Below are 72,089 nucleotides of genomic sequence, written 5' to 3'. Positions count from 1 at the left end.
ACCCAATCAGATTGATCGCCACCCCACCCGTTCCTTCGCTTACCGCCACCTCCATTCCGTCAATGACATCTGGTGGTGGTTTTTAAAATCTGTGGTGGCTGCATACTGTTGGTAGTGTGCAGTAAACACATAAAAACACATACATTTCCTGCTTTTTATTTTAAAAACTTATACTACAATTTAAAACACGCGGTAGTATCAATAATCTTCAAGGAAGAGACTTCCGACGCTTACAGACGTTTTGTATCACAACAGAGTGAAAGTCTTCTCTTTCGCTCACCGAAAAAAGTCATAGCGGTCAAGTTTAGCTCAACAATTTGGTCATCGATGACCAATTGTTGAGCATTGTTGAATTTCGAAACACGCCAAAAGGGTGTTTGATAAACATCACCTTTACGCTTATTCGAAAGCGCGATGTAATGAAAATTTGCTCGGCTTAAGGCTATAGCTGGTGATGTAACCCAGGAAATTTAGCTTCCATGGTGCATCACTTGGTGAAATTTGCCAGGGTTGACTCTGGCTGAAAACTATGGGCGCTGCAAGTGACTTTGTATGCGAGATTTAGAGATTGCAGCTTCTCACTCGACGCTGCATCGCTCCCGAAATTACCTTATTATAATTCACTGGACAACGTTAAAAAACACGACCGGTTTCCATCCAAAGACGAGAAAAGAAAATTGGTTCTGCTCATAGCGTTGCATGACCCATAGGCAGAGCCGTAGCGTGATTTTCTGGCGCTCTTGGTGGAGGCTCAGTTTTGCGCCCCATGTGACATTTGTCTGCGTTAGCAGCATTGTCAGCGAATATGCCGCAATGAATATGAATTTAAGTGTATGTAAGACAATCTAACCAAAAAGTATTCTATATTTTATGATTGAAAGCTTTAAAAATACCGAAAAATCAGATTTCTAAAAGATTCAACCAAAGCTCGTTTGTGTGTGACTGTCACGCATTTTATGTGAGCATCTATTCAGGAGACTATATACTAGAGTGCCAATGGCACGTTTGGAAAAAAAAGTAATCATAGAATTGTATGACCAGATACCTTAAAAAAGTCTCTATGTAAAACTTTAGCTCAATCAAACATGATAAAGTTTTCCCTCGTGAAAAAAACAATGGGTTGTGTACAGGACACAATCACGGTGACATTGAAAATGCAACTTTTTCAAGAGCGTACGTGTCTTCAGTTACGACACATGCCAGCTTACTCTCCGATTACATATTAGAGTGGGGCATGGCTATTTGAAAAAAAAAAAAAAAATCGCTCCGAGTAACTTTTTAGGTCCCATTTTGCTCCCAGAACAACTCTGCAAATTTTTAGTTCGATCGGTGAAACTATATTTTTGCGCCCACGGTTTAAAGTTTACATGGGATTTCGTATGGGCAAAACGTCTTTTGCAAATTAATTCTTCCAAGAGTCGCCCGTTATCTTCTAAACATAAAAAGATGTCTGAAATTTGTCAAGGAAACAAAGTCTAGAAGACCACGAAACGATCTGATGCTTGTGGAAAAAGTTATTAAGCAAAAACCGATTAATGCCCTGAAGATTAATCAAAATTTTACATTTCATAGCATCACTGCTGCTGACGGTTGAATTATATACAAAATCTTTAAATTTCTCTTATTATATACGAAAGAAGACTCAAATTATCCCTTAAAACTCTTGCAATGTGGTCAAACAGTATAGATAGTTGATTTAGACACATTAAGAGAAGATCAAAACAAAATTGCATATAATTTGACAACCAACAACAGTAGTGCTAGAAAAAAAATGAATATTTTATCAATCGTCAGAGCATCAATTGGTTTCAACTTAATAACTTTTTTCTCAAGCGTCAGATCGTTTCCTAGTTTTCGAGACTTTGTTTCTTTGTTAAATTTCCTACAAAAGCCACACAACGGTTTACTTTTAGGAAGCAATGGGCTACTACTGGAGGAATTATTTTGTGAAAGTTAATTTCAGTTGTTCTAGACCCAAATGATACCCAAAAAGTTGATCGGAGCTGGAATCTATTTTTTGTCCCACCCTATTACATATCGTCGCTGTTGTGCTATCTTATGACAAACGCCATTTTGGGGTAAACTGAGTTAGATATGCCACATTACTTGTTTGAAAAATCTATACAAAGTGGCGTTTTCGGAATTTTGAAATTCTACTGGGTTACTTAGATATAGCGAGAAACATGATGAGAAATTGTGAGTTTTTTGCTTCAAATCACTGTATCTAGGGATTTGCTCAATTTATATTGAAGTTTTAGACGTTTTTATGTGTGAAAATGTCTGAGGAACACAATGGCATAAACATTTTCAAAAGAAAATTACACGAGTTGTGAGAAAAACACAGTTTTAGTTTTAAACTGGAAATAAAGCATATTTGGCAACACTGTAATCAAAAATAATAATTTTTTCTAGATTCCCTGACTCATTTCCTTCAAAATGCATTTCACCGATTGTTTATAGTCCATATGAACGCAAAGATATAAATAAAAGTTAAAAATTTATGATTTTTTTTCTATGGAAAATTTTTCATGCACGATTATGACACGTCATACAAATTTTGTCATCAATACACGCCTGTGACACGTGTGAGTGCGACTTTTGTTTACATTCATAGTAAAAACTCGCAACTCGCAACCGATCTTCGTAACATTTGAGAGACTAATGCAGAATAGATAGAAGCATCAATTGTCTTCTTTGGATTGTTTATACCATTTATAAGTTTCAAGATATTCAATCTCAAACTTTAAAAATCGTTTTTCTCGAAATGTGCTAAATGGCGCTTGTCATAAGATAGCACAACAGCAACGATATGTTACAATTTGTTATACACCCTTTCCGTAAACATAATTTATTATTTGCCCTCCAACAAAAGCACAATTATAAATTCTAGCACAACACCATGCTCTCTTCTATGCTTTCAATCTAATCGATTATTTCAATTAATCAATTATCTTTTAGCAATAATTGATTGCAATTAGCAACTTTGTGAAATATAATCGATACACTCAGCGCTCTACTGAGAGTAAGCCTACACTCTCTAAATGAAATATTTGGTTTCGCAACGAAATATGAAATATTATTCTCCAATTAAATTTTCCATGATTCTCATTTTTCATAAAATGTTTATTTGAAACGGCACTTGCAAAAACTTTTTTACGCCGGGGTTTCCTTTTTACGTAATATGTTACAAAACTGTCACATTGTAGTAAAAATTAACTTCCTAATACTAAAGTACTAGTGTTGAAGTTTTCAGTTTTACATTATAGAACTGTCACAATTGGCCTGTGTTAAGCCAAAGAGGACCAAGCGCCATTTTGAGGTACTTTATCTAAAATCGCTTTAACATCCAATGTAACACCAAGAACTCTAATATCTATTATGTTTTGGGAGCTCAAATAGCAAACGAAAGCAAGCAAGTGTTTTTTGACTTTCTACGTAAATGGTAAGTTATCGAAAAATGAATTTTGGTACGAAAAATACATGAAAAAAATTATGGCGCTTAGCTCGGTTTGGCTTAACGCAGGCCAATTATGAATCAAGAATTCAACCACAGAAGTTCTAAACGTGTTTCGAATGAAGCAACAAAGAAATTGGCAGCGTATACCAGTTTTTATATTTAAATTAATAAAACAAAACGCAGGGTGATTGTTTCCGTTCCAGTTTTGCTTTGAACCTCTTATATAAAACCTGTTTTAATCCACCTAGTGGTGCAATTGTGCCTTTCTCATTTGTCCTAACTACGATTCCATGGCTGGTTATGTTCAATACAACGGTGGAAATGAATATTACATATTCAGTACGATTTGCACATACATAATGGATCGACAGCCACGATCTTGAGATGCTATCTGTCGACACTGAAACATCGCTTGAAACCAGCGGCGGATCAAGGAAGAGGATCCGGGGGGTCCGGACTCTGCCGAAAATTTTCAACTTGTTAATAAATTTTAAACTAGTTTCAATTTTAAAGTAGCAACCCCTCATTGCATACTCCTACCTACGCCTAAATAAGTAAAAAAAATCGCGGCCGGGATTAGGTTGACGATTTTTAGAGTGATTGCATAACCTTTCTATATGAGAAAGGCAAAAGGGTGCCAAAGTCCACAAAAGTCAATTTTAGTCAAAATATTTCAAAAATGCAAATCGATTTTGGAATTTTCCCTTACTCCCCCCTTTGAGAATTTTTCATTTTAGTTTATATGGGAATTCGCTGTGTGGACGCATTCTTCAACCCGTAACGCTGGAACCGGAAGTCCAATCAATAAAAAATTCAATAGCAGCCGATGAGAAGGTTGTATCGGTCTAATCATCTCTGAGAAACAGAGGTGACATTTTTTTCCACATACACACATACGCACACACACAGACATTTTCCGATCTCGACGAACTGAGTCGAATGGCATATGACAATCGGCCCTCCGGGCCGGGATTAGGTTACCGATTTTTAGAGTGATTGCATAACCTTTCTATATGAGAAAGGCAAAAAGGTGCCAAAATCCACAAAAGTCAATTTTAGTCAAAAAAATTTTTTTTCGGGGTTTCATCAAATCTCAACGTCTCATGCAATTTTCATTCAATTTAAAGTCATTTGGCATCAAAAATGCAACATGCTGTGTGGACGCACTCTTCAACCCATAACTCTGGAACCGGAAGTCCAATCAATAAAAAAAATCAATAGCAGCCGATGGGAAGGTTGTACCTTTCATTTGAGACTAAGTTTGTGCAAATCGGTCCAGCCATCTCTGAGAAACAGAGGTGACATTTTTTTCCACATACACACATACGCACACACACATACATACACACAGACATTTTCCGATCTCGACGAACTGAGTCGAATGGCATATGACAATTGGCCCTCCCGGCCGGGATTAGGTTGACGATTTTTAGAGTGATTGCATAACCTTTCTATATGAGAAAGGCAAAAGGGTGCCAAAGTCCACAAAAGTAAATTTTAGTCAAAAAATTTTTTTTTTGGAATTTCATCAAATCTCAACGTTTTATGCATTTTAAAGTCATTTTACATCAAAAATGCAAATTCGATTTTGAATTTTTCCCTTACTCCCCCCTTTGAGAATTTTTAATTTTATTTTGTATGGGAATTTGCTGCGTGGACGCACTCTTCAACCCGTAACGCTGGAACCGGAAGTCCAATCAATAAAAAAAATTTAATAGCAGCCGATGGGAAGGTTGTACCTTTCATTTGAGATTAAGTTTGTGCAAATCGATCCAGACATCTCTGAGAAACAGAGGTGACATTTTTTCCACATACACACATACGCACACACACATACATATATACCAACACACAGACATTTTCCGATCTCGACGAACTGAGTCGAATGGCATATGACAATCGGCCCTCCGGGCCGGGATTAGGTTGACGATTTTTAGAGTGATTGCATAACCTTTCTATATGAGAAAGGCAAAAAGGTGCCAAAGCCCACAAAAGCAAATTTTAGTCGAATTTTTTTTTCGAGATTTCATCAAATCTCAACGTTTCATGCATTTTAAAGTCATTTGGCATCAAAAATGCAAATTCGATTTTGAAATTTTCCCTTACTCCCCCCTATGCGAATTTTTCATTTTAGTTTATATGGGAATTTGCTGTGTGGACGCACTCTTCAACCCGTAACTCTGGAATCGGAAGTCCAATCAATAAAAAATTCAATAGCAGCCGATGTGAAGGATGTACCTTTCATTTGAAACTAAGTTTGTGCAAATCGGTCCAGCCATCTCTGAGAAACAGAGGTGACATTTTTTCCCATACACACATAAGCACACACACAGACATTTTCCCATCTCGACGAAATGAGTCGAATGGTATATGACAATTGGCCCTCAGGGCCGGGATTAGATTGACGATTTTTAGAGTGATTGCATAACCTTTCTATATGAGAAAGGCAAAAACTAACTGCTTAATATGCCCTACGAATTTGAACAACATAAAATACGAATGCTTGCAAACCTGGGATAAAAACTGATCGATGTTTTCTCTTCGTCAGATGGCTTTACTTTTGGTTTGACTACCAAAGATTGCTTTAGTTTAACTTTTTGACATTGAAAATGTCTTACTGCACTATCTGGGGCACGGTGTCATTCTAAAATCAAAATTCAAACGATGTCACGATTTTGCGTCACTATTTTGAACACCAATAACTTTGTTATTTATGAACGGATTTCCGTCTGCTTATTACCAAACAATTCGGAATTACCTGAAATTATGTTTTATTGCTACAATATTGTTTTTGTATTTCCGGACAAAGCCGTCAACAGGCAGCACCTAAGCAACTCAATCAGATACTTACCTTACCGTTCAGGCTAGAGCCTTGTTATCTCTTGCTGTATGCAGAAGCCGTCTCCACTCCACTCGGTCCATTGCTGCTTGTCGCCAGCCTCGCAGGCTTCGAAGGGTCCGCAGGTCATCCTCTATCTGGCCGATCCACCGTGCTCGCTGTGCGCCGCCTCGTCTTCTTGAAAACTCAATCAGATACGGGAGGCTATTTACAGAGGTACCGCGTGTTCGTTTTCGTCAGTCTTTGCTCGATTTTCGCACGAGCAAGACCTGAACAATAATGTCCGGACGATACGAGTCGTGTATATACGATGGTTTGCAAAGTGGGCGGGTAAGGTGGCCTTTGGTTTGAACACTGCAGAGTGTGACATGTTTGTATGCCGCTTGTGAGTTTGCGTTGGGACTCGGACAAAGCGGACAAATTTATTTTCATGATTGTGTGCGCCTTCGCTTAATGAGACATCAAATGTTTTGGTGGTTGGTATGTACGTATGGCAGTGAGCCTAACGTATGCGGAATAAAATTTGGACAAAATTCAAAAGGCATTTTTTTTTGTAGAAAACCATTTATTAAATGTTCTCTCTGTATGAAAACATTTGTCAGCTTATTAACTTAATGTAGAAAAAAATGAGCCCATTCGAGAAGCTTTATGATAGTTTACAGGAACTTGGAGTCAAAAAAATTGATGTTGGCATATTCTTAATTTCTTTCTTAATTTTGATTATCACGTTAGTTTGTTTTAGGTCGAAAATTATTGGCATATACTCTCTGCTTCAAATTATTCCAGAAATCCTCATTTGGGCGAAGTTGTGATACATTTGGAGGTTTATCAGACTTTGGTACAAAAGGTATGCCGTAATCCTCCAATGCGCCAAAACTTTTTTTTGGCATAATAGCTAGGTGCCACATTGGGCGTTCGCTGCCATTTCGTTCACATGGTAACTCTCCTAGCGGGTCGAAATTAATACTGGATGTTTAAAATAAGTGTGCCTAGAGTATGACGTTTAGTATGATGCCTTGCAACCGATTGCATTTTTGTTTTAATGCTGGAAGCGTTGTTCAAATTTCATTCCGCATACGTTATTGGCACACACGTTTTATATTTCGGATAAGCGTGATGTGTTTTTGGCACCAAGGCATCTGGTATGTTTTTGTATGTTTAAAGCACGGCGAAACCTAATTGAGTTTGCGTCTACTGAAATGCGGGGGTATGATGAAAATGTTGGTGGGTGAGCGATGTGTTATGTTAGAGCAGTTTCGGAAACGATTTTTGTTTAAAAAAGTTAAAGGGTTGTGTACAGGACACAATCACGGTGGCATTGAAAATGCAACTTTCTCAAACGTGTGTGCCAATGGCCTCACTAGCATACGTACATACCAACCACCAAAACATTTGGTTTCTCATTAAGCGAACGCGCCCACAATCATGAAAATAAATTTGTCCCCTTTGTCCCAGTCCCAACGCAAATTCACAAGCGGAAACAAATATGTCGCACTCTGCAGTGTTCAAACCAAAGGTAACCCTACCCACCCACTTTGCAAATCATCGCACAGAGGAGTATTTGACCCAAAAAGCTGGCCAAAAGCGAAAACTTCAAACTTGTGCAATAGCTTCTAATCATACATGACTTGTTTTCTGGATAGCTACTACACAATTTGGAAGCCTTGTTTGATTTATTTATTTCATTTGCATCCAGCAGTAGCCGTCAGCGTTAAAATAAAATAAAAGCGTTAATTGTCGTCAAAAAAGCCGATATTTACTTTCATTTATCCAAGAACCAGTATTATCTATCGGCTAGTCCTAAAGTATCTGCTAAATCCATTGGTATGTACATTCGAAAATCGAAATTAACCGCATATATCAATGAATATGACAGTTATAATTGAGCTGAATATATTGTACAATATTTCCCAAATACGTCGGTATTATAAAGTTATCTTTATTTATGTTCTCACCTCAAATTTCAATACCATTAAATAAATCAGTGTCCCAGTAAGTGAATCAAGAGCAAAATTGCTGCCACTTTCTGCCATTTTGTATTTAATAGGCATTTTACAAAACGATATATTATTCAGTTTCATACCACATATTTATGCAATTTTAGAATTGACTGCTTTTTCTATATTTTTAAACAATTAGGGTGATGAGCCCATTTGCGCCATGTTTCTATTATCACCGTACCCATTTGAAGCCGTTGGTCAGAGCAGTGTCTGCCATCTTTGTTCAACGCATTGAGTCAAATGGTAGCGCAGCAATAGGGGAACTCGATTCGAGTTTTCGTTGCGCTCAAACGCGAGAATTTTACTGTTTTCAGCGCGTTTGTGTTATTATATTGGTTCTTAACAGCGAAGCAAAGCTGTTGATGTCAATTGTTACGCATTTCATTGATTTTGAGGCCAGAAATTAACGAATTAGTGAGGCACCTTGCTCAATTTACCGTAGTCTACTTTCAGAGAATATCTGTGCAAAAGTGGTTTATTCCAAATATTATAAAAGATACAGCGTTTTGAACTAAATAGACGCAACACAAGTCACGCGCAGCATAACGGTCTCCTTTGCACTGAACAACGCTTTCGAATCATTGTTACAGAAAGTTGGAACCGCACTTTAAGATGCATACAAACATAATTACAATATAATTTCATATGAAACCTTCTTAGTCCATCTTATTACACTGATTTCCATTCATTACCGGATCGTTTACGTAGAACAAATTATATTAATCCTTTTGGCCAGCTTTTTGATACGAATACTCTTCTGTGCATCGTGTATACACGACTCGTATCGTCCGGACATTATTGTTCAGGTCCTGCTCGTGCGGAAATCGAGCAAATACTGATGCAAACAAGCACGTGGTACCTCTATAAATAGCCTGCCGTATCTGATTTAGTTGCTTAGGTGCTCCCTATTGACGGCTCTATCCAGGATGGATTGACTGATGTATGGGGGTTTTCACGTTTTCCGAGATCTATTCATTTTTGCTTGTTTTTCAATAGTGTGCTATGGGAGTCTATCTTCTGACTTCGCGCAAAGCAGACGCAAAACATTACTACTGTATAGCAGGCTATAGGCACCAGTAAATGTTTTGTTCTATATCAGTGCATAAACAATATTGTAACGTTGCCCCCTGCTGCGGAGTGAAATGAGTTTGCCAAATGAAACAAAAGTACCCGTGCTACGGGATAACACGATTTCGATCGACTTTAATAAAACTCGTGTTAGACCTACAGTTCAGGCAGTGGAACAGTTAGTTAAAGTGAAAATGGAGCTTAGTCTCACTGAAGTTACGTACATTCAGCTACATCACGTAAAAAAAACTGTGTTTTGATCACGTTTAGAAGCTTAGCACAGGCCGAAAATTTCATTGCAAAGAACAACATGCAACACGAGGTTGAGTATAATAACACCAGATTAAAGATCCCCGTGCATATGGAAAACGACATGGTGGACGTGCGTATCCATGCTTTGGCACCGCGCACTAAGGAAGATTACATCAAACGAATAATGTCGCAATATGGAGATGGAGAGTCTATTACGAATGCCACCTAGAGAAATTTTTTCACCGTCATTTCTAAAGACGTTTGTATTGTGAGGACGCTAATGGCTAAACAAATACCTTCTTACATGATTATCGAATGCAAATCACCGAGGGAAGGCGTAACCTATAAGCAAACAACGTTAATCACATATCCCGGGTATACCCCAACATGCCAATACAGCCCACTACGGAACATGCGCCGAAGCAACTACTGAAAACTCATCTACTACAGCCAACTCTAGCAAGCAGCCACCGACGCTTACAGATAAACCAAAAACAACGATCCAATTAACCAATAATGCAGGTACAACGACCACGACAACCGCTCCTAAACCAACAACTAGCATCGCCAACAAAGAAGCAAATACCGATGAAGAGGGATTTACAACAGCGACCCGTAAGAACAAGAAACAAATAAGAACATTTGATCATGAACAGCAAGAAAGCAGTACCGATGATGACATGGACGGGAACGATAACGCGAGAGAAGGCAGACTGAATGACCCCCAAGCGGCTTCACCGCCAAAGGAAAAGGATCTCAACACGCAGCAGCAAACTGCGCCAACAAGATCTGGCAGATAGACATTCTTAATTTTGTTTTATTTTTACTGTTATCGTAAAAACTTTAGAGATCCACGGCTCAGTTGTGCTAACGCATTGAGCCGTGTCAAATAAACAAATAAAAAATACTGTGCTATTGAACTACAAAAACAATTAAACATAATTTCTGTTAATTCCGAATTGTTTGGTAATAAACAGACGGAAATCCGTTCATAAATAATAAAGCTATTAGCGTTCAAAATAGTGACGCAAAAACGTGACATCGTTTGAATTTACATTTTAGAATGACACCGTGCCCCAGATAGTGCAGTAAAACATTTTCAATGTCAAAAATTCATAGTTTTATTGTTTTTATTGTTTTGTTGTTTTATTTGGGAGCAGGGAAAAGCCCGCTGGAGCTGAAATCCTTTCAATCTCGCTCTTCAGCAGGCATAAAACCTCCTCATCTTTTGTACCAACAAATTACAAACATCCAAATGATACATATAAACGATTCACTATAACTAATACTACGAGTACAATATTTACGATTAAAAACTAACACTGAGATTATTATTGATATGACAGGGTATTATGGAACAATCGCTTTACAACATCTCGGGACAAGTGAAAATCAAAGACATTAGAACAACGATTGAATAGACGATACATACTAGCAAATGGCTCATTATACCCGTAATTGGTCCTGGCATAAGGTATTCTTAAAAAGGGATGAAATCGAAGACTACGAGGTTGAATATTGAAATCCACATATTGTAGGAGATTAGAGCAATCAATTCGTGATTGTAGCAGATCAGCAATGAAAACAGCTTTAGAGACATCTCGTCGAACGGACAGCAGGTCGAGATTAATAAGTTGACAGCGGTCCTGGTAACTCGGGAGGTTTGGTGGATCTCTCCATGGAAGTCGACGAAGAGCGAAACGAATAAATTTGCGTTGAATAGCTTCGATGCGCTGGATATCGATTTGGAAATATGGTGCCCAAATAACAGCACAATATTCAAGCGTTGAACGAACCAGAGCACAGTAAAGTGCCTTTAAGCAGTACATATCGTCGAAGTTCTTCGAAACACGAAAAATAAACCCCAGTAACTTAGAGGCCTTGGAAATTGTATATTCTATGTGATCCTTAAAATTTATTTTAGAGTCTAGTAGAATCCCCAAGTCTTTTACGGATGACTCTCGCTTGAGAATGGTTTGCGAAATCTTGTAGTCATATTTAATTATCGTGCGTTTGCGGGAGAAAGAGACAACGGAATATTTTGAAGGATTCAATACCATCCTATTTACGCTGCATCAATTTGAAAAAATATCCAACTGTGTCTGCAGAAAATCGGTATCTTCAGAATCTTTGATTAGATGAAATAGTTTGAAGTCGTTGGCGAATGACAACTTAAAGCATTCCAATGAAAAGTTTAAATCATTTAGATAGAGTAAAAATATGAAGGGTCCAAGATGACTTCCCTGTGGGACCCCAGAGGTCACTTCGAATGGCATGGTTGTGCAGTCTCCAATTTTCACAGTCATGTCACGGCCAGTCAGATATGACTGGATCCAAGCCAGAAAGGAACCATTGAACCCAAGCCTATCGAACTTGGCCATGGCTATCTGGTGATTTATCTTATCGAAAGCAGCAGAGAAATCTGTATACATGCTGCCAACCTGAAGTCGTGCTTGTAAGGACTTGATAATGAAAGATGTATAGCAAGGTTTGTTGAAGTTGACCGTTTGGGCATAAAACCATGCTGGGTATCAAATATGTATCTAGAGCAGTTGTGAGTGATGAATTGGAGTACAATAATTTCAAATAGCTTAGATACTGCACATAAGGCAGCTATCCTGCGATAGTTTGATATAAGGCATTTGTTCCCTTTTTTAAACACGGGAAAAATGTAAGAATGTTTCCATGAATCAGGGAAAATTCCCGAACGCAAAGAGGTATTAAATAGTATTGATAATGGTACGAGGAGACTGCTTATGCAATTTCTTCAGCACTATAGATGGAATTCCATCGGGTCCGGCGCTCGACGATGACTTCAATTCAGAACATGCTATGTTGACAATGGCAGTTGTGATGAGGGGGTGGGGCCCAATGGGAGAATGGGGAGGAATATTTCTGGTTGCAGCCAAAATTTGATGGCTAGTTAAAGTTTCTTTGGTAAACACACTACTGAAATGTTCACGGAATAAGCTGCATATTTCAGACAAGGTTGATGCATATGAACCGTAAAGTGACATCTGAGCGGGTAATCCGGATTCTTTCCTCTGCTCGTTAACGTGGTTCCAAAACAATTTTGGATTTATTTTAAGACTATTCGGAATGCGACATTGGTAAGCATAGTGAAGTGTCTTGTTCAGTCGCTTGTAACGATTGTTGAGCTGTATATAATATGATCTCAGATGGAGGGTGGGATGCTTCGACAGTTTTCTGAGTGCTGTCCGTTTGGTGCATTTATATCGTTTTAAAGTTGGGTTGGACCAAGGTGGATGCATGGGTTCACGGCGTGTCTTTTTAGGAATAAATTGATCAATTGCATAAGATACAATATGCGTCCATAGCGTGGCAGCAGAATTACAATTGCCATTGGATAGAAGAGTGTGCCAGTCCAACCCTAACAGAAACCTGTTCATTGCTTCGAAATTTCCATTTTCATAATCGTAGTGAGTAGATTCACAGACTTCATTGAAGATAACAGGCGAGCAATTCTGAATAGTGATATGGAGAGGGGGGTGATGGCGACAAGTTTTAACAAGCGGTGAAGGTGCAGCGGTGATTGCACAAGTACTGGCGAATTCCTGACTGACAAAGCAGAGATCAAGCAGGCGTTTGTTGCTGTTGTAACAATTATTCGATTGAATCACACCTGCGGTATTGTAGTCGTCCAAACGCTTCCGAGAAGAAACAGTTTGTGAAGAGCAGTTTGCATCAGAGTACAAGTAACTGGACGAATTACTGGTCCATTTTATTCCTGGAAAGTTAAAATCGCCAACAATAATTATCCTGTCATTCAAAGCCATTTGTTTCGTAATCAGGGAAAGAGAGTTCAGATGCTGATCAATTATATCTAAATCATTCACTCGATCGGGCGGAATATAAATAACACAGACATAGAGCGTGTAATGTTGGAGCGAAAGAGCGACCCAGAGCTGTTCGACGTTACAGGTGACATTAGAGAGAGGCACCAGACGAGATTTGAATTTTGAGCGGCATGCTATCAAAACACCTCCTCCTCTCACCTTGGAACTATTCTGATCGTTGCGATCCTGCCTGTACACCGTGTAAGAGCTACCAAAAATTTGCTTCGATAGTGTGCTACTGTTCAACCAAGTTTCGGTGAACAAATACAGATCGTAAGTACTGTCAGAGCAAGCAAGACAGTACGCACTTACACAGCTATTTAGGCCGCCTGTGTTCTGGTAGTATATGTCTAAACTAGGGTTGTCTGGAATTGGTATGCTTGGTGTGAAACTGAAATCGGCTGATGGTACATTGGGGAGCGGGGGTATGATTGACGAATTAGCCGTGTTATAATTGCTGGAGATTGTGGTGATTGCACAAGAGTGTTTCTGTTGCGAATGGCTTTCAGACGAGGGGGTGGGGGAAGGGACGGATTCAGTCTGCGTTGCGCTGGTTGCTTGGAGTTGTGCTCTAAAAAAGGAGCAATTGTCACACCGCTTGGCCAGAAATCTTGAGATGTGATTACTTCTTCGAAATCAGCAGGAACACTTAATTTGCACGATATAAAAGAGAGCGGCCAAGATTCTGGCGCACGAGCTTATGGCACAAGATTGAATTTTTGTCACAGTTAATTCTAGCGTGTACATAGTTACAAATGTTATCTTCTGATTCATTAGGTAAAAATCTGGTGATGTAGAACCACTTCTCAGCTTTAGGTAATTGCTGTGCGGAGGGAGCTACCAAGAGAGAGGAATTCTGATTACTATTTTGGGCTATTGCAAGATTTTTAATAATGGTTCTTTGGGGAGAGCAGTTTCGTTATATGTTACTTGTTGGGGACGCGCAGGTTGGATCATGAACTATTTGGGGCCGGTATATGGTACATTTGAAATTACTGATATAGCTTGTCTGCCATTAGTTTGCGTTGATGTTGCAAGCGAAACAGGAGCTGCATAGTTGTTGTTACATGTTGATGTTGATGTAGAGGGAACAGTGAATCCGGCTGATAACGAATATGCTGCAAGTGACATGTTGTGCATTCAATTTGACTCGGGCTGATGGTCATAGCAGTGGCAATTAGCGGCAGCGAAATATGTGTGTTGGCGGGGTGGTTGGCGATGATAATTGGGGCTGGTAGCGGGTGCAATGGAGTGATGTCGGTATTGCCATCGTTGGAGGCAGTTGGAGCGAACTGGATTGCATGATGTACGACAGTAGTGGCGGGGGCGGTATGGTATCGGTATCGGTTGGAATCGGATCGGCGATAATTGAAGTGGCTTCGGCTGTAGCGAACGGGATTGCGGATATATCCATGCCATTGTGAGCAGACGTAGTAGCAGTGTTGTGTTGGGCAAACTCCGGAACGGCAGAAGCAAGCAATGAACTTTCTTTCGCGCTCGTCTCTGAAACGTGAGGAATTGTGCAGTTTGAAGTAGAAGCAGCGGATACTGAAACGTCGACTCTTGGAAGTTTGTCAGGTTGAGGCAAGGATGGTCTGCTGGTGCTACTTGTACGGGGTCGTTTATTATTGTCTTGCGATATCGAATCAAAAATGTTGCTTAGGTTGAGCTGTAAGTCGTCGAGACGTTCGAGAAATGGGAAATCATCGTTGATAGAGCGATCGGCTTGATTACGGGGTGCAGAATGGCGATGGCAGCTGGATCTAGCACATGAATCAGCGTACATACGACAAAAACCTTGCATCGAATCAATCAAACTGCCTAACAGTTTCAGAACGGAGTTTGTACGTAGCAAAATTAAATCCATTGTTTCCTATAACGACTCGTTTCGGTTTGTTGACACTCGGCATTGAGGGCAAAGCCAGCAAACTCCGGGACTATCACGAATACTTTTGACGATTAAATTGCTTATATTGGCGCACTTAACGTGAAGATACTTGGAGCAAAACACGCAAACTATTTTGCCACCTCGCGAACCAGAAGAGCCAAAACAAACTTCTGCATCGCATTTGCCTCTTGTCATTTTATTAGAGGTAGCGATTTGTTGACAATTGTGAGTGCTTGTGAGTGCTTTTGGGAAGCGTAGCGCGAACAATGGCTCAAACAAAACTCGTTGGTGAAAATATTTTTCCCGAATATCAGTTCAAAACCGTGAAGTACAACACTACTAGATGCTTTACTATGTAAAATGCAAAATCGATAACTATGCGCGATATAAATCGGAAAGCCGGTGATTGTTTTACGATATAAATTACTGCAATTTGGCGGAGCGAAAATAAGCACTTGGATCAACTCGATATACACTGAACCAAAAAGTTTTGATGCAAAATGGTTAGAAAACGTTAAGATTTAGTGTCATCTCGATTTTTTTTGTGGATAACCTTTACGGGACTAAAAATATTGGAGTTTGGAAAAGTAGCTTTTAATTTCTTTTTGACGCAAAAAAACATTAGAAATTTATGAAACGTCGGATCTTGTATCATCTCGTGATTTTTGTAAAGGTCTTCTCCTCTCAAACTTTTGGATTTTCGAAAAAAAAAAAATATCAATTTTTTTTCCAATTGTTACTAAATTTCGACGTTTCATGTGTCTAAGACATACAAAAAATTAAAATCTGCATTTTCAAATACAGGTCGTATCTCAATTAAAAATTTTTAATACTGCGAAAAGGATTTTTTTCGAGATTACTCCAGATCTCGATATTTAATGACATTATAAGACATTTTTCCGAGTGATAGGGACTTTTTTCGATGTGATATATATTATATTGAGGAGACTATTTTTAGGAACTGTGACCTTGTTTGTGAATTGCTCATTACGGTGCATATCATTACATTCGAATCATCAGTCCAAGTGCCATCACGACATTCCGGTTATGTCCCAGACATTATCCACCCATCTTTTTGCGCATGCAAGTAAAACAAAGCCACAGCTTATTCAGCGGTAACAGATACATTGCTCAGATAAACTCAGAATTGTGATATTCTGTCTATTATGAGGGACTATCACGTCTACATAACAGCTCACAAAATTGACAGTGTAGTCACTGATTCGAGTTAGTCATGCGTGGATCTACTGAAGTACGGGGTTCTTGTATCATCTCGTGATTTTTGTAAAGGTCTTCTTCTCTGAAACTTTTGGATTTTCGAAAAAAAAAAATATCAATTTTTTTTTCGAATTGTTACTAGATTTCGACGTTTCATGTATCTAAGACATACAAAATATTAAAATCTGCATTTCCAAACACAGGTCGTAACTCAATTAAAAATTTTTAATACCGCAAAAAGGATTTTTTCGAGATTACTCCAGATGACATTATAAGACATTTTTTCCGAGTGATAGGGACTTTTTCGATGTGCTATATATTATATTGAGGAGACCATTTTTAGGAACTGTGACCTTGTTTGTGAATTGCTCATTACGGTGCATATCATTACATTCGAATCATCAGTTCAAGTGCCATCACGACATTTCGGTTATGTCCCAGACATTATCCACCCATCTTTTTGCGCATGCAAGTAAAACAAAGCCACAGCTTATTCAGCGGTAACAGATACATTGCCCAGATAAACTCAGAATTGTGATATTCTGTCTATTATGAGGGACTATCACGTCTACATAGCAGCTCACAAAATTGACAGTGTAGTCACTGATTCGAGTTTGTCATGCGTGGATCTACTGAAGTACGGGGTTGTTTCAAACACCCCTTATTCCGGTGAGTAAAGATTTTGAATGGCAATTGCCAGGGCCGCAGAGAGAAAATACGGGCCCGGGGGGTCCAACGTATGGGCCCCCACCACTGTGTATTGCCTGAGTACAAAAAAGTCAATGTTCGAAATCCATTGGAGTTCACTGATATTATGTATAGTATACTGAAATTTTATATTTATGTACCATTTGGTTGCTCTAGTTGTTTGTAGTGCTAATGAAGGAAAAAAACGTAGAGTTTTTTATACTTTGGGAGTTTTTATTACCTCTTCGACAGTTTTGGTGACTTTGAAAAGCGCCATTTTTGTAATAGTATTTATAAAAGTAGGGAAATGACAAGATTAAAAAAAGATAAAAAACAATAGGAAAACTAAATATTAAAAGAATGTACAAAAAAGCTAAAAACAACAAAATCAACCACATAAACAAATGTCAATTGTCAAAAAATGTTTAATCGAGAAAAACCAAAACAAAACCTATAAAAAATTTGTAAAGGAAAACAGTAAACTAGAAAAACATATTGCGAAGATTAAAAAAGTCGAACATTATTGAATAGATGGTGAACATAATGAAAAATCGATAGGAAATTAGGAAAAAAAAGAGAATCAATGAAAATGAAAAAAAAACTACTAAAAAGAATACAAACATTAATATAAAAATGCATAAAACTGGAAAGCTCGATAAATCAAGAATAATAAAATTTATTTCACATTAAAAACAAGAAATATTTCAAGCAATAGAAAAAATAAATAAAACGTTAAGAATGCATAAAACTAGAGGAGTATATAAAGAAGACAAGAATAAAATAACCATAGAAATTAAAAAAAATGGACGAATCACAAAATTTTGAAAAACTAGAACAGTTTAAATGATGAAAAGACGAAAAAGTAAAGAAAATTGGAAATATTGAACAAAAACGGAGCAAACAGATAAAATAGAAAAAATAGTAGAAAAAAGCCATACTATACAAACACAAAAATGAAGATATTAACACGAAAAAAAAATAAAATGGATATTATTTAAAGAATAGAGAAAGCACTAGAAATGAAATTTGAAATAAATTCAAACAACGAACTAAATGTAAAATTAAGCAAAAATGCGCATAGTGTCAAGAAAAGATAAATCAAATGTTTTTTAGGAAAATAAAAAAAATATTGTTAACGTATGGGAAAAGTATTTTCGAAACAGGTTAAATGGAAAACATGAAGAAATAACAATAACAAACTAAATCTTAAGAAAAGGTATAAAACTACGATAAACGGAAAACTAAAAACTAGAAAATGTGGAGGAAAATAGGAGAAAGGTAAAAAATTAAACAATAAGACAAATTGGAATGAATTTGAATAAAAAAAACGCTTTTAGAAATGCAAAAAAATGTGAAAAAAAAGGAAAAGGCTATGACAAGTATAAATGTAGTAAATAAACAAATTCTAAAAATTGGATGGAATGACAAAAGGAAAAAATAAAAAAGCAGGGTATTAAAATATGAAACAATAAGAAAAAAATAAAGAAAACAGGATTTTCTCGAAAAATTGCGAATAAAATTAAATAACAGAGAAAAAACTATAAATTAAAGTAAGTGATAGTGATAGCAATAGAAAAAAGCAAAAGTAAGGAACGTAAAAAGATGGATAAAATAAAATTATGCAAAAAGATAAAAAGGCAGAATCTTACAATTGTAGAATCCACAACTTGTATGTAATCCACAACTTGAAAAAATAGATCAATGAAATTTTAACAAAATAAAAAAAAATCCGCGTAGGATTAAAAAAATGGAAAAAATATGAGAAACATGGATCAAATTTAAAATAAGGGTTTCGGATGGATTTTACGCTATGCTGGTTTCGAAAACATTCATAATCCTATAAAAACTTGAACTATTCTTTTATTTGTGTTGGTGTGTTAGCACACCTTAAAATATTTTACAAGAATGTTTTAACTGATTTCTAGAAAATAGTTCAAAAATAAAATAAAATCGTTACGTTCAGGAAGCGACGTTCAAAATCTCACGCTCACTCCTCCAAAACGAAAAGATTTTGTATGCGTAACTTGCTACATTAGTTAACTAATCTTGTTAACTAGTTGGTTTAGTTTGGAAGCAGAGTTAAATTTTCTCTTCGAACTCAATCAAACACAATTTAGCAATTTAGTTGCTTCTTAGAATCATTGGCAGCAGCAGGATTGTGAACTGAGAGATCTTCTCTTCATTCTCCATGACATATAAAATTTAAAACAAAACTATTAACACTATACTTGTCACGAAAGGGGCTTGTTGTGTACGCAATTTGCTGTTATAATAAAAATGTTGACAACAGGCCGTATTTGAAAGAATTGTAAAACGTATTTATTTGATTTTCCGAAAAAGCTGCGTCATTTGAGTATGACCCCTTTACAAAAATGTTTCGGTATCATCTCGTATCTGAATATGATTTTTTATAGATTTTGTATCAATGAACGGCAAACCAAATATATTAAATTTCAAATTAAAAGTTTTGGATTAATTCCGAATTCTTTTGGTATATCAAGAGTTTTTGATGACTCATTTGACCAATTGAGCTCTCAAATAGAGGTAGGGTTACCACCTCTAGTGGTACTATGACCAGCAGAATTTTATTGAGCAGAGAATAGACTTCAAGAGACACATGGGTATGCGTTGAAATCAATTCGAATTTCGAATTAAAGTGATCACTTGACAGAATTTTGGAGCGCTTCCATTGCTTTTTATTGTATAAAACGCTTAAAAACAAATAAATATGCACTGTTTTATTTCTTATGTAGCTCGCAACACTACGAGGAAAAATATCTTATTTTCTTCCCATTCACCGTAGAGTGTAATATTTTGGTAAAGCACTCCACCTTTCTGTGACGTTCACATTACGTTGTATGTTTTGCATTTGTTAACAGTTTTATTGATTTAGTTGGATGTAGTGATTCGCTTTCTCGGATATTCACAAAGAATCCAAAAGCACCAACTACTCTCGCTGTGAAGGATAACCCGAGCGAGCTTTGCTCTGCTCCTCAGTAAACAAACACGGGGTGTGAAATCACACTTCAGTTTCTTTCGAGAATCTTTGTGAGGAACATAGGGCCTGTAACCCGAGGATGATGTTTATGAGGGCTGGGTGCTGGGCGATTCCTGGTAAAGAAAAGGGCAACGCAAAATTGCAAAATAATCCAATGGATTCTTCCGGGCGAATTCAGATTTATCTGAAAGAAAAGACACGGAATTCGCCTCAAAAACCGGTGTGGCAACCCTAAGCAGGGTTTTTTTTCTTTCAATAATTACTTTCGATACTAATCCAGTGCTTTCGAAGATTGGAAATTCAATAAATCAAAAAAATCGATTTCAAATTGGCGAAATTTGAAGACAACCTCATGACTTCTAATCAAACCATTTAATTGTTTAACCCTTACAAGTCTAATCATATTTTTGTTTCGATTATAGACATTTCAACCTTAAGGTCATTCGCTTCTTCATTCAGGTTAGGAATTTTCCTATAACAAATCTCTATTCTTGTGTGCGGGGTTGGGATTCGAACCCAGGTGAGCTGCGTACATGGCATTCAATGTACAAATTCCGCTATGCCCGCTCGAGTCTGATCTTGTTTCGATGCGAGATTTACGTTAATATAAACGTAGTTGATATCAAATATGCAGTAGTTTAGAATTTTCGCCATTCTAGTTACCTCATACACAAGATATTGAATTTTTCATTGTATTCTCAAATAAATTTTTGTCGAAAAAGTATTTGTCAAAATTTTAGTTTCTGTTAAAAATCCGGGCCCCCTTCAAAACTCCGGGCCCGGGGGGAAACACCCCGGTCCCCCCCCCTCTCGGCAGCCCTGGCAATTGCACTTGACTGGACAAAATTGTGTGTTCTCTCAAAATTCGTGTCAGGTAATCTTTGGCAGGAGAGTCCACATAACCATCCCCGCGTTCAAAAAGCGTCCGACCAATGCGAAGCATTCTCTTAAAAATGCTCTTAGTATTCTTTTACAGAAATACTAAAAAGCGCTACGCCACTCACGACCACAAATCATTATGCTCACTTGAAGAGCCCCTTAAAACTTAGATTACACTTGTAGCATGCTATAAAATTTTAAATGCTACTTGGTAAGAGTGTGACTCTGATTATCTCCATATGTGGGTATTTTTTACTGCTGCGAAAACTATAAGCAGGTGAGATTACTTATAAAGATTTAAATTTAATGCTTTTTTTACGCTGACTGTGATCGTGTACTGATCGTGCTTGTGAACCGCTCAGGAATTTCAGTGAAATTTGTCTTGTTAACGTTGTTTGAAGTGGAGTTGCGAATCGCATTACTATTTATTAAACCGACACGTCGAGAGAATATTTGCGGATATTAGTCAATAAATCGAAGTTTTACTGTCCTGCCGTCGAAAATCTCACAATTTCTAAACAGATCGCCACAACTCACATATGCTGTAACAAAGATCTGCAAGAAGTGTGCCTCTGTGATAGTGCCAGGAGAGAATATAATCATTTGTGAAGGCTTTTGTTCCGATCAATATCACGCTGTGTGTCTCTGACCATTCATGAGGTCATCAGCTGTAACCAACATCGAAATATTTGGTGAATGTGCACACCTTGTATTGTAATAATGAACGACGTTCGACATTTGGGAACTTTCCGTGATAAACGGCAAGCGCTGTCCGACGCTGACGGTTTTGTACCAATTTGCCCTGCTTCTGTAGCTGTTCATGCAAAATCGCAAACGGATGAAAATAGCGTAAATTATCTGGAGAAGTTGACCAAAATAAACAACAAATAAACGATATTCAGGACTCTATTACTGAGATTTCCCGTTTACGTTTCGATGATACAAGCGTGCAAAATAATTCTCCCTCCGCTCAGTCATCTCCGATGTCTTCCACGAAACTACAGCAGGGCACCGGTAGTGTTTCGACAGTTTCGCACTACTCGACAATTTCTGTTTCATCGCTCTGCTGGCTGTGTTAGGAATTGATTCTATCATTGTAAAAAAGTTGGTACCCGAGTGGAAGGTTGCAGCTTCAATGCCGTTCATATCGTTCAAGGTTGGGATCGATGTGAAGTTAAAACGCATTGCGTTATCTCCAAGTACATGACCGCGCGGAATTTGTTTTCGGGAATTCCACGAACAGTTCGATGTCTGGGAGCCCTAGTATCATTAATGTTTAGTGTAAATTTCACAATGTTCTAAATGTGTATTGCTTTGTATGTTCTAAGTGATTTGTTTCGAAATGTATAGCAAAGTAGTTTAAATTATTTTAGGTTAAGCAGCAGTATGTATGATGTTTCACACCAAAGACGATATAAATAAATAAATAAATAAATTTTCTCTTGAAGGGCCGTCAAATATACTAGCTGGAGGAAGCTCTGACGCAAAGTCTTGGAGATAAAACAAGGAATTTCTAACGCTTCTAGGAACATTAAAAGGCTCTTCATTTCAATCAGAGATTCAACTTAGTGCCAAACTCGTTGATCACTGGTAACTTTGTGATATTGTAGAACTATTCCTGGCATCGGGAAGACTTGAGCGTAGTGTAATCTTTTAACACCTTTGGTAGGGTCTCAGTTGTGCACTACTTTGGTGGTGTCGGAAATTTTGTTTGTTGGTTCATCGGTCGCAAGGAAGTGGCAAATTTTCGATATCGGCCGCTTCAGGATACCTTTGGCAGTTTTCAATGTAACAACACTTACGAGACGATCCGGTACAGAATGGACAGAAATAATTCGTGCAAGTGGCCATTTTACGGGGTGTTGGAACTCATCGACGAGGATTACGAGTTGTCCAGGATGTAATCCATTATTTCCCTTGGTTAATTTGTTGCATTTTTGCATCTCCTGTAAATATTCACCGCGGCAGTAGTGCCAGAATTGTTGGAACAAACGCTGCATCGACTGGTAGTGGTCTAATCTATTTTTGGGAACATTTGTTACGTTGGCTTCTGGCATCGAATGCATCGTAGTTCCTATCAAAAAATGAGCTGGAGTAAGGCAAGACAGATCATTTGGATCTTCATAAAGAGGAACCAATGGACGTGAGTTCATGGCAGCTTCGATTTCTGTTAATACTGTGCTCATACGATAAACGTGAATTCTGCAGCTGGCGATATAGGTGTTGTTTGACAACCTTCCCTGCTGCTTCCCACAATCCACCGAAATTGGAGGCATTCTTCAGCGAATTGAGACTGGATGGATTCTTGATTTTTCTAAGCCACAGGAAAATTTGTTCCAACTCGTTTTGGCTCCCTCAAAGTTCTTACCGTTTTCTGAATAAATGTCTGTTGGACGACCTCGTCGGGAAATGAAACGTCGTAGGGTCGCTAGGAAGGCTGCTGTGGAAAGGTCACTAACCAGCTCGATGTGGACGGCCTTTGTGCTGAAGCACACGAATATACAAATATAGGCCTTCAATGATGCCGCTTTCCTATGGATGGGTTTAAGTAAATGGGGCCATATGAAGAGATGGCTTTTGGTCACGGTTTTCATACGACAATATCTATATTTCGTCTAATACCAACGTTTCGAAGGTCTACGCCTTCATCTTCAGGGCAAAATTACAATATTTGACAATCATTACAAAAAACATCCAATATTCACATTTTACACAAATTACTTACAACGGTAACAGTATTATCTTAGTCAAGTTATTTTGGACATTTAAACAGGAAACACAGAACGCAAATCTACACTGCAAGATCAGAAATTTGATTTGATTTGAATTTCAATTTTAAACGGTAATTTTCTACGATTTGTTGAAAACTTACACAGAAGAACCCCGCGCACATCCCAAGCAGACTGAGTAATGAAATGTTTCAAAAGGCCAAAAAGTGTGTGTTGTATACATTATCTCAATACGGAACAGATGGAAGTAGAAACGAATAAGGTTTGACAGATGCGAAACCACCAACAGTGAGAGAGTGAGTGATGGCTATATTTGATGTGAGAGCGAGTGTAGTACACCAGCTGCATTCAAGTTATTTGCGTCGGTTCTGAAATTAATTGTTGAGCCGTCGCAAACAATGTGGCACATTTCCAGAATCTGAAGTGCTTGGATTCTGTTATCATGCTCGAGTATTTTGGTTTTTGATAGATCGAAACTATGATCATTTTCTATCAAGTGAACCATTAGCGCTGTCTTTTTAAACTCATCAACGGAACTCGCCTCTGGCTCGCTGCTTGCCGATTTGAAATCGTTTTACCGTTTTATGAGCGATCGATGTTCAGACAACCGTTGTTTAAGTTGTTGTATTGTTAAGCCTATATATGAACTATCGCACATAGCACAGGGGATGCGATAAATCACATTACGTTTTTGAAGCGGTGGAGTCGGATCTTGCAAATTGGAAAACAGGGATGCATTAGTTTTCGTACATTTGAAACTCAAACTTACATTCTTGTAATTCTTTCGAATGATTCTGGCAAGACCGGGTGTGAGAGCATCTACATGGTGCAGGGATCGGTATGTCTTTTTCTCGCATTCAGGAGAGGCATCATTTTCGTCGCTTCGATGCCTAGTTGACGACACGGTTTATCAATCGGTTTATCAAAGTACTAGGATAATTGTTATTCAGTAAATATTCTCGGACAGTTCGCTTCTTCTCGTTTTTCGTTTTGTATGTTGACAGTCGAAACACTCTCTTGATGAATCCCATAGCGGTATTTAGATTTTGCGTCAGTGGATGGAGAGAGAGAAATTTTTAAAATTCGTCCCGAGGCCACCGGTTTTTTGTACCAGTCGGTCAGAATTTTCTGCTCGTCTTCAATCTCTTCATATTAAAAAAAAATGGGTGGGTAATGTCAGAGACATAACCGGAATGAAGTAGAATACACTTTAGACCGGTAAATTCTGTTCTGGAATAAGCAATTTCTATGCGATTTTGTCGTCTTTTGCACATTCATAGTTTATTTGGAGTATTTTTGGAATTATCAAGTTGACAATTTGCAACATTCTTTGAAAATATTGTTGAACTTTTATGAATGAAGGCACGAAAACGAGCGTTTGACCGTCATCCTACTACCAACAGCAGAGAAGTAGCAGATCTGCATTGTCGCTAAATGGCCTGTACCAAACAAACCGCTCGTAAGTCCACCGGAGGAAAGGCTCCCCGCAAGCAGTTCGCAACGAAGGCCGTGTAAAAGTGCCGCAGTCACGGTTGGCGTTAAAAAGCCTCATCGCTACCGAACAGAAACTGTCGCCCTGCGAAAAATTCACAGCTATCAGAAATCGAGCGGGCCTAAATTGTGACCCAAAATAAACCACAAACCAACAAGTTCTTTTCAGGACCAGCCAATTATAAAGTAAGATATAAATGAAATTTTCCATTGCCTTACAACCTCCCTCCCCCTTTCCACTCGGCTTGAATTACTATCAATCTTGATGATGGCGTGCGGCGGGGGCACTAGTTTTTATTATAGTGGAAAATTTAGGTTTGCGCGTTTTCCCCAAAAGTTTTTTAGGTATGCTGATTTCAAGGAAGTTGTAGTTGAATTCAAAATAAAATAGTTTATTTCAATTGTCAGAGATGGACCTTCCAACGAAAACTAGTCTGGCTCGCTTGGAATCGAATTGTACGGACCAACCACTGCTTTCACTAAATCTGTTATTTTCAGTAATTGTACATTCTACACAACTAGTCACAACTATTTCCAATCAGCGCAAAAGTCGAATGTTTTCATTCAGTACAACAGCAGATATTCACTTTTAGAAAAACAGGCAACATTCTGGCCGAAAATTTTGAAACGGAGCACCTATATCGAAACGTTAGAAAACGTTCGATTTTTGTAAATTGAATCATTACACTAACCTGTCTACAAATCACACAAATAACTATATTATTTTGTGCCATTCTACTTAAAAGCGACGAACAATTCACAAGTGGCTCACTTACCATCCAACGCTCTTGACAAGCCACTTTCTGATGCTTGTAATAACAAAACTTCAGTTCGATTCTTTGTCGATAAATTGATGGCTCTGAAAAGGGCCTTTTGTTTGGGCAGTGTTCGGAATTTACTTGGAGCTGGTGTATATGGTATGGTAACAGTTTTGGTGCCATCTGAGACGGCGTGCTTGGCCAACTCTTCTGACAGCAGCAAACGGACGGCGGTTTGAATTTCGCGGGAGATGCTGCAAACGAACTGCTGCATGCTGATGCTGCAAACGAACTGATCGTGAACAACAGCATGTTGAGTTTTGAAGTAGAATACTTCTACCGTTTCAATATGGGGTCCCGTTTCAAAAATTTAAGTTGAGAAATTTTCCCAGGTCTGAAATGCGAATATCTTCCGTTCTACTAATCGCAATCGCAATATTTTTGCACTATCTGATCGGAAATTCGTGCACGTATTTCGTATTAAATTTCGGAATTAGTGCGACTACTATAAATAAACCAAAACAAGGATTTTTAAAAAATCCTTCCAGAGCCGTAGCAATCCTGTTTTGCGTGAGGGGGCAATTTTTTTTGATTAAACTTAACGTATATTTAAAGCAAGGGACTGGAAGAAAAAAATATTTTTAATAGTTAGAGCCACAGTACTCAAGACGATTCTGACTCCTGCGGTAGAACACAAAGGGTTACATCGTCAGCAAACTCTAAGCTTGCTCATATGACCTTTTCCACGCTGTTCTAAACTTTCTTCCTTCATCGTCTCGCTCGTTACTAGATAAAAACAAGGAAGACCCACCCCTTAGTCGGCAGCTACTACGTGATTTGGTCTTTAATGTGGATGAAGCGGTTGCGCTATGTCGCGAAACGGATCCAATGTCGCACCTAGGATCCGAAGCTGCAGTATTCTTTTAAGTTGACCTGTGAACTTCAGGTCATGAATAGTAACGTGCTCCCAATTAACCTGGAAATTGTGCAGAACCTGGAAGTATTCAGTGCAGCAGTAAGATGTTTACGATACCGACTTACACCTAGAGGCGACCCGTCTCAACATCACCGGGAAAAGCAAATAGCTCCAAGGTAGCGGAGATTGGAGAGTCGGATCTCGAACAACTCTGCCGCTATCATTGCACCTACTGAGCTTCGCATGCTGGGAGCTCGCCAGCTGATGAAAAAACACGACACACTAATACAGTAAGGGAGTGTCTTATCAAAATGGCTATGGCGTTATACTTCTATGACCAAATCAGCCACATGAAGCTCAATTTCAGCGAAGGTCTACCGGATATCACCGATGTTATGGCTTTTGAACAATATAGCGAGGGGCAACAGTGGCTTAGGCGCGAGGAGAAATGAGCAGGCGAAGAAATCGACGATGTCAGCTGTCTCCGTCGAAGCCAATGATGTACGCGAGGGTACGCAGTATCTTAGAAATTGGGCGTTACGCGAACCCCGTTTATTGCCGGATTTCATCACCCGTGGTACCACAATTCTCATCCCCAAGGACATACCAATTACCTGTCTAACAAGTCTGCACAAGATCATGAGCACCTTCATCACTACATACGTAAGGGCCCACTATGAGAAGAATAGCATCCTGACAGAGGAGCAGAGGGATGTACACTGATAGAATATATTCGTAAATCGCCAGGAATTTGTTTCGTACAGACAATTTTCATAAAATATACGAATTTTTTCGTACATATGATGAATCGTTCGAAGCTCTATTGAAACATTTTTATTTTTTATTACGAATTTTTCGTGAATACCACGAAACGACTTTCGTTGGCTTATTACGAAACAGCTTCATTCGGCAAACGAATTGTTCGCTGCTATATACGAACATCTTTGTAATATTTACGAGTACTATTCGTCAAACAAACGTCAAAAAAGCTTCAATAGAGGTAGAATACGTCAACAATTCATCACGACGGTCTCAGTCTGACTATTTAGTGGCCGTATCCGTGCCCGCCGGATTCAGGAAGATTTCCTGAACCTCTTTCGTTTACAGTTGATCCAGAATCCGGAGCAGTACGGATTCAGCTGAGCCATCGCGAACTGCTCGTTGGTTTTGTATGAATAAGATTGAGTTTTTCTCTGTCGGTGCAATATCAAAATAACATGCCATTTTTTCCTGCTCATTATTTTATTGAACAATTTATAACAAGAACAAGTTAACGCGCATCACTATATTTAATGTTTCTGTATTTTGGCTTCAAGTACATTAATGTCTGCACCCTGCATCCTGTCAATCTTTGTTCTGACTCGGTAGAAAATAAACATTGTCATGGTCGACATGCCCTGGGACGGCGCCGTTTCGGTACATCTGTCGACGTCCGCCTTGAGAAACACTGCCTTTGGATATATCGCCGGAAGCTGATCGAACAAATGCGATATGCTTCGGCACGGTCCACACCAAGCCACGGTAAAATCCACAACGACCAATTTTCCTCCTGCTGCGGCTAGTTCGGTTTGGAAGTGAGCTTCATCGGTGATTGCTTTAACGGCCATGCTGAATGCGCTGCTATCAGTTAGATGAAGATTCTAGTTACAGGGCCACTATTGTACCCGGAGAAATTAACTTTTAACGTTATGCACTTTACTCCTCACAAAATTTAACTAATCGAGAATGACGAGAGATGAACGATGGAAGATGATTACGAAAACTTCTCTTAGATCAACGAAATGAATTCGTTCGACTAACGAGATCGTTCGTAATATACACAAATGTTTATTAAAATAAGCAAAACATTTCGTTTCATTCACGAAAAATAATGTCGTTTTCAACGACAACATTCGTGCAATGTACACTGAATAAGTAAAATTTACGAAAACTTTCGTTCATCAAGCGGCCATTTCTTCACACCACAGTAAAATCGATTTGGCCATATCGATTTTTTTAAATTAAAAAAAATCGAAGTTGTCAAACATCGATCTCAGAAGATCGACTGAAAACAATAAGAGGCTAACAAATACGAAAACTTTTCTGAAATAAACGAAATGAATTCGTGCGACCAATGAAGTCGTTCGTAATATACGCAAACATTTATTGAAACCAACGAATCATTTCGTTTCATTTGTGCCATGTACACTAGATAAGTAAAATTTACCTAAACTTGTGTTCATCAAGCGTTTATTTCATCACACCACAATCTTTCTAGTCCTCAATACAGGTGAGCAGGTTGAAATAAAATCGATTTTGCCAGATCGATTCTTTTAGTTAGTTTAGTTAGTCGTCAAACATCGATCCTAAAATATCGATTGCAAAAATAATGAATACGAAAACTTTCCTAAGATGAACGAAATAAATTCGTGTGAGTAGTTAAATCGTTCGTATTATACACAAACGTTTATTAAAATAAACGAAATATTTCGTTTCATTCACGAAAAATAGTGTCGTTATCAACGATTACATTCGTGCAGTGTACATTAAACGTGTAAAATTTACGAAAGCCTTCGTTCACCAAGCGGTCATTCTTTTTCATGAAATGAACGAAACCTACTAGTTACAATGCACGAAAAAACTTCGTTGCAGAAAACAACGAATGAATTCGTGCATTGCATGATCGATTTCATTATATTTACGAAGTTATATTATCAGTGTAAGAAAAAACACAAGACTGAAAAAGCCATCCTCGATGCAGTCATTGTTGGAGAAGTAGTGTGTAACCAACGGAACCTTAGTATGGCCTATATCGATTACAAGAACACAAACAACTCCATACTGCACTCGCTCCTCATCAAGGTATTAAAGATGTATAAAGTTGATCCTGTAGTCTAAGGTTCCTACGGCAGGTGATGGAGAGAGTAACGACAAAACTGCTCAGCTCAGAAGTGGAAAAGACGCGTTACGGTCTAGAATGCTTCGCATCTTGAGGGGGACCTTCCAAGACGATCCTTTTAACCCGCTCAGTAGGACAGCTCAATGACTATCACCGCATGACTATCAGATTAGGTATAGAGAAAGCTCACCGGAAGAGACGTTCCATACTTTCTACGTGGACGATATCAAGATCTATGCTGACTCGACAGAACGACTGGGTGTAGTCATAAAACTAACCGAAAGAATTAGTGGCGACATCTGCAGGGCGTTTGGCCTAGAGAAATGCCAATCTGTTCAGCTACTATTAGGGCGATTGATCGAGACTAGAGACGGCGAGATCGACGAAGGTGAGATGATTCGGGACACGATTCGCGGCGGATAATAGCAGTATATCGGATTCCAGGAGCTCTTCGGGACCAAGCTTAAGCTACGAAATAACGTTCTTGAACCAAGTGAACTGTATCTTGAAGTCTTTCCTGAACGCGGGAAATAAAGTCAGAGCAATCAATACGTTTGCTGTCTCCGTGTTAACCTACAGTTTCGGCGTCATCAAATAGAGCTGGTCAGTTCAGTTCTGGAAAATCTCGAGAGAAAATTGAGGACGGCGTTTAGCACCAGCGGGAATCCTCAGTCGACGCTGGAAAGATTCACATTGCCACGCTGGAAAGATTCACATTGCCACGGAATGAAGGAGGACAAGAAATAGTCGACATATGTGTAGGGCAGGTGCTACGGCTGCGAGAATACTTTGTGGAAAATACCAGCCGACATGGAGTATATCAAACAGTTTGTGCTAAAGACCGCAACTATAGTGCAAGCGAACTACAATCTTAAATGCAATTTGCAGACTACGGAGGAGAAGATTGCAGAGTGGAAGTAGATAGCTGTGCACGGTGCCCATTCACACCAGTTGGAATAGCCGTACATCGACAAGACTGCATCTATTTTTTGAACAACTTGTGTTCTCATTCGGCCCTTCGTTATGCAATTTGCGATATTATGACAGATAATCTAGGCGCGGTGTTTCATGAAGCGCGGCCATTTGCGGCGATGAAATTTCGAGTCGATACTAATTAAAACAGTATAAACTATACAAATAGATCTCTTGCTTTTTATTTGAAAAATCTTTTATTTCTTTCGGCGCAAAACGCGTGAGGGGGCAAAGCCCCCTCTGGCCCCTTAGGTTGCTACGGCTCTGAATCCTTCGAAAACAGCGATCAAAATGCGCAATTTGCAAGCACATCTCACGCAGAGCCGTCAAAAAGGAGCATGCAGGTCACGCGAGCTTGTTTTGTATCAATGGGTGCTCGCTTACCACACTAGTAACATGCTCATCCGGACGGTACAATGAGCGGTATCATGTTTGCGTTCCCTACCAAGCGTCATCGTAAGGTTCTTCGTGATAAAATCCAGGGAATCACCAAATTCGGCGTCTGGCTCGTCGTGGTGGTGTAATGTAATGCATTTCCGATTTAATCTACGAATGCAGATGGTTTGCAAGAAAATGTCGTCCGAGATGCCGTGACCTACACTGAACACGCCAAGCGCAAAACCTCATTGAATGTTGTCTATACTCTGAAGCGGCAGGGACGCACTTTGTATGGATTTGGAAGTTGAAAATGTAAAACTCACTTGTATCATAAAAAAGGCCCTTTTCAGGGCCACCAAAATCATTCCAAAGAATAAGTTTGCATTTTCTGTTTCATGGACTGTTTCTCCCTGGAGAGCAATTTGGGTTAAACCCTAAATTATTATTTATTTCAGTACGCAAATTGCAAATATGGTCAGAAACAAACTGGAGTGAAGTGGAAAACATTTTTACTAGGCGCATTCAAAAAAGGTTTCAATTCTCAAACATTTTACAAAGGTGCCATATTACATTACTCTCTTTATCCTGAGTGTTCGATAATCTCCGTATTGGAAACACAATTTCAATTTTGTTCTTGGGAAGCAGTACGGCTTGGATATTTGGCAACACACCGTTGTAGTGAATACGACGACTATGAATAATAAAAAGTAACAGGAACTTTGACAGTTATGCATATTATCTTTTCACGAAGTCTTCTTTTTTTTTTAAATATATATTTTAATATATCGTACCTAGATTATTTCACAATATTTTATTTTCAACTCGATGTGATCAAACTCTGATAACAGTGTACCGTTTCAATGCGTTTGCTCCATGGGTGTCTGAGCGTTGTAAAGATAATACATCTTATGTCGACTCACATCTCCATAATGACGTTCAAAAGCATAACTGTCAAAGTTCCTGTTACTTTTTATTATTCATAGTCGTCGTATTCACTACAACCGTTTGTTCAACTTTTCGTTGTTACGAAGCACCAGCTGCTGAAGACGTGGGATAATTCGTCTTTTTGTTGTGATGGGCAGCATTTCCTTCCAATTTAAACACTTTAGCAGCAAGGTATTCCATTACAGCTACTAAGTAAACTCACTCCGATGTGTTCAACACAATTTGCTTGTGTATCGATCAACGAAGGGGAGGAGCTGCGAAGAATACATATTGAGGACAACACAAAAAAGGACGAGCTTACGTTGTGCTGTAATCAAATATAAAAAATCAGCATGCTGTTGCTCACGCTTAGTTCGTTTGTAGCATCAGCATGCAGCAGTTCGTTTGCAGCATTGTAACTGAAACTGTACATCTACATCTACAAGGTGCTGAAAGAGGTCCATCCAGATACCAGAATCTCGTCGTGCATCATAAACAGATTTATTAGACATTTTAGAACGCATTGCAAACGAGGTCTCCCGCCCGACTCATTACAACAAGCGCTTGACAATAACCTCCCGCGAAACTCAAGCCGCCGTCCGTTTGCTGCTGTCAGAAGAGTTGGCCAAGCCGTCTCAGATGGCACCAAAGATGTTATCAAATACACCAGCTCCAAGTAAATTCCGAACACTGCCCAAACAAAAGGCCCTTTTCAGGGCCATCAATTTATCAACAAAGAATCGAATTGAAATTTTGTTATTACAAGCATCCGAAAGTGGCTTGCCAATAGCGTTCGATGGCAAGTGAGCTACTTGTGAACAATATCGTCGATTTCATGTAGAATGACACAAAATAAAAAGTTATCATTTGTGTGTTTGTTTACAGTTTCATGTTTACTAGGCGCATTCAAAAAGATTTCAATTCTCAAACATTTTACCAAGATGCCGTATTACATCACTCTTTTTATCCTGAGTGTTCGATAACCTCCGTATTGGAAACACAATTTCAATTTTGTTCTTTATCAAAAATATGTGGTCGACCAACAAAGAGGTGGAGCTACGAAGAACACATATTGAGGACAACACAAAAAAGGACGAACTTACATCGTGCTGTAGTCAGGTATAAATACTCAGCATGCTGTTGTTCACGATCAGTTCGTTTGCAGCATCAGCATGCAGCAGTTCGTTTGCAGCATCTCCCGCGAAATTCAAACCGCCGTCTGTTTGCTGCTGTCAGAAGAGTTGGCCAAGCACGCCGTCTCAGATGGCACCAAAACTGTTACCATATACACCAGCTCCAAGTAAATTCCGAACACTGCCCAAACAAAAGGCCCTTTTCAGGGCCATCAATTTATCGACAAAGAATCGAATTGAAATTTTGTTATTACAAGCTTCAGAAAGTGGGTTGTCAAGAGCGTTGGATGGGAAGTGAGCCACTTGTGAACAATATCGTCGCTTTCAAGTAGAATGGCACAAAATAAAAATAGTTATTTGTGTTATTTGTAGACAGTGATTTGTGATTCAATTTACAAAAATCGAACGTTTTCTAGCGTTTCGATATAGGTGCTCCGTTTCAAAATTTTCGGCCAGAATGTTGCCTGTTTTTTCTAAAAGTGAAAATCTGCTGTTGTACTGAATGAAAACCTTCGAATTTTGCGCTGATTGGAAATAGTTGTACAATTACTGAAAATAACAGATTTTGTGAAAGCAGTGGTTGGTCCGTACAATTCGATTCCAAGCGAGCCAAAATAGTTTTCGTTGGAAGGTCCATCTCTGACAATAGAAATAAACTATTTTATTTTGTAGGGGAACTGGGGGGAAGCCCGACACCCTGGGTAAGCCCGACACCCCACGACTTTTCCCTGACATCAAATTTTAAATCATACAATAATGACAGGATATTATTAGTACGATTATTTTTGGCATTTCGATGCATATCGATGCCATATGTGTTCATAAACGTCAACAAAATAAACAAAACAAGCGAAAGCAAAGTTGATGCGCTTTTGGATGTTATTTTTAGTTGATACATTTTAAGGTTTTAATAACACAAAAGCTTTGAAAATGACCAGTTTTTTTGTCACACATTCTATTCTACTCTCCATACCGTTATTTGTATGTATTGAAGATAAGTTTGAGTATTTCAATACTGTTAATTGAGCATTTAACAAAAATGGGCGCTGTTGGGGTAAGACCGACAATTTTTGGGTGGGGTAAGACCGACACGGTGTTTAGATAATTGGTTAGATGGTTCGTTTTTGATTCGATACAAACGACTGGGTATATTTGTTGTGTTCAATTAATACTATAATTACGTCATGTTAATAATTGAAATACACGGAAACTATGTTTTTTGCATTTATTTATCAGTATTGTCTCAAGCCGACCAAAAAAATAAAAAATAATTGAATGTGATTCATAATAATATTACAAAAAGAAACGAAAAGTATAATCTAATATGAGATTTTGAAATGATATTGATGAAAAAATTTCATTGACCGTCGGATTGTTGATCAACAGTGTTCCGAAAAATCACAACACGAACCGGATAGCTTACTACGAAGCGTGCGTCACTTCTAAGTGAATGAGTCCTAGTAACAGCGTATATAATCTGCTTGCAGAACAGCTCTTCCTCGTTAGAATGGCTATAAAAGTGGCAATAAAGCTCGAAAGAATTACTTGAGAAAACCCGTACCATAATATAAACCATGCGTTAAACATTATTTATTCATAACACCACACATTCGAATGCTCTTCCTTTTGCTACGCGATGAAACTACAGAAAGTATGCGTTTGCATCACACATACTCATATACACATAATTGCACTTTATCACACATACACAATACATTTTTAATGGAAAAATTTGGACAAAAAGAAAGTTCAAAAGGGGGTCGCTCTTGCCCCTTTGGGGTGTCGGTCTTACCCGCAGCGTTTTTAAAATGACATTTTTCTCCATTTTTTGGCAACCAATAACTTTTAATGAATTCAATTTTTTGAAACGCTGAAAAAATTATATTTTGTTAAGAACCACCTAAACAAGGATTATGCACAGAATATACAATTTTAGGAACTTTGTGGAATTTTAGAAAAATTATTGCGCTTAAGGTGTCGGACTTGCCCCGCGTTCCCCTATTCAACTACAACTTCCTTGAAAACAGCACAGCACAGCTTTTGGGGAAACCTCGCAAACCTAAATTTTCCACTATAATAAAAATTAGTGCCCCCGCCGCACAGCATCATCAAGATTGATAGTAATTCAAGCCGAGTGGAAAGGGGGAGGGAGGTTGTAAGACAATGGAAAATTTCATTTATATCTTACTTTATAATTGGCTGGTCCTGAAAAGAACTGGTTGGTTTGTGGTTTATTTTTGGTCACAATTTAGGCCCGTTCGATTTCTGATAGCTGTGAATTTTTCGCAGGGCGACAGTTTCTGTTCGGTAAGGATGAGGCTTCTTAACGCCAACCGTGACTGGGGCACTTTTACACGGCCTTCGTTGCGAACTGCTTGCGGGGATCCTTTCCTCCGGTGGACTTACGAGCGGTTTGTTTGGTGCAGGCCATTTAGCGAAAAATGCAGATCTGCTACTTCTCTGCTGCTGGTAGTAGGACGACGGTCAGACACTCGTTTTCGTGCCTTCATTCATAAAAGTTTAACAATATTTTCAAAGAATGTTGCAAATTGTCAACTTGATAATTCCAAAAATACTCCAAATAAACTATGAATGTGCAAAAGACGACAAAATCGCATAGAAATTGCTTATTCCAGGGCAGAATTTACAGGTCTAAAGTGTATTCTACTTCACTCCGGTTATGTCTCTGACATTACCCACCCATCTTTTTATACCTGACAACAGCACGATGCAAGCTCGTCCTTTTTTGTGTTGTCAATATGTGTTCTTCGTAGCTCCACCCCTTTGTTGGTCGACCACATATTTTGGATAAAGAACAAAATTGAAATTGTGTTTACAATACGGAGGTTATCGAACACTCAGGATAAAAAGAGTAATGTAATACGGCACCTTGGTAAAATGTTTGAGAATTGAAATCTTTTTTGAATGCGCCTAGTAAACACGAAACTGTAAACAAACACACAAATGATAACTTTTTATTTTGTGTCATTCTACATGAAATCGACGATATTGTTCACAAGTAGCTCACTTGCCATCGAACGCTATTGGCAAGCCACTTTTGGATGTGTTGGTTAGGTGTTCGGATGAGTGGCTAAAACACAATTTTTGTAGCAGCTCGGTTTAATTCAGCTCAACTGCAAATTCAAATATCGTATTAGTTGGTTTGAGTAAAGATTTCAGTAATCATAGTTACAAATTATAGTTTTTTGGTCCACCCGCACTACCGATCCTCAACGTAGCAAACTGTGCTGATGGTACTGTCTAGCTCTAAATTAATGCAATTAATACCAATCGGTAACTGTTTTTAAACGTTAATCGCATACTTACAGATTTGTTGTTCTACAAAAGGAAATAAAGTTTCCGAAATCTAGATTTAAGTTAATTTAATATTTCACGTGCTAATAGCGTCCTTTTCCTTCTATTCATTTTCTACTTCTACTTCTTCAAACTACCTGTCTTCTCTCTAATCTTTCACACTAGCAAGGTTTCTTCTCACGCTGGGTTCGCCAGCACCGTCGTCGGAGTCCAGTGTTTCCAACAGTTCCCCCTCCCGTAAACCTTGTCCAGAACCAGCTTTCTGGTCAGATTTACCCGAAGACTCCATCTCAATGAGCGCCAATTTCGCCACTGGTCGCCGATACTCTCCGTGTGCTGTGCGTACCGTAGCTTGCCTTATTCGCCCATCCTTGCCAGGGAAAACCTTTACCACTACACCACGTACCCATCCGTTTCGGCCATTATCATCAACTATGAAGACTAGCCTTCCAGGTTCCAAAGGCTTGCTCTCTTCCAACCATTTGGTTCGTAGGTTCAGCGAAGGTAGGTACTCTTTTATCCATCGCTTCCATAGGTCATCCGACACGTACTGCGAACGCTTGTAAGTGCTACGAAGGGCATCTGCTAGGTCAGTTGGTACGATGGCTAGATTTTGTAAACCGGATGATCTGCCTCGGATGAAATGGTTTGGCGTGAGGGCTTCAGAATGGGGCGATTCTTCTGGCATATACACCAGCGGTCTGGAGTTGATGATCTCTTCGGTTTCTGCGATCACGGTAAGCAAAATCTCATCATTCATCCGATGATCCGCGTTCAGCGCTTGCATAGTTGATTTTGCGGAGCGTACCATGCGTTCCCATATGCCCCCCATATGCGGGGCGGAGGGTGGATTGAAACTCCAGCGGGTGCGGGCGTTCGTGAACACGTTTGCACATGTAGTGTCAATACGGCTGATCTGCTCTTTTAGTTCCTTATTTGCTGCCTTGAAATTAGTGCCATTATCCGAGAAGATAGTGATCGGTGGTCCTCTTCGCAGTACAAACCGTCGAATAGCCATGATGCATGAATCACTATTTAGACGGTGTGCCACCTCCAGGTGGATTGCACGCGTGATAAGGCACGTGAAAAGCGCCACCCAGCGTTTCTCCACTCGTCTTCCAACCGTGACGTCTATCGGTCCGAATTAATCTAAGCCAACGTAGCTGAAAGGTTTACAATACGGTGTAAGTCGCTCGACCGGTAGCGGGGCCATTTTGGGTGTTATGGGTTTGCACTTTCGGATCTTGCACTCCTGACATCGCTTCATTACTCCAGACACGGATGCTCGAATTGTTGAAATGTGGAACCGTTGGCGAAGTTCATTTACGACCGTCTCCCTGTAGCAGTGGCCATAGCGCTGATGATAATGTTCAATTACACGTTCCGTAATCGGATGTTTTCTCGGCAAAATGATTGGGAACCGCGTATCATATGGCACATACTCTGCTGCTTCTATTCGCCCACTGACGCGCAATACGTTAAATTCGTCCAGAAATGGCTCGAGGTGATACAAAGCGCTTGACTTCTCTATGGGCAACCATTTTTCTTTGGGAAGCTCTCTATTTCGCTGCAAGGTAGCTATTTCGTCCGCATAGTACTCACTTTGCGCCTGTTTCCATAATATGTGTTCAGCTTTCTCGTATTCGGTCTGTTTCAATGGGACGTGTACTGAATCATGATGCTTCACAACAGATCGCAGCATATTCGCCGGTACGTCTATCACCTCAATTGGCATCCGCTGCACCTTACGTCGGCAGTTTGATATAAATCGAATAACACAGCAGGCTGTGCGCAACAGCACATTCCATCGAGAGATACGTGAAACGTCGATCAATGGTTCAGAAATAACAGCGGTATGATACAAATGCGACGTCCTGAGTTCTTCCGTCGTATCCGGCGGTGTTAGAGGTTGAGCAGGCCACAAATCCTCAGGACCGCAAATAAGGTAAGGTCCGCAAAACCAGGGTCCCATCGATTCTAGACAAGGCCCATTTCCCCACTTAGTGAGTAGGTCAGCAATGTTCAGCTTCGTTGGAATCCAGCGCCACTCGTCAAGCTTCGTTTCTTGCAGGATCTCTCCTATGCGAAATGCCACGAAGGGTTTGTACTTGCGTTGCTCGGAGCGGATCCACGATAAAACTGTCCTGGAATCCGACCAAATTACACGCTTTGTGACTTTCAGCTCGTGATTCGCACAGACCCTGTTCAGCATACGTGCCCCCAACACCGCCGCGTTGAGCTCCATGCGGGGTATCGATATCTGCTTCAGAGATGCCACTTTCGTTTTGGCCATTACCAGCGCACACTTCACCCCGCCTTCCGTCACCAGCCGAAAGTATGCGACGCAACCATACGCCTGCTCGCTAGCATCCACGAATACGTGTAGTTGCAGTGAACCGTAAGCTTCAGGTGGTGCACCCTGTAGATAGCAACGAGGAATGGATACTTGCTCAATTTGGGGCAATAACAATCTCCACTGCGTCCATTTTTTGTAGCTTCCGTCGTCGATTTTGTCGTCCCAGTCGTAACCAAGTCGCCAAAGGTCCTGGATGATGATTTTCCCATGGATTGTAAATAGCGCCAGTAATCCCAATGGGTCGAACAAGCTCATAATGCAGCTGAGAGCGATTCGTTTTGTCGGACGCTCATGAGTAGTGAGATAGGGCATTAAATCGTCACGAATTGTTATCGAGAACCTAAAAACGTCCTCTTTTGGATACCACACTATACCCAATACTCGCTCGGCTCCAGCACTGGTGCTTTGGTGTAGCGCAATTTTCTCGCCGTGCTCAGTTTCTCCCATTTCCCGCATGAATTTCTCGGAATTGGAAACCCAATTGCGAATTACGAAGCCTGCCTTGGAGTGCACTTGCCGCACCTGCTTTGCTCGCTCAATAGCTTCTTCCTCGGTCGAAACACTATCTAAATAGTCGTCCACGTAGTGATTACAGACTATCGCTTTGGCGGCTGCAGGAAATAGGTCAGCATGTTGACTCGCATTGAGATTTTTTACATACTGCGCCGATGCTGGCGAGCATGCAGACCCGAACGTAGCCACGTCCATCAGGAACACGTCTGGGGGCGCCGCTGGGTCGGTCCGATACAAAAAGCGTTGTGAGTGCTTATCTTCCTTTCTAATCCGCAACTGATGGTACATCTCGCAGATGTCGCCGACGAACGCCACTGGTAACTGACGGAACAGCTGAACTACTGCTGGTAATGACGTTAGCAGATCCGGACCCGCGAGTAACTGTGAGTTGAGCGACACTCCATTTACTTGGGCGGCTGCATCCCACACAAGGCGTACCTTATTTTGCTTTTTGGGATTTAAAACCACATTCAGTGGCAAGTACCAGATTCTAGTGGGATCAGCCTCTCTTAGCTCGGCTTGGGTAGCTACATGTGCGTACTGCTTCTCCTGATAACTTTCGATCTGTTGTTTTACTGCTTCCTCCAAGACTGGATTCTTTTTCAGGCGACGCTCGAGACTGCATAGGCGCTTGAATGCCATCTGATAGTTATCGGGAAGGTGACAGTCATCGCTCCTCCACAGAAGGCCTGTTTCGAAACGGTATCCGATGCGGACAGTCGTGTTCTGCAGGATCAGTTTCGCTCGTCGATCTGCTTCTGACTCGAGCATCGGTTCGGCAACAGCTCCACAGTCCTCAGTCGCAAAATATTCCCGCATTTGGTCGTGCAGTTGTTGATTTGTTAAGCCACCGTGGGCGGCGAGAAAACCTCGTGCAGGAGTGACTCGTTTTGGTCCATATATCGTCCAGCCTAAGTATGAGCGCACCGCAATCGGTTCATCCACTCCCCCTATCCGCGATTCTAAAGGTGCAAACAAGTAAATATTGTTGAGCCCAATCAGCAGGCGTGGTTCTTCCCCGACTTGTTCTTCTGCGCAAAGTCCACGAAGATGCTGATACTGGTCTATCACCTCCTTGAAGTTAACCGTCTGTTGTGGTAAATAAAGTTTTTTTACTGTGTGTGCATCAGCTAGATGGAGCAAACGCCCTTCAGTGCCTCCTTGAATCTTCAATGACAAGCACTGCGAAGCTGGTTCTTGACGAACGATGTTGCCCGTCCATTTTAGGGTTAATGGTTGTGGTTTACCGACTGCACCGAGCTCACGCACCAAGCTGTCTTCGATCAATGTCATGTCTGAACCCTCGTCCAGATATGCACAGGTAGTTACTGATTTCGACCCGATGTGTATCGTTACCGGAACTATTCTGAAGATGACTGTAAGTTTAGAGGCGAGATGCGCATGGTGCTGGCCCGCGCTGCTGTTAGCTGGCATCGCAGAGCTCGGTAGGTTGGTACTGCTATATACTTCACGATGAGCCAACGGATGGTGATGATGACGGCAACTACCTACGTTGCAAGTAATTTTAAACTTACACCAGCCTTCGTGCTCGTTTAGGCATCGTTCACACAGCCTCCAATTTTGTATAGCCGCGAGCCGTTGTTGCGGTTTCATACGACGAAACTCATCGCAATTTCGAATGCGGTGGCCATCTTTCTCACATATGCGACATATGGGGAAGGGCTTCGATGCACTAGGCGATGTTTCTTTCTGATCTAGAAAATGGGTATGAACAAATGCTCGTTCTCTTGCCCGTGGCTTTTCCGTTCGGCTGTAGCTTGGTAACCTGGACTCAACGACAAGGGTAACCTCACTTGCTTCTTTGACAATGATTGAAATGAACTCGGCGAATGTACGGAGTGTCACTTTCTCAGAGAATCGTTTATACTGTACCCATTCTCGTTTCGTAGGCGCCGGGAGTTTGTCTACCATTTCCTGGATCAAGGAAGGATTGACTAGATGATCCTTAGAATCTGCAGCCTCCAAATGATCGCACAATTCCTGTACGGCCATTCCGAACGGAATAAACGTGTCGAGCTTGTCGGCTCTTGGCGGATCTGTTCGTCTGACCTTCTGCTGCAGCGAATAAATGAGTTGCTCCGGACGACCATAAAGCATTCGAAGTGTAGCTATTACCTGAGGCACCCCAGCTGGCAGCAGCAATCTACTGCGAACTGATTCTAAAGCTGGTCCTTTCAGGCATTCCTGCAGCCTGATAAGGTTCTCTACCTCGGTGAAACCACAAGCTTCTGTTGAATTGACGAAGCTGCTGTAGAATAGTGGCCACTCCTCTGATTTGCCACTAAATACTGGGAGTTTTTTGGACAGCACTTGGCGTGCCGATCGTTGAGCTCTTGTTGGCCCCAGTTCGAATCGAGACCCTGTCTCCGTTCGCTTCTCTCGTAGCGAAGCGTCGTCGTGTGAAGAGACAGTGCTCTCTACTTCTCCCTCAGAATTGGACTCAGGTGGGTCAGTATTTAGAGTCAGTGGTTTTATCTGCGGGGGGCGCTTAGGGGTTTCTCCATCAGTCATAAATGACGGCCGAACTTTTGGTACTGCTCCGAGCTTCGATTCTATTTCCATGTCAGGAAGTGTTTTCTCTAGCCTATAATCGCTAGCTGCATGGTATTCATGAGCATCTAACGATAGAGAAGAACTGCGACGCTCGAATTCTTTCCGTAGCTCGTTCTGTCGCCTTCGATACTCCTCCTGTTCTGTCAGCCGCTTCTCAAGCATCGCACGTTCCTGAACCAACTTCAATTCGTTCAGTTCCTTCTCCTGTTGCAGTTGCCTCTCCGCCAAAATCCGCTCACATTCGATCTGCCTTTTGCGGATTGCCTTGGCGATTGCCAACTCTTCCTCTTCCTGGGCCATTTTTTGCTCCAACCGAAGTAATGCGAGTTGCATGCGGGACTCAACCGTCGCGGACTCATTTGCGGACAGTTTTCCGTCATCTACGACAGCCATTTTGCTTGTTGGGAAACTTCCTCTCTTTCCCTGCGGTATGGTGGACATATGGCCCTCGACGGAGGTCGATTGATCGGTGGCATCCGGCGGTTGGAAGGAAGCGTTCTTGAGAGGCATATTAGGATCGGGTTTCCCTGCCTTCTTCGCCATTTGGTCCTTCTTAGCCGCACATTTTTCACATTGGAAAGGCCTTTCCTCTACTCCGGGAGACTCACCCACACATTCAAAGTGGAACCAAGCCTGGCAGTCATCGCAACTGACCATTTCCTCGGTGTCCGAACCATCGCACTTGTTGCATTCACCTTCCGGCATCCTGGTTGAGGTTATAATTTTTGAGTTTGTTGGTTAGGTGTTCGGATGAGTGGCTAAAACACAATTTTTGTAGCAGCTCGGTTTAATTCAGCTCAACTGCAAATTCAAATATCGTATTAGTTGGTTTGAGTAAAGATTTCAGTAATCATAGTTACAAATTATAGTTTTTTGGTCCACCCGCACTACCGATCCTCAACGTAGCAAACTGTGCTGATGGTACTGTCTAGCTCTAAATTAATGCAATTAATACCAATCGGTAACTGTTTTTAAACGTTAATCGCATACTTACAGATTTGTTGTTCTACAAAAGGAAATAAAGTTTCCGAAATCTAGATTTAAGTTAATTTAATATTTCACGTGCTAATAGCGTCCTTTTCCTTCTATTCATTTTCTACTTCTACTTCTTCAAACTACCTGTCTTCTCTCTAATCTTTCACACTAGCAAGGTTTCTTCTCACGCTGGGTTCGCCAGCACCGTCGTCGGAGTCCAGTGTTTCCAACAGGATGCTTGTAATAACAAAATTTCAATTCGATTCTTTGTTGATAAATTGATGGCCCTGAAAGGGCCTTTTGTTTAGGCAGTGTTCGGAATTTACTTGGAGCTGGTGTATTTGATAACATCTTTGGTGCCATCTGAGACGGCTTGGCCAACTCTTCTGACAGCAGCAAACGGACGGCGGCTTGAGTTTCGCGGGAGGTTATTGTCAAGCGCTTGTTGTAATGAGTTGGGCGGGAGACCTCGTTTGCAATGCGTTCGAAAATGTCTAATAAATCTGTTTATGATGCTCGACGAGACTCTGGTATCTGGATGGACCTCTTTCAGCACCTTGTAGATGTAGATGTACAGTTTCAGTTACGATGCTGCAAACGAACTGCTGCATGCTGACGCTGCAAACGAACTAAAGCTACCAGTACACTGTTTGTAATAACGTCAAATATTTGACATCTTTCGTGAAATAAATTTGAACTGCTGTGTACTGGCTCTTCAAATATTTGATCAAACACAGTTTGCCAAATTTTCCATTCGTGTTTGTCAAAGCGATTATTTGTCTATTTGTCAAACAGTGTACTGACCAGTTTGTCAAAACTTCAAACAGCGTAACGCTGCTGTTTGTCAAACTTGTCGATGGAGAAGTTCGTCAAACTTGTTGATGGAGAAGTTTGTCAAACTTGTTAATGGAGAAATTTGTCAAACTTGTTGATTGAGAAGTTTGACAAACGTGCTTTGCTCATTCAGGATAGCAAAATACGCCGTACGCGAAACTGATTTGTTTCGACAGAATTTGTTGTCAAAACGAAAAAAAGTTAAGGTTTGAAATTCGGTTGATTGATTTGTAACTTGCGTATCGCTACTGCCTAGCAAATATGAGACTCCCTTTCTCAACGCCTCAGGGTCGGCATACGCTCGTGGCTAATCGCGGTCAAGAAAACACCTGATCTTTATCCTCAAGCAAACACAACTTTTATTTCCCTTTTCGTCGACACTTTTATTCTTTTTCTCCCACTTTCTTACTGGCTATCTCCTACCTTAGCACTTCTTTATTCTTCGGTTTTCTTCGGGGCCCCTTTTCCACTCCAGTCGTCGTCGCTGCCACTCCACCACCGTACTCCACTGCTTCACTCCGTTGATTCTGCGGTTCCACACGGTGTTCTACGGCTGCCGCACGTCGCTCGCTACCGGTCGTCTACGCGGCCTCGAGTGTTTGACGATCTCGAGCTTCGACGAGGGGTTCTATTCGTCGGCTATACCCGGTTTCCCGCGTGAGTGTTCGACGGTCGGACACGGTAGGGCTTTCTGGGTTCACAGAGGTTATACAATAAAACCACGGCTTCAAGGTATGAACTACGGGGTCTTGCGAACACAATGGGGGATGTCAAAATGGCGGATTGGCTTTGGGGGACGGTCGAGGCGTCACATGGGTTAGTTTAGGGGACGGTCAATTACCTGGAAGTCTGGATTCTCCGGTTAACTATCCAGTTCCTTATTTCTGCTTTCTTACTTCACTTCACTCTTTTTTTATTTATCACTCAGCTTCACTTCTCTTTACTTCGACTTTTATTGTACTCTTCTGGCTTGACTTGAGAATTCCAAGTTTCCTCGGCAATTGAACTCCGGTTTTGGTGGTTATTGACCTCATACCTTCGACCGTTGACCCTTTGGTTCGCCAATGAATTCCGCCCAAATCCTCTATTATCGCCACCCCCAATGGTCGCCTGTTTGCTGAATCCGGCACCTGGTGGTGGTTTACGGAAATTGTGGCGAGTTTTCCTGGCTGCGTTCTGGCCTTCTGACGGTGTTCGCCTTTCAGACACTTCACAGATCTTTTCTTGACATACACAGATTTAATAAACGTAAACTAAACGCGACAATCTCACAAATCTTATACAGAAACAAATACACTGGTTACACTCTCCCCCTGCTCGGGTAAAAATATTAGTGAAGCTAATATTTTTTTAAATATTTTAATACAAAACAAATACACAAGAAAAATCGAAAACACGCCGCGTACCTCTGAACCTGAATTATCACAAACAAAAATTAACCACATATCACATTTCATCATTATTTTTTTTTAAATTTATGAATGCTGTTAAATTATCAGAAATCCAGAAATAAGCGGGGCAAGGGGTAGCATTTCAAACAGAGCTAAGATGAGTCGGGGTCATAAGGCTTCACCGTCGGTTACCCAACTCCGCGCTAATTAAAGGATAAACCCGTACTGACCATCAATATCTTTCGATTCCGGTCTCCAACGAACTCATAACACTGTTTTAATAAACCAACATTGATGAGAAACAAATTAAAATTTTATGAATAACATTATATACAGTTAAATTTACAATAATAGAATTAAAAATAATGAAATAAGTTTGCATGCATTTCTTTATACATGCATAATACTATATAGTTTAAAATAATTTCCGGAAATATATACACATAATTATCAAATTACAAATTAGCGCTCGCGTACGGTACATGATTTATTACATCACGCGTGAAACGTTTCGTTTGTCGGAGTTGACCATTTAATCTATTACTGCACTCTGATAGCGTTATCATTTTTCATCGGTGTGTGCGAGATATGGAAGATCGAGCTGTCACTATCTTGTCAAAAGTTGCTATTGTAAAACGTGGTAAGTGTGCAATGGGGTTTTATTTAAGAAAATTTTTGGAAAATTGTGCGTTTAAGAAGAGTTTTATCAATTTTGGTGACTTTTCGTCGACGAAGTCTGGCCAGATGATCATTATTATTATTTTAGTTCTCTTCGGTTTGCATTTTTTTTCTTGATTTTCCTAAATAGAAGTCCATTGGGCAAAACATGAGGAATATATGCGGCTATGCAGGTAAGTAGCCTATTCACAAAAGGTTTTTTTTCTATCCTGTTCTGTATTTCTAATTTCTCTTCTGCTTCCGTGTTGTTGATTTATTGAATGTATGATCTGTTCAAGGTCTGAACGCAATCTTGTACCTTGCTTTCTATCTCCGCCGACACACAAGCCTACACCGCGGTACCTTGCAATAACCAATTGAACTGCAACCTCAAAGACTTGTTTACAACGTTGCATTCAAGTTGATCAATTGCACCCGAATGAATTTGAGTGTTGGGCTCTAGATAAATCAATTCCTCAATTCTCCCTGGATTTAGGGTTAAAACTTTTTGAAATCTTCTTAATTCACTATTCTCCTCTGATGTTATTCTAAATTTTCTTTGCATTACATTTGTATGTTGTTTCTGAGAATCCGTTCTCTTCTTGTTCCAGAATTATGCAAACGAGAGCTAATGAGTGTTCTAGACATGGATATTAACGGAACACTATCGTCACCCTATTTGACCTCCCTTCACTCAAGAACAGAACCCTTTCTTCTATTTTTGGAGCTCTACGCCTTCAAATCAGCCGCAGAAAATACTCCAAGAGATTTGCCATTCAAGTCGGAGACCTCATATGAGCTTGTCCCTTTCTTGGCGACGATAATACACTGAGTATACGGAGGACCAAGCTTCGCATTAAAAGCATTGCCCGCCGATGATTGTCGGAATGATCGTTTGTAGACAAGTTGTCCGACATTAAACGTGGGTGAGTACCTTTTGTGGCGTAAATCGTACTGCCTTTTCGTGCTCTCATGAACCTTTCTCAGGTTGTCTCTCACCAAATCCCAAAGTTTCGTACACACTCCTTTCATCCTGCTCATCCTTTCCTCTTCACTGAGAGTCTCGTCTCTCTCGAAACGATGATCTGATCCACGCGTTGCCATCTCGTGTCCAAAAACGACTCGATGTGGGGTAAATTTGGTTGACGAATGCACGCTGTTATTCAGAATATGCTCCATTTCTGAAATTCTGGTGTCCCATAATCTTTGATCCGTGCGAACGTATGTACGGATCATGGAGTTTATCGTTCTGTTTAAGCGTTCAACTGGATTCGCCTGGCTTCGATGACGAGCGTTCGCCCAATGCTGAACCTCGTATTTCCGCAACAACTCCTGAAATGCTTTAGACTGGAAAGTCGTGGCATTGTCAGTGATTACAAATTGGGGTACCGAAAACCTCCGCAACCATTTTTCTTCGAATATAGTGCACAGACTACTGGACGAGATCTTCTTCACCGGAACAAGTAAGCAGTACTTAGAAAAAATGTCTAAAATGACTAATAAGTGAGCGTTGCCCTGCTTGCTCCGGGGAAGAGACTGAATGTAATCCATGCACAAAATTTGAAATGGCCTGGATGCAATTCGTTGCTTGCCCATCTGTGGTCCAGTAGACACCGTTGAATGTTTGTTTTCTTTGCACATTTTGCAGTTACTTATGTACTTTTTTAGGTCAGCGTACATTCTAGGCCAATAGAATCTCTGTTTCAGATTTTCGATGCACTTTTCAAACCCTATATGAAAATTGTCGTCATGCTTCTGTTTCATTATTTGTAGTCGCTTAGATTCTGGTACGCATTCCTTCCACTCGAATCGATAGTCGAGGATATCGGAACGTGCTGAAACAAGCTTGTACAGTTTCGAATTTTCAATCCGGAAGTCCATAAACTTCTCCGGGCATTCCTCTACCGAACCGTACAAATTAATGTACCACTTATCCTCAGCTATCGTGTCGATTGTTTCTATGGACCGGGACAACGCATCAGGAACTATGTTCTCCTTCCCTTTCCTATGCTTTACCTTCATGTCGTATTGTTGTAAAGTTATCCTCCAACGACTAAGACGTGACGATGACTTCCATTTCGCCTTCATGATGAACGAAAGTGCGGATGAGTCGGTCACCAGCGTGAACCTTGTGCCTTCAATGTAACACCTGAATTTCTCAATACATCGGAGAGCGGCGAGCCCTTCTTTTTCCGCTGCATGATAGCTCAGCTCTGCTCCCTTCAGTTTCTCCGAATAGTATGCAATTACCCTCTCCTCTCCATTTTGTAACTGGGTAAGAACTCCTGCGAGAGCTGTATCGCTAGCGTCCGTTTGTACTGAAAATGGCACGCTAAAGTCCGGATTGGCCATCACAGGCGCTGAAATCAGCCTCTCTTTGATAGCCTTGAAAGCTTCTCCTGCTGCGTTGTTCCACTGCACTCTCTTCGGCTTGTTTTTAAGCAAGTCGGTGAGAGGTGCAGTGAGTTCGCTAAATTTATCGATAAACCTGCAGTAATAGTTCACCATACCGAGGAATCGTCTTAAGGATCTTACCGAGCTCGGGGCCTCATACCCAAGGATCGCTTGAACTCGATCTGGGTTAGGCCTAAGTCCTTCTCGGGACAAAATGTAACCGAGGTACGGTAATTCATGGCAGCAGAAGTTTGACTTTTCAAAGTTAATTACTAAATTAGCTTCTCTCAGTCGTCTCGCCAGTTCTCGTAATTTTTGTATGTGGTCCTCAAAAGAATTGCTGACCACTACAATATCATCCAGATACACAAAAATGGAAGGTTCTAGCGCACCGTAGCCTAACACTCGATCCATCAGCTTACTCAGAGTTGCCGGGCTGTTGATCAGTCCAAACGGCAACCGTGTGAACTGAAAAAGGCCTTTCCTGGGTTCGAGAAAGCGGTGTATTTCCGAGATTCTCGATTCAGGGGCACCTGTAAGAAAACCTGGGTCAAATCTATGGTCGACAAATATTTAAATGGCCCTAGATGGCTTAAAATTCTGTTCTGGTGTGGGAGAGGATATGCATCTCTTTTTGTTCGCTCGTTCAGCTTCCTAGCGTCCAAACATAATCGCACATCTTCACTATCTCGTTTTTTAACCGGCACTATTGGTAGGGCCCAATCCGAATTGGAGGGTTCAATAATGTTATCTCGTACCATATTGTCCAAAGCCTTGTGAATCTTCCTCTGTATTTCAGGACTCCAAGGGTAGGGATTCTTCCGAACCGGGTCCGTTGCCTGAAACTCCTCCTTCAGTTCTATACGGTGTTCAATTAGATCCGTCTTTCCAAAATTACCCGGACTGGCTACTAAGAACAACTTCTTGACCGCCTCCAATTGCTGAATTTGTTCCTCGCTTAACGTTTCTTCTTCTTCTTCCAGAGAGTCACTGCATCCATCCTCGATCGCGTCCACGAATTTGTGCACTATAGGACGAATACCGAATTGCTGCCAAAAATCGTAACCCAGTATGCATCTACGACTCAACTTAGGAGCAATCACCACTGGTATGATTTTTGTTTTGTCATTGAATGTTATTGGAATGTCTACACACCCTACAACTTCTAATTCCTGCCCTGCACCTGTTTTCAAACTCATCTCCGTGGGTCTAATTTTCAATTTTAAATCTTTAACTAGCTTCCTTCCTCCAATCCCTAAAACTGTTCTTGCTGCTCCGCTGTCTAGCAATCCGATTACTGAAATACCCAGCATTTCGACCTACGCAAATGGTCGAGGATCATTACTGAGAGTTACGAGCATTGTTGCTATCTCGCCATCCTCTTCCTCCTCTTCTACTTCTCCGCACCTGCGAATAGCCAAGCTGCATAAGAACTTCCGTAGGATCAGCTTCGTGAGGCCTTGCGGAGTCTGATTCACGACTGACTCGCCTCACTGAGCAGTCTTGTGAACGTTTTTTGACTCACAAAAGGGACACTCTTTTGTTGCATACCCGGGGAATCCGCATCGTTCGCAAAACTCGTCTCGTTTCTTGGCACATTGCGTGTAACTATGTCCATATTCGTGACAATTGAAGCAAACACTCCTTTTCACCGGAATGTACGCCCCAACAATCCGCTGTAAAGCACTAGTTCCACTTGGTCCTGGAACTGGCTCATTAGAAGCAGAACTGTGTGTATTCGGCTTCGGTTTTTCGAATTTCTTACTTTCCTCTTTGTTCCTTTGTTCACCACCTGGTGGTTGCTGTTGCCACTTCGTCCTCTGTCCTTTTTGGTTGTAATCCGTTGTGAAATGATTTCCTCTGCCTTGGTATTTATTTTGGTAACGAGTGTTATTCTTATGTTGAAATTGTCTTTGCTCTCCTACCTCCTCAATCTGCATATTCTGCGATGGGAACCTATTTTCCTTCCTTTGGTACAACTGCCAATTGATTGAGTCAAACCTCTTACTAAACTCTTTCATTTTAGCAATGTTGCTGATATTGGCGGCGAGCATCGTGGTACGATATTCCCCGCGTGTGTTCCGGAAAAGAACATCGAACTTCCGTTTTTCATCCCAAGGAACTGACATACCCCGGAAGATCCGGACCATGTCCAAATAATAGTCCTGAAACTTCTCTCTTGCCCCTTGCTTCCGGTTGTTGGCTTGCCGCTCATAGACGTAATCGATATCGACAGGTAAGAACTCACTCTTCAATTCTTGTACTAATTCCTTCCACGTTCCAATTTCATTGCTACCGTTTACTTCCATGTACCATGACCTGGCTTTCTGCGTGAACAGATGGTGTGCACTGACGAGCAACTCTGTTTCTGTAAACCCTTCCGAACGCGCATTAAATTCTACCTCCTTTAGAAATTCGTTTAACTTTCTACCGTTATCCATTCCATCGTACCTAGTTGTCCATTTATGCACAGGTAAACGGTTGTTATTCACTTTCAACCTACTACTATCACTAACTGGCTCATCTAATTTGCCTTGCACATCGCCCTTTTTATTTTCTGAACTTTTCAAACTGTCTACTGTACCATTCCTTTCCTTTAACCAAGCTAAGAAATCTGGTTTGTCCGACTGAATTTTCCCTTCCTTTCTCTTCTCACTGTTACTTTCTTCCATCTGGGTACTATTGCTGATTTTACACACTTTAATCCCTACCTGTTCCGCACATTTTCCCTCAAGTACCTGAATCCTTTGCAACAACTGGTTTACAACCGACAAAAGCTGTTTATTTTCCTCTGCTAGCCTATCATGTCGCTTCGCTTCCTCATTTTCCACCTGCTCACCACCCTCTGCATCTTCGTTGACCGCTCTTTCCACTATGCTTTCATCGTCACTCTCCACATTTGATTCCACCTCGACGGGGATCTCATGTCGGGGTTCATCCACATTCTCTCCGGGACTCTCTTCCAAAATTCTCTCGTTCAATTCTTGGCGGCTCGGTCCTGTTTGGCGCATTTGATTTATGCTCTCGTTGATAATGGTTCGTTCAGCTTCTCTCACTTCTGGGAGGTGGGAGGTAACGAAAAAATAGACATTGAGTAACCTCACACAGTCCCCAGCGATCATTGCTAGGCTGTTCAAATCTTCTTCTTCAACGGCATTTGGCTTCAGCCGTTCCATTCGAAAAAGAACATGAAGCAACTTTGTCTTATAAATTTGTTCTGGGGCCTTCTTTGCCTTCCTACCTTTCAAACAAGCTTTAATATTATTTAGTTTTTCATCACACTCATTCACCACCGATTCACCATCAAAATCAAACGCAACATGTGACCAATTCTTTTCCTCTTTCAGGCGGTTTCGCAGTACTCTCTCAAGCTGACTGCGCGGAGCATCGTGAACTAGCTGACGAATTTTCAACTCATGCTCTAGCTCATCAACAGATAAATGGGCAGTATTCATCCCATGGTACAGCGACATCAAATGCCTCATCTCCATCTTGATCACAAAATTCAAGGAAAATCACTGAGCGATAACTTGAAAAAGAAAAAGGTTCGCTCAAGCGAATCAAGAAAAAAATCAAACTTTAAAAATTGTATTCAAGTTACGCTAAAATAAACCGAACGTTTTGCCTGGTGTTATCACTCAACTCTCCCGAAATGCACTTCAACGTTAATGAAAAATGTTCCGGAATTTTCCGCAATATCTAATAAATTTACTCCGAATGAAAAAAAAACTTTAATCGATTTCTCTCGTTGTTGGTAGCTTTTCTTACCACCACTGACCTCCAAGACCCCTTCAAAAATACAGTTATCAATAAATTTCCCTCTTTTTAATGAATATCAGTGCGACTGAAGTCAAAGTTTGCTTGAGATTTCTGGACGTTTTCCCAGAGACTTCTGCAAAGACGTGTTATCAACTCTTCAAGTGTTTTTCTTGCTCAATTAGCCTAAACTATTTTACTTGGGCGCCAAAGTGTAACTTGCGTATCGCTACTGCCTAGCAAATATGAGACTCCCTTTCTCATCGCCTCAGGGTCGGCATACGCTCGTGGCTAATCGCGGTCAAGAAAACACCTGATCTTTATCCTCAAGCAAACACAACTTTTATTTCCCTTTTCGTCGACACTTTTATTCTTTTTCTCCCACTTTCTTACTGGCTATCTCCTACCTTAGCACTTCTTTATTCTTCGGTTTTCTTCGGGGCCCCTTTTCCACTCCAGTCGTCGTCGCTGCCACTCCACCACCGTACTCCACTGCTTCACTCCGTTGATTCTGCGGTTCCACACGGTGTTCTACGGCTGCCGCACGTCGCTCGCTACCGGTCGTCTACGCGGCCTCGAGTGTTTGACGATCTCGAGCTTCGACGAGGGGTTCTATTCGTCGGCTATGCCCGGTTTCCCGCGTGAGTATTCGACGGTCGGACACGGTAGGGCTTTCTGGGTTCACAGAGGTTATACAATAAAACCACGGCTTCAAGGTATGAACTACGTGTTCCTGCGAACACAATGGGGGATGTCAAAATGGCGGATTGGCTTTGGGGGACGGTCGAGGCGTCACATGGATTAGTTTAGGGGACGGTCAATTACTTGGAAGTCTGGATTCTCCGGTTAACTATCCAGTTCCTTATTTCTTCACTTCACTCTTTTTTTATTTAACACTCAGCTTCACTTCTCTTTACTTCGACTTTTATTGTACTCTTCTGGCTTGACTTGAGAATTCCAAGTTTCCTCGTCGATAGTTACCAGGCAATTGAACTCCGGTTTTGGTGGTTATTGACCTCATACCTTCGACCGTTGACCCTTTGGTTCGTCAATGAATTCCGCCCAAATCCTCTATTATCGCCACCCCCAATGGCCGTCTGTTTGCTGAATCCGGCACCTGGTGGTGGTTTACGGAAATTGTGGCGAGTTTTCCTGGCTGCGTTCTGGCGTTCTGACGGTGTTCGCCTTTTAGACACTTCACAGATCTTTTCTTGACATACACAGATTTAATAAACGTAAACTAAACGCGACAATCTCACAAATCTTATACAGAAACAAATACACTGGTTACAGATTGATTGTTTTATTTACGTGATTTTAAATAATGCATTCGCCACTTTAAAAAAAATCGGCGCTATTTTGATATTGTTGGTATTTGTCTTTCCAAATCATGCCTCAAATAAATCGGAAAGGTACAAACTATTTGAATTCAATTGTTTGATACATGCTGAAAAGTAAACAAATTCCATTTCTTTTGAATCCTTTCCGATAGTCCACCAAGAATCAGCTGCTCTTGAAAAGCATACAGCAGTTGAGTATACTGCCAGTCTTGCATGGTATTATTGTCGAATGTATCTAGTTTAATTCTACATCCTGGTCGGACCGTACCCTGTGTTAACTATTGTTATTTTGTCATAAAGTACTGAATAAGCTCATGGAAGTCGAGATGATGAAGAGTCTGTCGATAGCGATTCCATCGAATCAATCAAACGGACCCTGCGTCTGGCGCTGGATATTTACGCTACTAATGTTGGTGCGCCAAATACTACCCAATAAACGCGTACACTATCCTCACCACTTGCCAAAAACATACTCAGGACAAATTGCTCAAGTTGCCCGGTGTTGTGCTTGGTAGCTTTAACAATTTGGGAACGAGAAAGTTATTTTAGCTTCGGCAAATAGCCTCTCCTTCGTCCGTCTCCAGATCTCTCAAAACCTCTGTCGAACCGTTTGTGTTTGTTTTTGTTGCTCATGTGGTACACCCCGCTTTGCTGATGCTTGAATGTTTGGCTTCAGATTTTACACGAGTACATCTTTTCCTTCACGTTGGTATTAGAAGCCTTGCATTTGGCCACTTATGTGTTATACTTTCTACCACAATCGCGACAATCGAACAGTTTCCCGGTGGCATGCAACTTCTCGTGCAGCCGGAAACTTTTCGCCGATCGGTAGACCTTGCTACATACTCGACATTTGTGCTCGGGCAGCACGTCGACTTCGCGTCCTATACCATTATCTGATTGTGTTGGATTCGCATGTGCACCGTCAGATTGTAGGATTGAGTGAACCCTCAGTCGAAGTATTCGCCCATTGCCCATTGCCCCGCAACGTTTCAACGTTTTCCTCTCCCAACCCCCTAATAACGTAAATCTTCCCATTCTCTCCCTTGATGCGCATTTCGGTTTTTGGTTCCAAAGGAAAATGTTTAGTTCATCAGCATCTTCCACTGCGTTTTCGATATCTGATCGCTCATCGTCCGCGTCCTCGTGTACTAACTCTGGATCCACTTTGATGTCAACTTCTCCCGTGCTAGGCCGAATCTGAAATCAGCTTTCGGAAATAATTAGCTGCTGTATGAGGGTTCGGCGGCGTTTGTAACCTTTGTAACATGTAATGCAGTTAGATTGCACTAGCGAGGCAATGGAGAAATTTGTCAGGGTGCACCTGATTTGTTCCTTTCGTTCTTCCGTAACGGCAAGCACGCGCCGAAAGAGTGCCAGCGCAGAAGCCACACCTGTCGGAGCTGTGGGAGGAATGTGGCTACTTAACTGTAAATGTGAGAAAGTACATAAACAAGTGAGCGAGAAATGCAACTAAAATCCATACCGTGTTCATCGCCGTTTGGTATGTCCAACAATACAAGAGGATTAAATATTTTTTAAATTCCCGTTCTAACCATTTTTTGTCCAATTGAAGTCTGCCTAAACTTTTTTGGGGTAGACCTTGTGGCTGTAGAGTTCTATGCAATTCCATTCACACACACTGAGGTTTTGATTTCCTCCAGCTGACATATATAAAACTCAGCCAATTTAAACGTTCGAAATAGCTCGCCTGAAGTATTCAAAATGGTGTTGAAATGCTCTGTGTCGCTGTAAAACTTATTCAGAAGACGTACTGAGTAGATATCGACGTTTGAAATACGCACACCAAGATCTCGCAATTTTACACTACCGCCCTTCTCTAAGCCCAGGAGTGGTTTGTTTTCCTCCCAATCCAAACGTCAAAACAGCACAGTACCAATGCAGCTGGATAAGTCTATACCGGTTGGTCAGGCTCCATCATAAAAAAATCCGACCGAAAAGCTATTTTCGATTTGTTTTCCTCCACCTGTGACAGGTGGAACAAATCGTTGAACACACAAATGCAGTTACAGATTGCCAAGTACTCTATAAAATAAAAAACAAATAAAATGAAAATTTCAATCATATATGAACAGCACTGCCCATGATCGCAAATCAGTCCCATAATGATAGGAAATCCCATAGAAAACGGGACAAATATGCGATCATGGGCAGAGCATGCTTTGATCGAACAGCGCTTCCAAATTAATTTTTCTTCTACAATTCGACCTGTCAACACGAATGGTAGACAAATTTGATTGCGTAGTGAGTCGTAAAATGATTACCCTTTAGTATGGGACCTTGGCGTATTTAATTTGTATTTGATCACACTCTGCACAATCACGAACAAAGGAGTGCGATATAGTTGCTTCGACCATTCATAAAAATAAAACAAATTTTATGGAAAATCATTTGGCATCCCTGCGCTAACACATATATTTCATGTGTTTGCACTCTTGAAAATTCATGAAGTTCAAACAGCACAAAATTTTTTCGCGTGGCGATTTGTTTGACGTATACGCCGGTTTGACTATAGTTGACAAACAGTGTACTGATGCATCAAACTTGTTTTATTATGTTTGTCAAACAATATTAGGCATAACGTCCGGTAACGCATCAATGCAAATATTTGATGAAAAAAGTTTGCTAAACAGTTGATCTCGTGTACTGGCCTTGTCAAATTTGTTTGTCAAACACGTTTATTTGATCAAATTTTGCTTCATCAAGTATTTCACGTTATGACAAACAGTGTACTGGTAGCTTAAGCGTGAGCAACAGCATGCTGAGTTTTTATATTTGATTACAGCACAACGTAAGCTCGTCCTTTTTTGTGTTGTCCTCAATATGTATTCTTCGCAGCTCCTCCCCTTCGTTGGTCGATACACAAGCAAATTGTGTTAAACACATCGGAGTGAGTTTACTTAGTAGCTGTAATGGAATACCTTGCTGCTAAAGTGTTTAAATTGGAAGGAAATGCTGCCCGTCACAACAAAAAGACGAATTATCCCACGTCTTCAGCAGCTGGTGATTCGTAACAACGAAAAGTTGAACAAACTGCTCCCCGGAGTGAAGTTTGCTCAGGGCGGTGTGTTGCCAAATATCCAAGCCGTACTGCTTCCCAAGAACAAAATTGAAATTGTGTTTCCAATACGGAGATTATCAAACACTCAGGATAAAGAGAGTAATGTAATACGGCACCTTGGTAAAATGTTTGAGAATTGAAACCTTTTTTGAATACGCCTAGTAAAAATGTTTTCCACTTCACTCCAGTTCGTTTCTGACCATATTTGCAATTTGTGTACTGCAATAAATCATAATTTAGGGTTTAACCCAAAGAGCACTCCAGGGAGAAACAGTCCATGAAACAGAAAATGCAAACTTATTCTTTGGAATGATTTTGGTGGCCCTGAAAAGGGCCTTTTTTATGATACAAGTGAGTTCTACCTTTTCAACTTCCAAATCCATACAAAGTGCGTCCCTGCCGCTTCAGAGTATAGACGACATTCATTGAGGTTTTGCGCTTGGCGTGTTCAGTGTAGGTCACGGCATCTCGGATGACATTTTCCTGCACACCATCAGCATTCGTAGATTAAATCGGAAATGCATTACATTACACCACCACGACGAGCCAGACGCCGAATTTGGTGATTCCCTGGATTTTATCACGAAGAACCTTGCGATGACGCTTGGTAGGGAACGCAAACATGATACCGCTCATTGTACCGTCCGGACGAGCATGTTACTCGTGTGGTAAGCGAGTACCCACTGATACAAAACAAGCTCGCGTGACCTGTATATATAACATTCCCGTATGTAATGAAACGCTTACATGCTCCTTACACAAGATTGGTAATTTTTTGTATTTTTTTCATCGCAAACTGTCAAAATTTCGTAGTTTAGAAATTCAATATTTCGAATTTGAATGGTAAGTTTAAAAATATTACTGGAAGTGTGATTGTTTCTAGTTTTAAACAATTAAATTTAAATAATTAATATTATTTGCAGCACACCCGAACAAAGCAAATCAGCTCAACTAATCTTGTCTCAACATCCTGGATCTGGCAATCAGCCAACCAACATTAAATCGATACAACCGCAGTAGTACCAACTACTCCAAATCCAGCAACAGCCAACAACCCCTCAAAAAGGACCACATAGCAATTAGGGGAGAGAGGGTAACAGTGGATCAGCAGGAACTATGAAACATTCGCAATAAAATCACAATGCATGATCGCAATCGTCTAATTCCCTCATATTTCACAATTTCTAATTCTTTACACGTGTTGCTATATTTTGGAAGAGATCTGCTAACTCTATCTCTTTTAATGGATATTTGTTTGTTTTGTGATAGCCAGAGTAAATTTGCAATGATAAACATTATTCCATCTTTATGAATTACCATTCATTGAATAAATGTTTAGTCTATTGCTATTTATAGCAAATTTTATGCTCAACATGTGCCGCGAACAAAGTTTTTTGGTAACTACTCATGGTTCTGTGTGATTTCACAATTTTCATGAATAGACCCATTGGGTAACTGTGAAACGATGGCGTATGGGGAACAGTGATTTTTGTTTGTTTTTGTGGTCTGTCTCAAAATGTCAATGGGTTCCGATTTTCCACACTAAATACTACTCATATAGTGCAAAATTAGTAAATTTGGCAAAATTTTGTAGAAATTGTCTCTTATTTCAGGATTGCAGCTAATATGCATATATGGTGGTTCGATGTTACGCGATGATATAGTGGATTCTTTCGTAAACAAACGATTTTCGCCTCAATATAACTTTAATTCAAAGCGTTAGGATCATTCTTCGTCTAAACAAAAGAATAAAATTTATAAGTAGAATATTTCACTATAGATGACATCGTGTTTCATAGTTCCTACCCATGAGGCACACTGATACATTTTACCACCAACTGTTTATTATCCAAAAAATGTTATTTCCCGTGAATTTTACCAGCTGGAAAAAATATATGTATTAGTTAACAACATAGTGGCACTATGTATCACTTTTGATTACACAAATAACATGTATTATCATCAAAATTAAGTTGTAGAAAAAATGTGTTTCATTGTTACCCTCTCTCCCCTACTGCTCAAACGAACAACAGCAGTTTACGAATGATGGACACATCGGAAAACATTTCATCGGCACATTCTGCTTTAAAACTTGTCTGCCACTATTTTTACCAGCGGTTGCCTTCCTGATTTAGAGAAATCGGATTCAAGCACAAACGTCATATTCCAGCCTTGGTTCCTACCAGTTCCTTGCATGAAAATATCACTGCCTCCACAGTGTTCGTGATTCCATTCCAGCAGCAGCAAGCAATCACTATTCGAGTGCTTATCGCCAACATTTCACAGCAAGCTCAGCAGCAGAACCACCTTCAACCACAACATCAGAAAATTAAGATTTCTTCCAGACCACGACCATCACCCTAAAGGTCGGTAGCAATAACGTTCAACCGACGGTCAGCAACCGCAATTAGTGCAATAGATCCAAGCCAAATGTAGAAGACCATTGACCAACTGCAAAAAAGATTTCAACAGCACATTCAAACACAGTAGCAGCAGCATACTATACCGTACCATGCGGTGTGCAGGAGGACTTTTTTATTCAGTTGGTGCGGCAAGGTGCGACATTTTTATTACCTTTTTTATATCGAAAGGATCAGTACCGTGTTTAGTACATTGTAATGTAATACCCTATTCTTCTTTAAAAAGCTCGAGTTTACTCATTTACGGATATTTTTTATTATGATTTTTTTCAGCTCGAACACCAACAACATAATATGGTAATCACCCAGCAAGAGAACGCAGTGATAATGGGCCAACAGAAAACACAACATCAAGATGCTCGGAAAGGACTTTCTCTTTCGGTATGTATTTACCAGTAGCATCCCTCCTCCAAACATTCCTTTGCATATCTAGATATCCTTATCAATTCACAGAATAAACATAATGGCACGTCATGTTCAATCGGCTAACCGTTTGGAATAAGCGCTCATCATCGGTTTCATGGCAGGGAAGTGAGCAGGCAAAAGAAGGCATCGTTTTTTCCGCAAGATCGCTCTGGTCAAAATTTCAGCGAATTGCAAGGAATAAACCACCCGAGGGACAGTACCCGTGCTGATTCAGGACGATTTCCCATACTTTGTACCTTGCTATTAAATTTTAATACCCGATCGAAACGATGGCAAGCGCTGCCGATAACTGGGTCAAAAAGACGACGGATCAAGAAATTTCTGCACACGGTAAGTGTTTTTTTGTTATAACCTATTTTTGAAGCGATCATTGGGATGGGATTTGAATTTTTCTTTTCAATACAAATAGGTTAGCGAACTGAGTATATATCACCAAGGATAAGGATTCAGAGTCGGCGGCTGGCAGTCCAGAGAAAGAGAATGCGGAACAACCTAGTCCACCGGCAGTAGAACCAAAGCTGCACCTGATGTTTGGAGTTCGGTAGCTACGGAAATTCTGACTAGCAGCTCCTGAAGAAAAACAAGCTGCAAGAGAAAATGGAGAAACACCTTCCTCCGCGGAAGATGCAGAGGCATTCAAGTAAGTCGAAATCTGCAGAAAATTTTGATTAGGACATAAGGAACATTGACAGCCTCTCTTTGTTTACTTTCTCTTTTGATTATGACGTCACTATAACACTTTGCACTAATTTTCCAGTACATAGCCGATGGTTTTTACTAAAATATTAGGCAAAGAGTTGAGTACTAAATATTGAAACGATCGAGTAACAAACAGAAGAAAAAGACCCCAAAGAGAATCTCATTGTTGCTTACGTCCTATTCTAAATTTTCTCCCGAAATATTTAGTTTCAGCTTTAAAATTATCCGTGACTAATCTTTTAGCCCGGCGGATGCAAGTTTGCTAATGAAAGATGTTCGCTAAGGTCTAGTAGAATCAAAGCTGGATCTGAAGGTGCAGCGGAAGGATTCTTCTTCGCCGGTTGGTTGGTTAAAACTTTCTTTTTTTTTTTGTTTGTTTTGTGATAGCCAGAGTAAATTTGCAATGATAAACATTATTCCATCTTTATGAATTACCATTCATTGAATAAATGTTTAGTCTATTGCTATTTATAGCAAATTTTATGCTCAACATGTGCCGCGAACAAAGTTTTTTGGTAACTACTCATGGTTCTGTGTGATTTCACAATTTTCATGAATAGACCCATTGGGTAACTGTGAAACGATGGCGTATGGGGAACAGTGATTTTTGTTTGTTTTTGTGGTCTGTCTCAAAATGTCAATGGGTTCCGATTTTCCACACTAAATACTACTCATATAGTGCAAAATTAGTAAATTTGGCAAAATTTTGTAGAAATTGTCTCTTATTTCAGGATTGCAGCTAATATGCATATATGGTGGTTCGATGTTACGCGATGATATAGTGGATTCTTTCGTAAACAAACGATTTTCGCCTCAATATAACTTTAATTCAAAGCGTTAGGATCATTCTTCGTCTAAACAAAAGAATAAAATTTATAAGTAGAATATTTCACTATAGATGACATCGTGTTTCATAGTTCCTACCCATGAGGCACACTGATACATTTTACCACCAACTGTTTATTATCCAAAAAATGTTATTTCCCGTGAATTTTACCAGCTGGAAAAAATATATGTATTAGTTAACAACATAGTGGCACTATGTATCACTTTTGATTACACAAATAACATGTATTATCATCAAAATTAAGTTGTAGAAAAAATGTGTTTCATTGTTACCCTCTCTCCCCTACTGCTCAAACGAACAACAGCAGTTTACGAATGATGGACACATCGGAAAACATTTCATCGGCACATTCTGCCTTAAAACTTGTCTGCCACTATTTTTACCAGCGGTTGCCTTCCTGATTTAGAGAAATCGGATTCAAGCACAAACGTCATATTCCAGCCTTGGTTCCTACCAGTTCCTTGCATGAAAATATCACTGCCTCCACAGTGTTCGTGATTCCATTCCAGCAGCAGCAAGCAATCACTATTCGAGTGCTTATCGCCAACATTTCACAGCAAGCTCAGCAGCAGAACCACCTTCAACCACAACATCAGAAAATTAAGATTTCTTCCAGACCACGACCATCACCCTAAAGGTCGGTAGCAATAACGTTCAACCGACGGTCAGCAACCGCAATTAGTGCAATAGATCCAAGCCAAATGTAGAAGACCATTGACCAACTGCAAAAAAGATTTCAACAGCACATTCAAACACAGTAGCAGCAGCATACTATACCGTACCATGCGGTGTGCAGGAGGACTTTTTTATTCAGTTGGTGCGGCAAGGTGCGACATTTTTATTACCTTTTTTATATCGAAAGGATCAGTACCGTGTTTAGTACATTGTAATGTAATACCCTATTCTTCTTTAAAAAGCTCGAGTTTACTCATTTACGGATATTTTTTATTATGATTTTTTTCAGCTCGAACACCAACAACATAATATGGTAATCACCCAGCAAGAGAACGCAGTGATAATGGGCCAACAGAAAACACAACATCAAGATGCTCGGAAAGGACTTTCTCTTTCGGTATGTATTTACCAGTAGCATCCCTCCTCCAAACATTCCTTTGCATATCTAGATATCCTTATCAATTCACAGAATAAACATAATGGCACGTCATGTTCAATCGGCTAACCGTTTGGAATAAGCGCTCATCATCGGTTTCATGGCAGGGAAGTGAGCAGGCAAAAGAAGGCATCGTTTTTTCCGCAAGATCGCTCTGGTCAAAATTTCAGCGAATTGCAAGGAATAAACCACCCGAGGGACAGTACCCGTGCTGATTCAGGACGATTTCCCATACTTTGTACCTTGCTATTAAATTTTAATACCCGATCGAAACGATGGCAAGCGCTGCCGATAACTGGGTCAAAAAGACGACGGATCAAGAAATTTCTGCACACGGTAAGTGTTTTTTTGTTATAACCTATTTTTGAAGCGATCATTGGGATGGGATTTGAATTTTTCTTTTCAATACAAATAGGTTAGCGAACTGAGTATATATCACCAAGGATAAGGATTCAGAGTCGGCGGCTGGCAGTCCAGAGAAAGAGAATGCGGAACAACCTAGTCCACCGGCAGTAGAACCAAAGCTGCACCTGATGTTTGGAGTTCGGTAGCTACGGAAATTCTGACTAGCAGCTCCTGAAGAAAAACAAGCTGCAAGAGAAAATGGAGAAACACCTTCCTCCGCGGAAGATGCAGAGGCATTCAAGTAAGTCGAAATCTGCAGAAAATTTTGATTAGGACATAAGGAACATTGACAGCCTCTCTTTGTTTACTTTCTCTTTTGATTATGACGTCACTATAACACTTTGCACTAATTTTCCAGTACATAGCCGATGGTTTTTACTAAAATATTAGGCAAAGAGTTGAGTACTAAATATTGAAACGATCGAGTAACAAACAGAAGAAAAAGACCCCAAAGAGAATCTCATTGTTGCTTACGTCCTATTCTAAATTTTCTCCCGAAATATTTAGTTTCAGCTTTAAAATTATCCGTGACTAATCTTTTAGCCCGGCGGATGCAAGTTTGCTAATGAAAGATGTTCGCTAAGGTCTAGTAGAATCAAAGCTGGATCTGAAGGTGCAGCGGAAGGATTCTTCTTCGCCGGTTGGTTGGTTAAAACTTTCGAAGCTTTGCACGTGAAGCCGGAATTACTTCAGGGAGTCTATGCGATGGGTTTCAACGCCCCTTCCAAGATTCAGGAGATGGCTCTACCTACTCTGTTGGCCAGTCCGCCACGGAATATAATCGCCCAGAGTCAGTCGGGAACAGGAGAAACCGCTGCCTTCGTGCTGGCAATGCTCAGTTGAGTCCATCAGTTAAAAAACTATCTGCAGGTGATTTGCTTTTCCCCCACGTATGAGCTGGCAATTCAGAAGGGGGAAGTAGCTGCCTAAATGGCAAAGTTTTGTCCGGAAATCAAACTTCCTTACGGCGTTCGCGGTGAGGAGACCGCCAAAGGGGCGAAGCTGACTAATCATATCATCATCGGAACACCCGGCAAGCTAATTGACTGGGGTATAAAGTTCAGGACGTACGACCTAGTATTTCCTTTTTGTACTGGAGGCGGGTGTTATGGTCGGTGTTCTTCTTGGTCACGTACGAGCGCGAGGTGATGGAGTTTGCCGAGTACATCGTACCCAATCCGATCGTCATTCGGCAGGCGCTGCAGCAAGAATCACTCGATAACATCAAACAGTAATACGTCAAGTTCCGCAACCAGGACGAGAAATTGTGTGATTACCGTCGGACAAGCGATCATTTTCTGTCATATGATGTATAGGACAGTTGTAAACTCCAAGTAAACTTATTTTCAGAACTGTTAATCGATCGAAACCGGTACGCAAAACGGCCGGTTGGTTGACCGGCAGGATGTCCCAGGATGGTCACTGGGTAGCGGTACTGTCCGGTAATCTAACGGTGGAGCAACGGTTGGAACGAACGTTTTGTCCAGGGGTAAGATCCACCACTTGATTCTGGCTACAGCACCAGGTTACGGAGAGATTCTTTCGTCTTAGGTATCGACGTCGAACAGGTGACCATTGTCGTCAACTTCGACCTGCCGATGGATTAGCAGGGACGAGCCGATTGCGAAACGTATCTACATCGAATTTGACGGCTCTGCGTGAGATGTGCTTGCAAATTGCGCATTTTCATCGCTGTTTTCGAAGGATTTTCTAAAAATCCTTGTTTTGGTTTATTTATAGTAGTCGCACTAATTCCGAAATTTAATACGAAATATGTGCACGAATTTCCGATCAGATAGTGCAAAAATATTGCGATTTCGATTAGTAGAACGGAAGATATTCGCATTTCAAACCTGGGAAACTTTCTCAACTGAAATTTTTGAAACGGGACCCCATATTGAAACGTTAGAAGTATTCTACTTCAAAACAAAGTAGTCGTCCTTCCTACCATCGTAAATGGGGCCTGCATAGTCTACCCCAGTTATCGTGACTGGACGACTTGGCGAGATACGAGAAAATGGTACCCATTTTGCTGATTTAGAGGAACGGGACTAGCTCGGGTGCATTGATAACATTCTCTAATCACGCTTCTTATTAAGCGCCTTCCGTTAATGGGTCAATATTGCTCCCTTATAGCAGCGAGTGTGCAACTCGCACTTCGCTGCGTCGTGTTATCTCGAGAGAGGCTCACAGGGTCGTCTTATCTGCCAACAGTTTACTTTGAACTCGTTCACCCACGACACTCAAGAGAAAGAATACGACCGAGCAAAAACTTATGCTCTCTCACCTGTCCGTGGACTTTCTCTTACACCATATGTTGCACCACAAATCCCCACGATATAGGGTGACTCAAAAGCATCGACAAAGACTCTTAAGGGGTGGACTCCCAACCCAACAAGGTTTGTTAGCCCCTTTTTTGGCTCGGAGAACGTATACAATTAAAAGAGAAAGCAAGATAATCAATTTCACATTCTATTGACTTATTTTTCCCTAGCCTGCCTATCCTCTAAATAGTAGTTTCGAGCACTTACTTTCTAATGGCACACGGAGGGTCGTAACGTCACAGAGATACCTTTATGTTGCATCGGCATGCCATGGTTGGATCATAGATTGCGCCAGTCGTTAAACACCTGTCCCGCCATGTCAAGGGGACGCCGGGCGATAACGGTTTCGGCCGGAAGGTGTACTGAACCTACTCCCTAGCGGCAAGGTGCGCTCTTAACGGGTTCGACTGGCGCTGGCTGCTGCTGGTTACTCTTTCTGATAGAGCTTACAGTAGAAGCAGCTTGATTTTGGAAGATGGCTACTCCGGCATCGGTTCTGGCTTCCGCCAATCCAAAATGGCCTATTTCTGTCCACGACAGGCGGATTGAATAGGCCACCGTGATTGTCCGCCTAGGTTCTACCTCTCCTGAGGCACCGACTTCTAAGGAAGACTCGGAAAGCTTTCGTAAAAATAAAGGGAAGAGAAAAAGGCCCTCACGTGGACCTGTGCCATGCATTAGCATATGTGACGTCACGAATTCTTAACCTAGTTTTCCATATAATTGTAGTATTCCAAATTTACCTTTTTCTCCGTAATTACAAGGTATGCACAGTATACGCAATCGAATCGTGTCTCGTCTACCAATCTTTAGCTATAGATTTTACAAATTAAATTTTATTTACACAAAATTTTTAATTGTTTTACTGACCGTACTATTAATTTTTACGTCATCCACCGTACTATTATTTTAGTTTTACTCTTCGTATACTTTTTAATCTTCGTAACTGCTACTCGAAACGTAGAAATAAACTATAACAAAGAACACACTATTAACAACCTTACTTTCTGAATCTGTGAAGCACATTTGTGACCTAGAAACTTAGTTACCGCGCGCACTACTAACCGAGTTGAGAGTCACGGACAGAAAGAAAGTTTGTCTTAATGCCAAGGATTAAAAAGGTCGGCAGGAAACCGCAGGTTAAATTATGTTGAGTTTACATAAAGTAAATGCACTTAATACCATCTTAGGTTGCGCTTATATTTTGTTTTGCTGCATACCTTCCAATGCTTTCCTTTGCGTGAGAGCATGGAGCACAGCATTTCTACTTTTCTCAGGGTGGCAATTTTATGCTCTTGGGAACCTAATAACTCTGAGCGTGAGTAACTAAGCGCCAAAATTATAGCTTGTTTTATACATTCTGATAACGAATATCAGCTCGCGTCATCGAGGACAATGTTGGTAAGTAATCGAGTCAATTTTCCGAAAAAATCCATTTTGGAGTGCTCAAGCAACAACATTGGCATTAGAAAAAATTATCCCTAATCAGTTTTATTTTTATTCATCGTTCTTAGGACAATTTTGTTGCGAGAATAATTCGAAAAGGTAAGTCAATTGTTCACCATCGGTCAGGCGGTATTGCAAAACAAAAGGTCTTTTTTTCCATACGTTTATTTGACACGGCATTTGCAAAAGCTTTTTACGCCAGTTTCTTTTTTTTACATAGCACGTTACAAAAATCCTTAAGACTAATTTTAACTATACTAGTAATTTGTCTAAAACTAACACTGAAATCACTTTATTGTTTGCTTTTTTCCTTACATTGTTATATTTCATAATGATCTAGTATTTTTTGTATTTATTTACTTTTTTTCTGTTATTGTCTAAATTTAAAAACTGAATATTCTAGGACACTTTAATTGGTGAATGATTAGCCTTGGATGAGAGTATGAGGAGATGAATTTAATTAAATTTTGACAGACGCTGTTTTTAGAAAATGATAGATAAGTTCCATGTATAGAGGATCGCGATACGCCAGGATGTCTCTAACAGGAACATGGATTGGTCTTCCTCGGACTTGTAAAGAATCTACTAATTGTGATCTGGCTTCACGATATTCAGTGCAGGACCAAACAACATGCTCAATGTCATGGTAACCCTCTCCACAAGCACAATGATTACCCTCAGCGAGCCCAATACGACGGAGATGCGCATCTAAAGTATAATGATTGGACATGAGTCTTGACATCACACGGATGAAGTCCCGACTTACATCCAATCCTTTGAACCATGCCTTCGTTGATACTTTAGGGATAATTGAGTGTAGCCATCGTCCCATATCTCCATTGTCCCAAGATATTTGCCAACTAGCAAGTGTTCTCTGTCGAGAAGCGCTATAAAATTCATTGTAAGCGATGGGTCTTTCATATATTTCACCATCTAGTGCACCAATCTTGGCTAAATTATCAGCTTTCTCATTTCCCGCAATAGAGCAATGGGCGGGGAGCATCACTAGGGTAAATTTATAACATTTTCTTGTTAGGTTACTCAGAGATTCTCGTATCTTCCCCAAAAAGAATGGATCTTGATTATCAATCCTCTTTGAGCGTAGAGCAATAGTGCTGAGACTATCAGTGAGGATAAAGTGATGGTTCGGGGGTAAAGTATTAATTATTTGCAAACTATAGTGAACTGCTGCTAGTTCCGCTATATAAACAGAGACGGGTTCTGCAAGTTTGAGAGAAATTGAAAAATTATTGTTGAAAATACCGAAACCAGTGGCCTCACTGATTCGTGACCCATCAGTGTAAAACATTTTAAGGCAGTCTATGTGTTGATATTTACTTGTGAACATTTTAGGGATCTCCCGCGAGCGTAGATGATCCGGAATTCCACGAATCTCTGCTTGCATGGACGTGTCGAAGAATAAAGTGGATTCAGGAGTATCTAGTATATTGACGTATGTGGGAACATACCTAGCAGGCGTTATTTCTTGTGACATGTGATTGAAATACACTGTCATGAATCTGGTTTGGGGTTGGAGCTCAACAAGTCTTTCAAAATTTTCAATTACCAGTGGGTTCATAACCTCACATCGAATAAGTAAACGAGAGGAGAGATCCCAGAATCGGTCTTTTAAAGGAAGAACTCCCGCTAGTACTTCAAGACTCATCGTACGGAAACAGAAGCACCCATATTCCATTACTGAAAGTATTGTTGATTGATACAATCTTATCATGTCACTTGGATGAGAACCCCACCATGATCCAGTTATTGTTCGCAGAAAATTTATCCTTTGTTGGCATTTCGTTATTAGATATCTAATGTGGCCTCCCCATGTGCCTTTAGAATCGAACCAAATTCCAAGGTATTTAAAAGTCAGGACTTGGGCTATCGTTCTACCAACCAACTGGAGCTGAAGCTGAGCCGGATCACGCTTCCTTGAGAAAACGACCAACTCTGTTTTCTCCGTAGAGAAATCGATGCCCAGTTTTAAAGCCCAAATTGATAAATTATCCAAGCTATCTTGCAATGGTTGTTGTAAATTTATAGCTTTTGCTCCTGTGGCAGAAACCACCCCATCATCTGCAAGTTGTCTTAGAGTGCATGGGCTGACAATACAATTATCAATGTCATTCACGTAAAAATTATAGAGAAGGGGGCTTAGACAAGAGCCTTGTGGGAGGCCCATGTAACTTATTCTGAGTGTCGCCAAATCGCCATATGAAAAATGCATGTGCTTTTCTGACAATAAATTGTATAGATAATTATTTAATATCGGTGAAAGACCACATTGATGTAGCTTCTCCGAGAGAACATCAATGGAGACTGAGTCGAATGCTCCTTTTATGTCTAAGAAAACAGACGCCATTTGTTCTTTTTTTGCGTAAGCGAGTTGGATTTCTGACGAAAGTAGCGCCAGGCAATCATTCGTTCCCTTTCCTCTCCGAAAACCAAACTGGGTATCTGAGAGCAAGCCATTCGCCTCAACCCAATTGTCGAGACGTCGTAGGATAATTTTTTCCAACAATTTCCTGATGCAGGATAGCATTGCAATCGGTCGATACGAGTTATGATCGGAGGCTGGTTTTCCCGGTTTTGGAATGGCGATAACTCTCACTTGTCTCCAGTCACGCGGGACAATATTCTGCTCAAGAAACTTGTTGAATAAATTCAACAAGCGTCTTTTTGCTAGGTCAGGCAGATTCTTCACCAAGTTGAATTTAATTCTGTCTAGTCCCGGAGCATTATTGTTGCATGAGAGGAGTGCAATTGAAAATTCCATCATTGTCAAAGGCGAATCTATGAAATCGTTACTTGTGGGAGCATCGCGAATGATTTTCTGCGCAGGAGCAGAATCTGGACAAATTTTCTTGGCAAAATTAAATATCCAACGATTCGAAAAATCTTCGCTTTCATTAGTCACGTTACGATTCCTCATTCTTCTGGCTGTGTTCCAAAGAGTACTCATTGATGTTTCTCTTGACAAGCCATCAACGAAGCGTCTCCAATAACTAGACTTTTTGGCACGACGGAGACTGTCAAATTTGTTTTGCAAAATGAAATAATTTTCAAAGTTCTCACGTATACCCCCTTTCTGTTTCATAATTTCTTTGTAGGCAACTTGTTTAGCTTCATATGCATCAGAGCACTCTTTGTCCCACCAAGGATTAGGGGGCCGTCTATTTATTGTCATTCCAGGATTGCATTTCGTTTGGGCTTGTTCTGCTGCTTCAATAATTAAACCCGCTAGGAATTCATATTCTTCGGTAGGGGGTAGCTCTTCTGTCGAAGCAAGAGAAGTGAAAATTAATGTTTCGTATGTTTTCCAATCAATATTTCGTGTTAAGTCATAAGGAACATTGATTGAATTCGTAAGGCCTAATTCACTGTTAATTGAAACAACGATTGGCAAATGATCGCTACCGTGAGGATCAGGTACAACCTTCCACGTGCAATCTAACCGAAGTGATGTCGAGCACAGAGATAGATCTAATGCACTTGGACGTGCAGGAGGTCTGGGGATGCGTGTTGTTTCGCCAGTATTTAAAACTGTCATATTAAATTCGTCACAAACATTGTATATCAAAGAGGATCGATTATCATTGTAGAGGGAACCCCACAATACTCCGTGCGAGTTGAAGTCTCCCAGTATCAGACGCGGAGCAGCCATGGATTCCACTACCTCAAAAATTTCACGTTGTCCAATTTGAACTTTGGGAGGTATATATATAGAAGCGATAGACATGTCTTTGCCTTTAATATTCGTTTGGACTGCTACAGCCTCAATGCCAGCAATCATGGGGATGGTAATTCTATAGAAAGAATAGCACTTTTTAATTCCTAGAAGCACTCCTCCATATGGGGTGTCTCGGTCTAGGCGAATAATGTTGAAATCATTTAAGTTGAAATTAATGTTTGAGGTAAGCCATGTTTCACATAGAGCAAAAGCATCGCATTTTAAATTATGCAGTAAAATTTTTAAAGAATCAATTTTTGGTATGATACTTCTGCAATTCCACTGTAAAACAGTGATGGAGTCTTTCACCTTAGGAGTTGAATTAACCATTGAAGGATATAATTGCTGCAAGGATGGGCCATTGAGCAATCAGCTGCTCTAAAAATGTTCTAATTGTTGGGAGGAAAGCTGAAAGTATACTCTTTAGTGGTTCAGAAATATTGAATGCTTTAAAAATTCAATCAACAATTTCAGAAAATTTCAATAATCCTACCCCCGGCTGAGGCTCAGAGGAAGTCGAAATTTTATTATTTCCAGTAATGGTGTTCTGTTTGGATTGTACGTTCCCAAAACCGGGTGGAATTGATTTCGGTTTTGAATCGGAATTTTTCGGTTTTGGGCGCAGTTTATCTATTGGTGGAGAAATTTTAAGGCCCTTGCTTGGCAGCTTGGGAAAAGAAGACTGTTTTCTTTTTCTGGAATTTCCGGGTAAAACAAATGATGTACCTTCGCACGCTCCGTCAGAGTCAGACTGTTCCGAAAATAAATTTTTCAACATTTCTGCATAGGAGCGCTTAGACCTCTCCTTCAAGAATCGTTTAATTTTATCCTCGCGCAATTTATAAATGGGGCATGCAGGGAGCTCATGCGAGTTTTCTCCGCACATTAAACATTTTTCTGAATTTTCATTGCATGTATCCTCTTGATGAGAACCCCCACATGTGCCACACCGTGCCTTACTGGAACAGTAAGTGGCTGTGTGGCCAAGCTGTTTACAATTAAGGCAAATCATTACACGAGGGATAAAAAGGCGAACAGGGAGACGAATCTTATCGATAATGACATAGTTGGGCAGCGCAGACCCAGCGAAAGTCACTCGAAACGAGTCAGACAGTCGATAAACTTTTTTATCTCCTTCGTGTGATACTGAATGCAATTGCTTGCATTCAAGTATTTTTACGTCTTTAAGTATGGTGTCTTTGAAACGACCAACCCCATGCTTAATTATGTCATCAACAGTCAAACTCGATTCTGTGATGACCCCATCAATTTCAATTTCCTTTGAAGGAATATACGCTCTATACTCACGCGTAAAAAGCTCGCAAGAAGCAATTGCATTGGCTTGTTTGAGACTACCAACGACAATGCGTATTTTATCTTTATTAACTTTGACGATCTCTTTTACATCCGAGAATCGCGAAGTCAAATCTTTCGAAATTTGAATGATATTTAGCGCCTTTACTTTACGCCTAATAAATACAATCCATGGTCCCGTTGACGACTCTGGGTAAATTTTAATTCTACTCAGGTTTACATTTTCAACAGGCTTAGGGGGAGGGTCTGTTACTCGTTCTCCCATCTCTTCATCCATTTTACCTAGTAAGAAAAACTATCACAAAAAGGAATGAAAAATATACCTGTTATACCGGTAGAACACACCTCATGTGTTACGTTGTAAACTCGGTGCCCGTTGTTTGACAATGTGACACTTGCTGTCCTACTTCGTCGCGTTGCTTCTTCAGTAGAGAAATAGGCCTACCTGCAACACTTCAAAACTCTCTCCGGTTAAGCTGCTCGTCGGTATCACCACCACCAGCGCGCTCTCTCCGTTTCCACCACCGCGGTAGACAAATGTGGCTACCTGTGGCTTGCTGCGAAAATCCCACTGTCGATGCGGCACTTTTCGGTGCCACTTGTTTTCCTTATTCGTCGTACCACTTCTGCGGTAGACAAATAGAGCAAATGGGTCTACCTGTGACGCTTCCCCTCTCGTCGATTAGAATTGCTCGACGACACCAATACAAAATATTTTTTCTGTGTGTACAGACACGATCACTGTCGATTTCTGCCACCGTGGTAGGCAAATTCGTCTACTCGCGGTTTGCTGTCAAAACACCACTTGTCGAGGATGCCGTTGACCACGCCTCCGACGTATCAACTGTCGACTCA

General features: G+C 40.6%; 2 protein-coding genes, 3 long non-coding RNA genes and 1 pseudogene across 6 annotated transcripts; 4 read left to right on the top strand and 2 right to left on the bottom strand.

The window, feature by feature from the left end:
• Window positions 1-28,326: 28,326 nt before the first annotated feature.
• LOC131680320 (thioredoxin-like protein 1) lies at window positions 28,327-28,644 on the bottom strand. The gene has a single exon (XM_058961039.1). The coding sequence runs from the start codon at window positions 28,642-28,644 to the stop codon at window positions 28,327-28,329; it is 318 nt and encodes a 105-aa protein (XP_058817022.1).
• A 9,137-nt stretch (window positions 28,645-37,781) lies between these two features.
• Window positions 37,782-42,785, bottom strand: LOC131680319 (uncharacterized). Its single transcript, XM_058961038.1, has one exon. The coding sequence runs from the start codon at window positions 42,783-42,785 to the stop codon at window positions 37,782-37,784; it is 5,004 nt and encodes a 1,667-aa protein (XP_058817021.1).
• A 3,278-nt stretch (window positions 42,786-46,063) lies between these two features.
• Window positions 46,064-52,862, top strand: LOC131683126 (uncharacterized). Of its 2 annotated transcripts, none has more exons than XR_009304384.1 (4): window positions 46,064-46,131; window positions 46,549-46,863; window positions 50,358-50,567; window positions 51,679-52,862. It is a non-coding gene; the product is annotated as an uncharacterized LOC131683126 (long non-coding RNA). The 2 variants fall into 2 exon arrangements; XR_009304385.1 differs by lacking the exon at window positions 50,358-50,567 and adding an exon at window positions 49,315-49,439.
• A 4,470-nt stretch (window positions 52,863-57,332) lies between these two features.
• Window positions 57,333-60,440, top strand: LOC131683123 (uncharacterized). The gene is made up of 5 exons (XR_009304381.1): window positions 57,333-59,065; window positions 59,203-59,310; window positions 59,383-59,685; window positions 59,765-59,995; window positions 60,298-60,440. It is a non-coding gene; the product is annotated as an uncharacterized LOC131683123 (long non-coding RNA).
• Window positions 60,441-60,471: 31 nt separating this feature from the next.
• Window positions 60,472-62,779, top strand: LOC131683124 (uncharacterized). The gene is made up of 4 exons (XR_009304382.1): window positions 60,472-61,728; window positions 61,866-61,973; window positions 62,046-62,348; window positions 62,428-62,779. It is a non-coding gene; the product is annotated as an uncharacterized LOC131683124 (long non-coding RNA).
• A 182-nt stretch (window positions 62,780-62,961) lies between these two features.
• On the top strand, window positions 62,962-66,255 carry LOC131680317 (DEAD-box helicase Dbp80-like; annotated as a pseudogene).
• Window positions 66,256-72,089: the final 5,834 nt, after the last annotated feature.

Source organism: Topomyia yanbarensis, chromosome 2 (genome assembly GCF_030247195.1).
Source record: "Topomyia yanbarensis strain Yona2022 chromosome 2, ASM3024719v1, whole genome shotgun sequence".
Classification (NCBI taxonomy): domain Eukaryota; kingdom Metazoa; phylum Arthropoda; class Insecta; order Diptera; family Culicidae; genus Topomyia; species Topomyia yanbarensis.
This window is presented reverse-complemented; position numbering and strand designations above follow the sequence as displayed.

What these genes read in the sequence shown, in the direction of transcription:
- LOC131680320 (XM_058961039.1), bottom strand. Translation starts at nt 28,644, where the DNA reads ATGGCCGTTAAAGCAATCACCGATGAAGCTCACTTCCAAACCGAACTA.
- LOC131680319 (XM_058961038.1), bottom strand. Translation starts at nt 42,785, where the DNA reads ATGCCGGAAGGTGAATGCAACAAGTGCGATGGTTCGGACACCGAGGAA.